The sequence below is a fragment of the Drosophila ananassae genome, chromosome 3R (assembly GCF_017639315.1).
Source record: "Drosophila ananassae strain 14024-0371.13 chromosome 3R, ASM1763931v2, whole genome shotgun sequence".
Taxonomy (NCBI): Eukaryota; Metazoa; Arthropoda; class Insecta; order Diptera; family Drosophilidae; genus Drosophila; species Drosophila ananassae.
In genome coordinates, this window is record NC_057930.1 from 23867751 (window position 1) to 23930149 (window position 62399).

Genomic DNA, 62399 nt, shown 5'->3' on the forward strand with positions numbered 1-62399 from the left:
AATTACGTTGTTTATTCTAGACGACAAGGGCCGATATGCCGGGGCGGCAATCTGGAGGGCTGGCACTACTGCCACTGGATGAATGCATGCTAGAAATAAAAACACGCCAATGGAGGTTGGTTGGCAACAGCAGCATCATTATTATCATCATTCTTTTGTCATTGCATGCAAACATCCAGACATGGTTGCACAATTGCAAGATTCAAACGGCAAATAATCCAGACAAACTACATAAATGACATGGAAAACACACAAAATAGGGACAAACTCGAAGTTTTTATGACCTTTCAAGGTACTGCTTATCTGAAGATTCTTCAAAAAAGTTTTTTGAAAGGAAACTCAAGCTGTTCTTTTTTCGTTCCATAGCCCCTAAATTCCCTTCTAAATAAATGGATAGACAAACTCTCTGATTAGTCTGTAATACCCTTCAAATGCTTGACAAAGTCCTTATTTAAGGATGTCTTTGAAAGCCACCACGACAATGCCTTGTACCAGTTTCCACTCTCAACTCTGCCTTTTTGCCTTGTTTTGCAGCAACTTCCATTTTTTCCATTTCTGTGCATGTTTGTGCAGAAAATGGAGAAATAATTTGAAAATACACAAATGCTTTGGTTGTAGTGTGAACACAATGGCGCCAAATTATTTAATACTTCAAATGTCTGTCCCCTGCTCCACCAGCCCAGCTTTCCCAGCCCGGCCCAGCAATTGCAATATAAATAAATGAAAGTAGTGGCGAAAATCATCATCATTTTCGGGCAGCAATTTGGTTTGGCTCTCGGCTCGAGTTCAGCGTTTAATGAAGCCCCCATTTTGGGTGCTTTTGTCCGAGCGGAATGCAAAGATCTCTTCTCTTCCAAAAAATACATCATTTTCCTTGGGATGATTTCTGTAATTTATTGTCCTCATATGCCGCCAGCAAATTGTCTGCACCGAGTCCGGGCCAAGTCAAAGTTGATTTGGTAGCAATCAAATAGGCAAATACGAAAAGCGAGGAAAGTGGGAAGCCTGGCCCCTTTTCCACGCCACTGACTGTTCCGGCAAGTCAGCAAATTCCTGCATCATTAAGTTCCTGCTGCAGCTCGGCTACAGCATTCAGAGTGCAACGTGCAATCGCAGCACAATTCAACTTTAACAAGCAATTAAATCGAAACAAAAACTCAGGAGCCGGCAGGAGCAACCCCCTCAGGACTCGTCCTCGGGAGGACGAGAGGGTTGGCCCGAGATGGATTGCATTGACATTGATTTATTTTAACAATTACAAAGCAACGTAAATTTTATAATTATTGTCCATGTAAACAAGGAAAGTGAAAAAGGTGAGAGAATCGAGAGAAATAGAGAATTCTCAACTAATGCCAGCGAAATGTCAAACCAAAGTGACAGCTGCAGCAAAAAAAAATTGGATAAAGAATGAGCGAAAACCCCTGGCGCCTTGTCTTTGCTTGAAATAATTACTTTTCGAAAGTAACCCTCGACACCTCCCACCGCTACCCCCTCATACTGTAAATGCAGGACCACCCCGTTAAGTCCTGCATACATATGTCGTCTTGTTGCGATTTTAATTTTGAATTTTATGCCAACAGCAGTTTGAGAAACTGCCTCAGTTAGCAGGGAAACAAGTGGAAAGTTTTGAAAAGAATCAAAGGACTATGAGGCTACCCCTTAAAGGATAAAGAATATTTTTTAAACTCTTTTGAATTTAAAACCCATATACCCTCTCAATTAGTAGTAACTCCAGGCAGGATAAAACGCATCGCAATCGAAAGCAGCAGGTTGCCAAGGGGTTGTCCTTGCGGGGTGGTGGCTTTAAGGCTATAAGGACGAAAAGGAGTGGGTGGCCTGGCGGTGGATTGAATGAGGCAAATGAGGCAGCCGTATGACATTATTTGTGCAGCACTTTTTGCCATTCACCACCCACCCAGCCAGCCATCCGTCCGGGCGAGGCCTTTATTTTTTCTGCCAACGGGCCACGAGTGGCTTCATCAATGGTCGGTCCGTCGTCATCGGTGTCCTGTTCATCAGCCTCATCAACGCAAAGTAAATATTTGCATAATGTGCAGCTGTGTGTGCCACCGCCCCTCAGTAGTATCCAGCAGTATGTGTGTAATTTGTGGGTGGCAAACGGGCGACAGCAGCACTTGGCATGTTTAATGTTTACTTTACAAAATGCAATAACAGAAGCAGCAGCAGCAGGAATGGCAACAAACCAAGCCAAACCACACCAGGAGGAGTAGGGCAGGGTCCAAGCCAGGCCAAGACCATGATAAACAAAACAGCGTTTGCTTCGTCTCGAAAAACAAAACACCACAAAAAAGTGGTTGAGTTGAGGCGAGAGACACATTAATTGAAAAGTCTTTTCGGGCTCATTTGAGTGGATAACAATATGATCAATAATTACTCAGAATTGATCTCCAAAGCCCAACCCAACTCAACCTAAAATTGAAACTCATCATCGGGAACCCAACATGATGTCATGGAAGAGGTTAATCCTGTGGAGTGCCTTCGGAGTGCGTCCAGCGGCGACCGATGAATCATTCTATGGATCAATGGGGCCGATGATTGAAAGATGGTTGATGGAATGCATCAGGGGGAGGGGGATATTTTGAAACCACTTCTAAAAACATCAGTTACATTGTACATAGAATAATGCGATATAAAATATGCTGGATGGCAACCCATTTCGGCTTGCAAGTCCTTCAGATTATTACCATTTCCCACAGCTCTCCAACCATCTAAAACCGAAGGACCTAGTGCCCGGTGAGTGGATATTATTTCCCAGTGGTACACCCCTACTTTGGTTGAAACCCATATGCACTACTTTTCACATTTATCAATTGCAGACCACACACTTGAGCAGCTGTCGCAGGATCTTCTCGGGTGATTGGAAAGCGAAAAGGACTCGGTCCGTCAATGGCAGTGACAAAACCATATCGAAGTGAGCTCTCAGCCGGAGACACGCCTCTTTTTGGAGGACGTCGTCGGACTGGAAAAGGCACTCCAGGATTCGTCACGACTGATTCGAACTTATGTAAATAGACGAAGACGATGAAGGGTGGTGGTGAGTGAAATTGATAGTTTGTGAATGCCATCGACACGCTGTTGCTAATTAAAATAGATGATCGATCGAGACGGAAAAGGGGAGGGTTCCATTAAATAAAAAACCGCCCTTGAGAACCAGTTCCGCCGAAGAGTGCCAAAAGTAAAGTCCGGCTTTATCCCTAAGCCGGCTTACCAACACCTCTCCTAGCCGAAGTCTTATAGGGAAATTCATTTGGTATTTTATTGAATATTTGGAGAGAGAGGAAGTGAAACACGCAAATCTCCTGCGACAACATAAATAGAAACATGATTTAAGAGTTGCGGGATCAGCGTCAAAATTACAGCTGGGATTACAACTCGGCCCGGGATGCTGAGCATTTCGAAAAGCGCCCCGGGTGGTTCTTCAATTTTTTAGCATTCGGTTTTTTCCGAGGGTTGTTCCATGTTGATTAGCCTTCTGCGCACTGCGGAAATGGGTTGGCACAGTGTCCCATTTCTCTCTCTCTATTTTTTTTTAGAGCATACATCCCATAAATTATGGCCCAGAATTGGGTCCGTTCTTTTGTTGCGATCCATGTAATTTGGTTTGGCACGGCCGCTGTCGGGGGTTCATAATCGGGGAATAACAAACTGCGCAGGATAATTGCAATCGAGAGTTTTATAAATTGTGTTTGCGTGGCAACAATGGCCAGAGGTTGATTTTTCCAGTGGGTGATCCCCCGGCCCATCTAGAGTATTTTATTTCCACGGTATATTGAAACTTTAGCGTTTATAATTTCATAAAATTAATGCACATTATCTCTTTGTATTTTATATTTAAAGAAAACAGCGGGACATGTTTTTCCTTTTTAATATTTGATACTCAGAGATGAGTCTCAGGAACAGCTGCAAGTTTTAAAATAAAAGTTGAAGCCTCCTTTGAAGGAGAACTATAAAATTAGCGACCCAAAAACTAATTGCATTAATGTGTCAACATACAGACGCGACTGACTGTGCTTTCCCGCTTGCCAGCCGATGAGTCTCTGATTCACAGTGAGTGCGAGTCTGAGTGCTCGTGCGAGTGTTTGAATGAATCTGTGTGAGTGTTTATGAGTGTGCACGCCGCACTACTTAAGATTACACAACAACAAATTTCGAAAAGTACTTAAAGTTTTTATTTATTTTGCGTCGCTCTGCTCGACACGCAAACATAAAATCCCAAAAACGAAGAAAAATAATAAAATTGATGAAAGCAGCGCAAAGTGGGGGTGGGGCGGAGTCTGAAATTAATTCAGTTGCCACCCACTTGGATGCTTCTCGGCGCTCGTCGCTGCACAGAAATGTTTTCTTTTTACATTTTTCGGAAAACTTCTTTCGGTGGCTGTCTCGTTTCTATTTGCATTTGCCCAAAAAGTGAAAATTGTTTATACTTCTCTCCCTGGCATTTTATTTTATGATTTATGCCACATATCTGGGCAGGCCGATCGCCCTTTAGCGGCCATTAGCGGAGTTCCACGGACACCCTTTGAAGTGCCTTCCTCACTCTACGTTTCATCCCAGAAACTTTATGTTTTTCTCTCACCCAACGACGTGCTAATTTGGCAAAATAATAAACAACAATTAAAGAGGCCTTCGAGTGTCAATTGCAATGCATTTTTCAGGGGTTTTCAGTGCATTTTCCTCACATATGTTATGGCCCTAAAACATCAGCTGGAATATATGGTTAGGTGCTGAAATACCAAATAGATTCTTTTGGATGCATTCTAAAACACAATTAATCATTAAATATTTGGAAATTTTCTTGAAAACAAACACTCTTAGCTTCAGTTATTATTATACTAAAGTGTTGGTTTATTTAAATTTTAGCAGCTTATAAAGATTTTAACTTTTGTGAACTCATCGCGTGTTTTGCCGAATTTTATGATGATGCCGCCAAGCTCCGATCTGTCAGCTTAAAAGCCCGCCAGACCAATCCGAAAAACCCACTGATTAGGCCATCGGTATATGTGTACTGGGACCTCCCAGCACTCCATGAACAATGCAAATGTGGGGCTGGAACTGGTCTCACCCACTCTCGCCCCAGAGTGTCCAAAAATTTAATTTATGCGCCGGCAATTAAACATGCATCATTTACGTTCGCATCTGAACGCGAGCGACATCGACATGATTCGACGTTCAACATTCGCCGGCGACAGCGGAGGCGGCAACATCGACACGATGCCCCATACACTGGGAGATAATTATTTCAAACTACTAATGTACAAGATAGTTCCTTCCATGGCAAGGAAGTCTAATTTTCTCTCAGTGTAATACCCATTGCTCTGTAACATCCAAGAGCCATAGATATGTCAACACTTGGCGCAACGGAAACTGAAAAAGGGACGGAGTCTGGGGGCCACATGACATCTTGGCATTGTCCATTCGCCAACGCCCCATCATTTGTCAATATTAACTTTAATTAGCAAAAATTCTGTTCTCTTCTCCCTCCCGATTAACTTGACATAGTCGGCGATTGCAGTGAATGCGCTACTTCTTGTTATTCTAATGAATCACAATTTGTTTTATTCGATTGGGCAGCATTAATTTCATTCCCGGAGATCGTTTATTTTCATTGCCAGTGGCTGGTTTTTTAGGCAGACACACAAATTAGCTTTAATTTAGGACGGTTTTTGGTCAACCAATTGCACCGTACTTGGTATAAATATTTAATTATAGGTCTATTAATGCTTTTCCGCTATTAAGAGACTGATTTGCAAATCAAGCGGATGCTCCTTCCAATGAAAATGTATGCAGTTCACATGAGGCACTCAATTGATGAATTTTTAATAGAACCGGAATCACCTGAAAAGCCTTTTACTTGTTGAACAGTAAAGTGGTAACGGTTTTCTCTGATTTATATGAATTGGTTTTGTTTTTTTGTAAAGAAAGCACATCAAATGTGTAACCCAGCGGACAGCCAAAAGCTGGAGAAACGACGACAGCAGTCGCCGGAGAAGAACGTGCAAAATCCGAAATGAATTGGTAATTTATTATGCAATGTCATGGCTTTCATGTGGGCCAGAACGGAGGTGGAGGAAGAAAGCTGGTGGGCTAATTAATGACCAAATGGATCTGGCCATGTCAGCGCTTATCGGCGACGGTCCGGTATCGACAACATTTGCCAAATTAATGCAAATCATGCAAACACCAGAAGATCCAACGGCTGCCAATGATGATACTTTCGCACAATGACGATAATTCCATTGCCGATGATGATGATGATGCAGTCGGCCTGGTATCAATACCCGCCTAATGAGTCAAGTGGCCGAAAAGGATTTTCGGTGGGTGCGGATGCGGCTTGTATCTGTTCCCTGTCTGTCTCGCTGTCTGAGAGCCCCCGGCTAAGTCCCCCAAGCCAGATAAATTGTGTTTTGGTGGCATTACTGTGGCAAATGAATGAATCACATGTCTTGGCATCCGCACACACCAACAACTGCAACCACACCGTATCGACATCGACAATGTTGACAATAACTTGGGGTCAAGACAAGCCAGAGATAAGACGGAACCTGCTTTCCATACCGGAGATGAGTGGACCACCGCACAATAGCCAAACAAATACACAATTTCGCCATTTGCCTTTATCAATTCATCCATCATTCATTCATGCGGTCATTCATTAAGTCACGGCCAAAAGGGGCGCGGCCTCGGTCGCTGACAAAGGGCATATCACTCATACGCATTAATCAAGTGATTGCTCAGTTGAAATGTTATTCCTTGTTTCATTAAGAATTATAAAATTTTTTGAAACTTTTAGTTGATTTCTAAGGCACATTTCTTAAAGGAGCTCTATTTATGATTTAGGAGATCATTCTTCTTCGAACTCTTACAAAATATAGTTAATATTTTTGGAAATAAAATAAAAAAGATTCGGAGCGTATGCGTTATATTCAATCACAGCTTACATGTACATATTAAGTATACGCCCCATACTCATTTAAAGGAATGTGCCATAACACAATTAATATTGGTCTGATCAGTGAATGCCACACCTTCCCGAACTTGGATATTTGAGTATTATCATTCGCAATCAAAATCTGGAAAACAGAAATTTAAGCCATTTTTAGCAGATTTTGAAAGGGGTAACATCATGATTTTGGCATGATGAACGAAAGTGGGCGACTGCGATACATATATCATTGCCATTTTTATCCTATTCTTGAGCGGAATAGCTTAAACGATTTGTGGATCGATTCTCCATCATTCTGCATCAAAATCCAAGAAGGAAATATCTTTCAGATTTTTTCTCAAAAATCCTGGGGTATCCCCCTCAAAAGTATCAAGAAATGCACGGAAGGACAATATGGCCCCTAGCGATGGCTATATCTTCCCCAATTTCCATCCGATTCTTAAGCGGAATACCTTAAACGATTTGTAGAAAGTTTCTCCATCAATCTACATCAAACCCCTTAAGTAAAAATATTTTTCGAAATTTTGTTTATTTTTCGAGAAGAGTTACCTAAAAAATTAATTCTGGATCTTAGCCTCCACTTTATGTAGAAATTATTCTTCTGATTAAATTAACAAACCAAAAACACCTCTTTTTAGGTCAAACATGAGGCTTTCAGTTGACCAAATTGCATCTTGTTCAACTTCGCAGATAAGAGACTATACAAATATATCCATCCCCAAATAAAACTGCAACCGTAATATATTTCGGAACCCTGTGATCCCGAAACAAAACAACAACTCGTGGCCAAGACACTCCATTCATAAGACAACTGTGCAGCAAAAGAATGAAAAAGGCGAGGCGAGAGAGGTGGCTGAAGGAATTGCCCTTTTGTGAAAGTGTGAAATATTTGCGTGAGATGGCCAATGAATTTTTGTATTACGGGTATTTTTGTATTCGCTGCATTTCTGGGGAAATGGCCTGACACTTGACGTGGCCGAACATGAGACAGCAGGCAGGAGGCGTTGCGATACTGGGATGTGGTTGGGGAAGTTGGAATCGTTGAGTTACGCGCATCCAATGGCCATAAATAAATGCGAAATGCATTAAATGTCCCGCACACAACAACCAACAAGCAACAACAATCAGACACAACGACAATCGGCAACAACTTCAGCTCGATTCCCGCATCGCACGTCTCAGTAATTAATTAAAGCATTAAGTGCTAATTTTACGACAACTCGATTTGTGCGTTGGCCCCCTTGCAATTTGCAATTTGCATGCAGCCATCTCACCATCGCCCATCTCTCCACTCGACATCTCGCCATCGGAATTTGGCAGCCGCTGACAAAAAAAAAGGTAAAAATAAAATGCTGAGAAGGAAGCAAAAGTGTCGTCTACATATTTGTTGGAATGGGAGCGTGACTCACGCCAGAAATTGATTGGCATCTCGAGGGGACAACTGCGACAGGTAATTAAATGATTTTCCCAGAATATATGTATTCATTAATATTACTATAGACTAAGTGAACAAATACTTTATAACTTAAATTATTTATCCAATATAGTTTTCACGCTGCCATCTCCAGGAAAACGTTGCACCTTGACTCCATCCCCTGAGGTTTCCTGGACAGTGTCGACTGTCAAACGTCAAACGTGGAGTCGCCTGTCAGCCAGACAGTCCTCAAATGAAGACGGAGACGGAGCCCGAGACGAGGCTGTGGCTGTGGCTGGAAACAAGTTGGGTCCATGCTCCATGCCAATGATGGCGATCTTCTCCCCAAAAGCGATAATAACAACAAAAACAAGAGGACAACAACAACTACTCAACTGTCGCCAAGATTTTCATCTGACTTTTCGGTTTTTCCACACTTTCCGATTTTCCCTACAGACTCTGGCCTCTTGCATCTCGCATCTTGCATCCCCAAATCGCTTGCCGTTTGCAGTTCATATTTTCACTGGCCTTTGTTTGCTTTGATGTTATTTTTAAAAGGGGCACGAGGATCGGGGGTGCCCCAGAGGCAAAGGCAGAGGCAGGGACAACATAAAAATGCTCATTTGTTGTTGCTGTCACAGGGAGAGACTCCCTTGTAATTAATCATATGCATTTGCTTTCATTAGCAAGTCAACAACGAGAAGAAAAGATACTCTTTGGTGTATCTTACAGATGCATGGGATGGTGTTGGATAAGACGATGAGCCGACTCGAGATGTGGGAAATAGGTTAAGTAATAAGAATTATAAAAATAAAAATTAGCTTTACACGAGGCTAAAACTTAGATCCATAAAGACTTTAAGTCTATTCTTTTGAACACTTTTGGAATAGACCACATCCAGGGATATCTGCTTATTTTCATCCTCCACTTAGCTGCCACAACAAATGTGAGCTCTCAGTCATCGTGCCACACAATGGAATAGGAATTCAGAGGGAATAATGAGTGGAAATTTATCAGAGGACCCCTGAGCTTTATGCATTTATAGTTGGCCATTAAAGGATTACCAATGCTGAGCTTCACTTGGCCAAAGTTCTTCAATCCTTACAGGCCATTTAGATCGGGGAGGGACTTGGGACAGGCAGGGTGAGATAGATCGAAATCTTTCGAATGATCACTGAACCGGACAAAACCACAAAATCGGAAAAAGATTTCACAAAGGTGTCAGTCATAAATTTTGCTTTTTGCATATGCAATTTGGTTTCTGCCATCCAGGTAGAAAAGCCATTAAATTTGTAGCACAATTGTTGGCAAAAATGTCTGTAATTACGTGCAATGACCACGGAAACTGTGGCAGGAACAGGGACAGAGACAGGAACAGGAGCAGGGGGTTGAAGTCCTGCATTCTTGACTGCGTTTCCGATTGTTCAGGATGTGCTGGGACACGAGAGTGTTGGTAAATAATTGGTTATGGCTTCGAACAGTCGGCAAAATGCAGGCGATGCCGGAAAAATTCCCAAAAACAAATGAAATGAAATATCCTCGAGAGGGTGAGAGCTGAGGGTTCTAGGGAGTGGAGTGATTCGCTTTGATTTCTCAGTAGTTATCTACGCATTTCTCCATTTTGACGTCTGTCAGCCGCATTTTATGTACTCGATGTGTGCGTGAGAGTTTTGTTCAATTAATGCTAGTAACTTTTGGCCAGAAGCCACATGGACTCAGCCTTCGGAATTGAAACTACTGTGAATTATGAATTCAATAAATAATAAACGAAAAGTACACACTGTTGAAAAATTGAGGTGCAATAAATAAATATATCAAGGTGGAGCAACTTTCGGGGGTTTGAATAATTCAACTCAAAAATATGAACACGGAATAATAAAATGTGTATCCGTCATTGTATCAATACAATTAATTTTATTGGGTAAACATGTTCTTGACAACCTGCCTGATGGTTTAAATAATGAAAATGACTTTAAGGAAACAACTTCCCAGCCCTTATAAAATCATCATCTGCATGCTTCCTTATTTCCAATTCGTCTCAATTGACGCATTCATCTCAGATATGCACTTCCTTATGCAAATGAATCTCAGTTTTGGGTCGATTTCATCGCACATCATTAATATTAATTCCACACAGCATCTTCGCCTGTATAATTAACCCCAAAATACCCTCAAAGCCTCCCGGAATCCAAGTCAGAATCCAAGAACCATAGTCAGCAACCACACATAGTCAGTTCCCAGTGACATTGTCGAGCTACTTACTCGGTTGAGTTCTACTTAAGCCCATTTTGCGCAATAATGTGTTTAAGATGTTTTTGGCTGCAGAGGAATGTTAATGCCACAAATGCAACAAAACATATTCCGAGTCATTAGGAGGAGTTCCCCCCCTTGACGTTTAAGGAGGGTTGGCAAACATGGCAGAAGGTGAACATCAATTTTTGAAACATTTTTCCCAGCACACGCAGCAGCAGCAGCAATCCAAATCGATGTCGATGGGCACGCCCCCACAGGGAAATGCACTGGGAGAAGATATATTAGATGTTGGAATGGAATTTATAAGCCAAATTAATTTTATTGATTTTTAAAGAAGTGAAAAGGCACCAGTTTCTTTATAGGTGGAACTACTATTTGATTTAGAACGCTCTATATTTTTTTCTCAGTGCCTTCATTCGAATCCATTCCACTCCGAGTCCGTGGCTGATTTGTAGGTGTTGTCGTCTTCATCTCCATAGTTTAGCCGGCCTTTCCGATTTACGCTGTGGCCACACAATTATGCTCATCAACATCCGTCAGCCGGAGCAGTCGGAGTCGTCGGCGTCCTCGCCGGTGGAAAAGTGTTAAGTAATGAGTTAATCTGCAACAAGTCTCGCATGATTAAGTGCTCTGGGCCTGTTCGCATTCGAAAGAAAAGGGGCGGTGGGTCGGGTTGGGGTCGAGGTGGAAATGGATGTGGAACCGCTGAGAGGTGGAGGCCGTTGAGAAGGTCTTTAAATAGATACATTCCGTCTAGGCTTCGAATCAACAGTGGTATGAGACATCTATGACTGGAGATAGCAAAAGATATGTGTTTATTAATTGATAATAATTAGTAGAGATCCTCCTCTACCACTACCCTTTACTCTTAAGTTTTTATAGAATTATTATAAAGTCCTTCTTTTATTCCACTGTGCCTTGGTTAAAACTGATAAATTATGATTGTTCTTGGGCAGACGATTTGCTTGAATGCCCGAGCTGCTTGGTCGCTTATTATTTATCACGCAAATTGAGTTAATGTGGCTGAGATTAAGGATCATAGGCGCCCATTGATCATTCCACCTCCAGACACTATGGAGACGCTATCGCCGCCACCGCCACCGCCTACTCCCTCGCCCTTATCAATTTGATAAATTACGATATAGATATAATGGAAGTTCCAGTATCTATGTAGGTGAGAGTGGCCCATAAAAGTGGCCAGGGCATGCTAGTCCAACGAAAAAGCGCAGTAGCCCATAACTGTGATTGACATAATTGGGCGCACCATAAACACACACTCTACACACTTTCCCTACAGTGGCCCATAGTGGAACCCATAGTTTATGATCGCCACAGACAATGATCAATTACAATGAGCAATCTAAATCATAAATATTGTCAGTTTGACGGCAGAAGCAAAAAAGAAAAAATAATAAATAAATAAACAACAGAACCATGCGTCGATTTTTCCTTTATGCCGAAACTCCAATTAAAATTATGATTATGATGAAGTACAGTAAAGACGATGAGGAGCGGAATCGGATTCAGGCATGGAGAAGAAAAGAAACTGAACTGCATCCAGGCTTAGTTGGAGCACTTTTGAAGAAGGTGAACACACAGCGAGCCATAAATTATAATTATCGACGAGATTAACTCTTTGCCGCGCCACTTAACTGCGATGACACACGCTCCCAAGGCGTCTCCCTGGAGCGAGAGAGAGGGCCCGATGGGGGCCGAAAGAGACAGCCAAAGAGGTGGATCTGTCCGACTCTGGGGTCTGCTGAAAGAAAGCCACCGCAGATAAGCAACAAAGACGACACTAAATCGAATGCGATAGCAGCCAGTAAGCTGGTGTTTTAAAGTTAATGGGTAGACCCAAGAGTTACCTATAATTTAAGAAATAAATATAGTACAAGTAATGAAAATTCTACTTTCCTTCAATGGTAATAAAATTAACTATATTTAAAAGTCTTAAGCTCTAGCAATATCATAAGGTAACTACCTCCAATCATGTCATCTTAAAGAATACCCTCCAATTTAATACAATTTTCATTCCAAAGCTAAGCTCTTTTGGCTCAAATTGTCATACCTTTGGACCCAAATCGGATATAGCCTCCATCGATAATTCCTCTCTTACATGACACATACCAAAAAACAAGTCCCGAAATGCAATCAAAAAGGTTAAAAAATAAAATAAAAGATTGAACGAAAGAACAGACTTGTATCTGAGAAACATTCTTTATTTTTTTGGCGATAAGTTTGGCTGGCAGGGCAGTCCAGCCGGCGGCTTCTTCAATTGATATCTCAGGCAAACAAAACGCAAGAAGCTCGAAAAATTTATGACCCCCTGCGGTTTTATCGACGCCTCTGCGACACAGCCCTTGTGGCACAACCCGATTGTGCTGTGCTCCCCCCACTATCCGGCAACGACGACTGAAGTACGGATGAAAGACACGGGAATCCAAAGATGTCACAGCTAAACAAAAACTATATACTCGTAATATTCGGAACGACGAGGAAGAGCTGATTTTTTTTTAGTTCTTTGTATCTTTTAGCTAGAATTAGCCATGGCGATGAGTCGAGATCCCGGGGATTCTGTTCCCAGACCCATTTCATTCAGTACGCATTTCATTCATGGCTGCGATTTTAGATGCTCCCTGCACCCTGAGTACTTGCATCTGTATCTGTTTGTTCGCCGTGGCGTATCTGTATCTGTGCATCTGTGTATCTCTATCTCGTTGCGTTGGTAATTTTCAATTTTTATAGACGTCTTGGGTCGCCAGCACTCTTGACCTGCAACAGATAACAACTCGAGTCGGTGCCTCGGACTCTTTGTCTTTGGCTCACATTCCCCAGCTCCAGTCCGGTTCTCATCCCGATTTATGGCACACCACAGCAGCTAATGCTTAATTATGGCAAATTGCAAATCGAGGCACTAAAAAAATTAACACGAATTTCATTTGTGTGTGCATCGGAAAGCAAAGGGCTTTGCCGTTGCGGAGCCCCGGCTAAATATTTTAATTAGCTTCGACGATCGTAAAACCGGGAAGATCGGCGAGGGGGACTCTGAACATTTTACGATCTGCTAGAAGCGGCAGCTCCACTCCGGTAGTTGGGTGTTTTATTCTGGCGACGACCCAGACTTGGCACAATGGAACACACAACGCCCTAAAACGAAAACGCATTAAATTTTAATCATTAACTCGCTCGCCTAACTGGAACATAAACAGGGATCACGGATCATGTTTGGTAATGAAATTCGAAACACATTCTTTCCGGCCACAAAGAGATTAGTCAACAAACCCTGAGGCTTTAATACTTTTTTGTGGAGTACTTGAGTCAGAAATAGCTCAGGAGACTCACTACCTCTGACTATTCAGTACCATCCAGGTTTCTATATGATATTTGTTAAATATTTGTTACTTCATCCAGAAGTATTAGCAACCCTTTCTCGAAAACTGGCCCTGAATCTTTCAATCTTCCAAGAAAGCTCAGAGATCCTCGTCGCCGTCAGTCCTAATGATTATCTGAGCTTCCTGTCTGCGTTCAGGCAACTCAACTCGATCAATCGCCTCGGAACCCATAAGACTTCGATGTCTGCATCATTCCCCCGCTTCTTTTTTTTTATAAATTTTCAAATTATCAGTTTATGGTTGCTTTTAGTTTTATGAACCGATCACGTACTAACCATTCGGACTCGAACATTTGGCCAGCGCCCCATCGAATGCCAAAGGCACAACACAAATCTGTCCTTTTTCTTATACCTATAGACAGAAAAAAATGTTTTTGTAAAATATATTAGTAAAGTAAAAGTTAAAGGAATAATTTTATTAAAATATATTGCAAATTTCAGGCTAAAAATAACGTACTTCGTAGACTAGAGATCACTGTATTTCTATTTCTGTATTGGATCTTGAACCCCCGCGACTCTTTTTTATATTTTTTAGTGTCCATCTGCGTGCGAATCTTTTGCCGATCCCCCCATGACTGTTCCCCCCCTCTTGCCAACGCCTCTGAACTGATCCCTTTGTTGTTTTTTTTCCTCAGCAGTTTCGGTTCGTTTTTAGCGCATTTTTATCGACTGCACAACTAATTAAAAGTGAAAAAGAACGCCAAGAAACGACTAAGCCGTTGTTCCCGAGGGTCTTCGTGGCGCTCTTAGTTTGGGGAAAATTTAACAAATTATTTAATGATAGATGGCTGTTAAATTGACTGCCCCGTCTGGGTCTTAACTATTGGTTATTGGCGGGTATTAAGTGATTAAGGAGTGGGATCGAACGAATCGATCCAAGTGGCTTGTTATGGGATTAGCTTCGGCTAAAACACGATGAACTTTTCATTTTTAATTCAATGATACTTGAAAAAATCGATGAACATGAAAAGGGCACAATGAGGAAAGCAAACAAACACAATTGAATAAATGACAATTCGAACCATTTCGTAATCCCGAGTGTCGCACAATTGAAATATGTAATTAATTATGCCCATAGGCGGTGGTCGCCTGCTGTTTGTTTTCTGCTACCAGAAAACAACAACAAAAATCAAAAGCCAAAGCTTGGGCCAATAGCAACAAACAACAAACATTTTTTTTCGATAGAAATCTACAAAACTATTTGCCACACACTGTCAGAGGAGGCGATGTTGGGGCTCTTTTTCGATACTGTCAGAGAGAAGGGGGGCTTGAGGGACCGCCAGCAGCTTGAAAAGCGTCGTTGGCTATTGTTTTTGTTGGTGCTCATATTTCGGTTTTAATGAATCCACTCTATGATTATCTTGATTACGAAACAGTTCCCCAAAAAAAGCGCCACACACAAATAAACCATTCAAATGAACACTCACGCCCACTCATCCAATACCCGAACACGACTGCATGCATGAGGAGTTATCGCTATCGCCTGGTGGTCTTTTCGGGCGGCGAACTACTGAAAATATTAATTAAAAGCCATAAAAGCCAACAAAATGTTAATAAGCAGTTATCATTGTGTGCATTTTCAATTCGGCATTCAAACGAAAATTAAAGCAAATGTAAATTGTACACAACGTTTGCAAATGGCGGGCTCTAATGGCGAAAATAAAGGATAATTGTTGAATTCGAGATGCTTGATTAAAGCAGGAAAAAAGTGTATAAATAGTATCCTATTGCTTTGAATATTTATCAGAATTGTTTCTGATGGCAATTGTTATTGTTAGAGCCTTTCAACTGCCAAACTGAATTTGATATTTGGCCCTTAATTTATTAGATAATCCATTTTGTTTCCCGCCATTAAACAACTCCCTCGCCATTTTACAAATATTTCCGTTTTTTGCTCTTTGATTTATTCGGCCACCGTTGATTTTTATTGCTCGAGTTAGTTAAACTTTTATTGACTTTTAATTTCATTTGCTGGATTTAGTTTATGCTAATGGGATTACAATTTTATGGCAGAGTTGTGGCTTTTCCAATTCAAGTGCCATCTGTGCATACTTTTAGTTCCGACTGGATTAGTGATGGATGACGTGTGAACAGGATGGCCTTACAGCCCGACACCTTTGGGGAAGGCTTCATGTTTTATAGAGAAAGGCAGGAAATATTTTTAATTACGAGCATAAGTCATTGTGGAATCATAGAACAGCACTCCTGCTCATAAATTTCACACTCGACTCATTTCCTGCTCATTATCATATCCAGCAATTGTACAAAATCCCCAGACCCAGTCCCAATGCATTCTGGGTTGGGTTTTCAAGATTTTGGGAGCCTCAATCCTGGGATACACTCCAAGAAAAAACTCCAATTATTATTTTTACAAATTTGGACAATTTTTTTAGTTTGTGGAGGGGGAAGACAAATTCCTCCGAGTGTAGATTATGGGAATCGGGATGGCAGAAGCATCCACACTCGTGGCCTGTCCAAAAAACCCACTCGATTGGGGTTTGGCCCTGTGAGTGGGCGTCTGAAGTCTTCAGATACACATGCGTGTGTATCTGTATCTGCACCGTTCGTATCTCTGCTTCGGCGTCCCCCTTTGTGTGAGATTTGTGGCCTGGGCGGGTCCCTGGAGAGATGTTGGGGAAGGTAATCATGCTGTCACAGTCGCTAATTTCAATTATCTTGAGTGTGCACGTATACGTAATTTGTTTACTTTTGAGCGCACAAATGTCCCAAGAAAACACAAACTAAAAAAAAAACGACAGCGCGCATCCTTCCAATAAACTTAAACACGTACATTAAAGTGCATTTGCGAGGTTCGTGATACCCTTGGTCCTCTCATCTTTTTCGGCTTTGGCTTGACAATCAAAATGTCATTTCATTTTGTTTGGGAAGCTCGCAAATCCGCAATTGAGACGCAACTTACATGTCATTAACAAGGCTTAAGCCGAACGACATGACAGTCAAACAGACAGACAGATAGTCAGTCAGTCACTCGGAGTGGGAGTTGTAAGGGGGATAGGAATTAACAATGACAATACCAACATTGGCTTCTAGATAGTGCAGTAGGAGCTGCAATGTTGCCGAATTTCTTGAGGTCATGGATACGTACCTTAGGATGCCAGTATTCCGGGGCAATAACTTCAATATTTAAACACACTTTTTGTGATTTGTGATCAGAATTAATGAAGTTCTTGGCTTGGCGTGAATAAAAATACTATTAGGCCCTGCCCTGTTGCCTATTTTCATTCCGAAAGTGGCAATGAAGCGTGGCAACTGGGCACGGATATCTCGCCTTTCAAGCAGAGCAACTCGCCCTGGCTGTAAATTGGCCAATTATCAGCATTTGAAATATGGTTTACCTGCCACAAATGCTCTCTACCTCTCTACCTGCAGTCATCAGCTATAAAAGGCATTGGGAATGGAGAGCCGGAGTCTTGAGAAGCCAACAAACACACACACACACCGACTCAGAGCTCTGTATCCAGCGACAAACGCACTTTGACCTTTCTTTCCAGCAAAGACAATGCACATTGTGTGTGTGGAATAGAGAGGGAAACATTGATCTGGACAGGGGATGGGGGGGAGTCCACACCTGCCCGCTCCTAAATGCACGCACAATTCCTTTATGGCAAAAGATACACACCTTTATTTTACACTTACCAAATGTATCTGTATCTTTTACTGGGGACCAGTCACCGGCACCGGTTCGGCATTAATGAACCGACTTCACACTACCTGAGAGTTAGAAAAGTTATTGATTATTTAACAAACGGCGGGGAAATTAGGCAGCGATTTATAGAGGAAAGCCCCCTTCGGATATATGCACTTTGATAAATTAATACAATATCGTCTAGGTTTGGTCATTCAATTGATTTCGAAATTCATTAGCGGGTCGGGTCCTAAAAGATACAGGGACAGTGTCCGAGAACGGGTCTCCGCTTTGATTTTCCTATTCATCGCATTGTGAAATGCATCGCCGACTTGTTATTCCCACTCTTATTTATTTTTTTTCCTTCGATATTCCGTCTAGAACTGTGTCTGGCTTTATTGCAGTTTGGAAATAGATGAGCTAACAGCTGGAGAGTGAGTGCGCCACTCGAGCAGATTAGATAGCAAATGGTCGCGCCTTTTGAGGCGTTTTGGAGTATCCAAGTGGGGAAGGGCTGTGGCATGGGGCATGCGGCATGGGGCAGGGGAGCTGGTTAGGCGTCGCGGGGGCGAAGACAAAAGATTCAAGAGGGCAATCGAATGCAACAAGTAGGGATTATCCAAGCTCGAAATGCTTTTGGATTTGGATTTAAAAACTACAAAGGCTAAGCTCTGCACAAAGGTTGGCAATTTGTTGGCTTGACAACTTCAAAACGAGTTGAATAGTTGACGAATATGAACACGAAAGAGTTTTTGTTTCTAACAAAAGGGAGCTTGATATAAAATCAATTTGAATGAATAAAAGGGTGATGTATTTAAAGTCGTTTTTCACTCATTTCAATGGCAGTATTTTTAGGGTTTCCAAAGAAGTCAAAACACAGATTAGTCTTCAAAAATTATGATTATTATTAGCATGTTAGAGTCTTTAATTAAGCTGTAATTACAAGTCAGCAAAGGTGGAATTTTAATCCACGCCTTATCAACAACATGACCCATTGCCGTCGTTCCCGAATGTTACTAAGGCTGATGGAGCCTAGGCCAAGTGGAACGGCCATCAATGGAACAAAACAAACCCAGACTATAGGATGCAGTTGTAAACAACATAAATACCAGAGTATATAGACTTTATTGGTACCTATTACTTCTAAAGATTGTGTTTTAGACAGTTACTAGCCTTAGAGTTCTTCAAAGAGCTAAAACAAAAACCATTGCCTACTTTTGAGAGTAGCTTAGAAACCTTTCATAGACCTTATGTTAGTTTAAAATAGTTTATTTAATATGATACTAAGTAAATATCCTATTATTCTCAAGTTTGTTTAAGAAAGAGATACGTTCCACAGCATGCAACAAGCGGAACGCTATGAAAACGAGAAGCGTTCTTCGTGCTCCAAAAGATACTTCGTGCGTGGGCCGCCTCGGCTGCCACTCCTCTCGCCGCCCTCTCTCTCTTTACCCCAAAAACAAACTAAAAGATACGAAACAATCCGAAGATACTTCAGTGGAACATGTTGGTGGAACGTGTGGAATCAACAGGTTCGGCTCTCGCCGCCCGAACTGGCCCGAATGTATCTGTATCTCGGGCTCGGGTCGCCGTTCGGATGTATCTCAGCCTGCAGTGCCAGTTCTGGGCTGGCCCGGCTTCTGTCGTCATTTGTTCGTCGAGCGGTTCGCATGTACTTCGCTTACGTCCGTTCGCGATCCGTTCCGTCGGTTTTCGGGCGCGTGTTTCCGGCTAACGGTCAACGGGACTGTGGGCGCCACAATGGATTCAGATTGTTGAGATTCAGATACAGTGGAATAAACGATATCTAGCGGATTATTCAGTGTGTGTCACCCGAAATGAGTGCAAATCTATTTTAAATGGTGTGCAATTAAAAGGAAAACAAAGCAAAAAGTAGAAAAGTCTATACGAATACTTGACAAAATGCATTTGGGAAAGATGCGTGGCATGCCGCGGCGTCGGTTGCAGCCGCCTCAGCATTTATCTAACGAAGCGAAAAGCGAAATTAAATTTAAAAATACCGTACGACGACACAGAAACAATCAAAATGTCAGCTCCCCAGGGCTAAAAATATTCAAAGTCGATCGGAGGAGCCTCCTGCCTGTGACTTTCCCACTGCTGTTGCTCCTCGCGGGATTAAATGGATTAACTCAAGTTGATGCGCTCAAGGGTAAGTGTCAACAGATGCCCAGGCATCTGCAAGTCAAAGTTGCAGTTGCACTTCCATATACAATACCATTTGAAGGGCAATATGACAAACAGTTTCCTCCCAAAAAGCCAAAGCAAATCCTTTGTGGCTGCATATGACTCTCCGCTTACCGCTCCTCCATATTCCTCCGCGATGCACTCCCCATTTATTTATTAGCGTCATTTGTTTCCATTTACGTTTTTTTCCCGTCTCCATCTTTTTGGCTATTTTTGGTTGCAACACACCAGCAACAGCAGCAGCGGCAACAACACTGTGAAATTAAGGCACTGCGGTTTATTTATGCCTGCAACGTTCGCTAATGGATTTTAAGGCCGCTTTATAGACAACGCGAAATATACCCTGCTCATAGGCCCATTATTCATGTTTCTATCTATATTTTCCGTTGTTGTTGGCCCGTTGTTGTCGGCGATGGGGCATTATCGGAAGATATAGAATGGACTTGGGAATCGTTAGAATAAATCCAAAGATTTCATCGAGTTCGCTGCGGTTCAGGAAGGTTAGGTTATTCTAGGAGATCCAGTTTGGTAGTTCCATTCCAGAAAAAATATAAACAGTATTAGAGAACAAAATGGATCTTATTCTTTATCTGCACGCTAGTCCCTTAAAAAAATCATTAATTATTCTTAACCCAGTGAACCCATTTGGAAAAACTAAACACTCTGAATTTCCTCCGAACTAAACTCAGATCGAATTACACACCCAGGCCTAAACGGAAAAAAATGCATTTGTAGAAGAGGCCCTGATGAGGGTTAGACCCGGAGAGAGATATGAAAAAATTGTATACCCTAAGGGAGGATCGTAGAAAAGATCATTCAGAAGAAACCGAACGTTAGATAAATGAGTTTGCAGTTTGAAAAAACGAAAGACTAATCAACCGGGCATAGTTTTCCCCAAAACCACCAACTTTACAACTGATTACAAGACAACCAAACAAAGAATGGAGCTTGTGGCTTTTGCGGTTTCCAGCTGGCAGTTCAAATAAAGAAAACTAAAGCAAAATGCTCTGAGGTTTGGAGGTTAAGCAGTGTTTGAAATTAAGCCCCTTTGCCGATTTCATGGCTCAACAAATCCGCCGATAAAACATATATCTAAATGAGCTTAAGCCGTCACACCCCTTTTGGCGGGAGTGCACTGAGAATGTTGTAATCTAACGCTTATTAAACGCTTTTTAATGCCAAACCGACGACCCATACCACCGATATCTCTGCCTGGACACACGCAATTCGGATTTTTGAATTCGGATTTGGGATTTCAGTAAACATTTAGCACGCAACCTCCGGCAACAGAGAGGCTGGTAGAGTAGTAGTATCTTTTGGGCGAGTATCTCTATCTGAGCTGGTCTCCCTGCATCTCAACCCATCCCATGTGATGTGGCAAGTGTTGCACGCGACGCTTTGCGACGACGCTCGTTTGATATAATAAATTGTATAAAATTATCTGCACTGGCACACGACAGGCTTTTGCTTCAGAAAGTGGAGAAGGTGGTGGTGTGGTGTGTGGTGGGTGGTGGGTACTGTGTGTGTGACCAGCACTGACGGGCGGTGGTGGGTCAATCGCAGTCGGCTTGAGAATCTGCAGGGGTCATAAAAATTATCGCCCTCGACAAAGTTTCAGGGTTGACACACCAACTGGTTAAGACCTCCTAATGCCACTCTGGGGAGCGTTTTTCCAGCTAACCGGATTCACTGCACTTTTGGCAAGTGACTCCGGGGGTAGCGTTTCTCTCCTTCCTTCCTTTTTTTCTGTAGTTTTTTGTTACCTAGTTTAGGTTTGGGGGATTTCGCCTTTGTCTTGGCAATTTGTGCTAACATTTTTGCCTTTGCCTCATGCCCCATGCCTCCTGCCTCTTGCCCCTTGGCTTGGCCAATTTTCTCATGTGCATTATGCGAAAATTGGGCTAAGTAGCGGTCTCTGGCTTACTTTCCATTCTGCAGCCAAGGCGAAAGAAATGGAGTCAAGTGCTATGGCAGCTCCATTTCAAAGGCTCGTAGCTCCATAGCCCCGTAGTATGTTATTTGTTCAATCACATGATTGCCCTACCAATCGCCTGGCACTCAACAAGATCTCCCATTTGCTCCCAGCTGCAGGCTGGATAATGAGGGGGCTGATCGATATGTTTGGCATAGAGTTTGGGGCAGGAATGTGATTGAAAGTCGGCCCGATGTGGGTGGAAGTGTTGCCCTTTGGCTGGGGAAAGGCATCGGATATGGAGTTGTGATTTTTGATTCCATAAGTGCTTCATAGCTGGGAGATATGAACTATCTCCCTCCACTTGGGACTTGGGAAAGTATCTTCCTACTAATTGCAACCAGTGCCCATGCTTGTGGTTCTGGCTCCGGCTATTTGCCAACTAAACAATAATTAATTATTTAAAACAACATCCCAGAACAGCAATAGCAATTGCAATTGCAACAACGGCAAGTCAAGAGGCTGAAAGGCGGCCCAATCGACTCGGACATGGTCAACATGGACGTGGTCTGAGCCAAGTTTTGCCTACGCAAAGATTTTTGCTATTTCTTGCTTCCTGGAGATCTGGGGACCCAGCCTGACAGCCACAACAGCCACCATAGCATCTGTATCTGTGCGATATAGCCGTGGGTTTTTATGCACATTTTGTTGCCGTTGCTTTGGCTGTGATATTAAAAATAAAGGAAAATTAAGCCTGGCAGCCGCGTAAAATGCAAACTTGCATCCGAAATGTTGCAGTTATGCCAGTTGGCGTTTAAAGCTGTTGTTACTGTTACCATTACTGTTGCAACAATTTTTTTCTTTTTACCTTTTTTTTGGCCTGGGCTGGCAACATTTTTGCATGCAATGCGCCTGGAAAATGGTTATTTCTTTTTTGGAGAAGGCGTTACTGGATTTTTCCGAAAAAGTTTGCTCGCCGCCCGTTTATATTCGTTCGTGGTGGCTAGCTTCGAGCAAATCTCGGCGTTTGGTGAGAAAAAGGTTTGCAAATTGCATTGGAAATGCTATGTGTGAGGCTGGGGGCGGGGAATTGGGAGAAAGGAGCCACAGGAGGTGGTCGATGGGGTGTTGCAACATACAATTCTGGCGAGGTCAATCAACATGGAAATTTGATTCACAAGTTATGGGAAAAGCCCTCGAAGGTGTTTCAAGTTTTTTGTTATAGAAAATTGGTTTGGTTACAGGGTACAGGGGTATTCCTTCAGATCCTTAGACTCTGACTAATCCCTGGAAGCTCTGTTTACCGTTAACTTAACTAGTTTAGGTGGAAAACCAACAAGTCTCGCTGCTAATATGTATTTAATTACACAAATCTTAAATTTCCGGCTGCCCCAAAAGAGGTTTGTCTTTGTCTTTGTCATTTATCCTCGAGCAAGTCGTCGGCAGGGATTTGCATATTTGCACTTGATGATGTTGAAGTTGAGCCGAGCTGCTGCTGCTGCAAGTTGCAAGTTGCCAGTTACTGCTGCTGCTGCTGCTGTGGCAGACATAGCCCAAAGCCATCGCCATTTGGGTTTTGGTTTGGGTTTCAGCTGCCTACGCGCAGCGCGAAAATTATGAAAAATTTTCAAAGAATCGCCTTGAGTCATCGTTTTCAGTCAGTTGCAGCCACAACGTTGGCGTTGCATTTTTCTCTCTATCTCGCCAGCTTGGGTCTCTGTGGTTTTTTTCCATTTTGTGGCATAAGTGGGGAGGCGAAAAAGTTTATAATTTGTTAACAAGCCCAAAGAGATCGGCGCCGCTGAGTCCCGGCAATTATGACAAGTTGACAAACGGCTTAATCTCAATCGGGTACTTGCTGTGCGATCCTCGAATCAGGAATCGAGCATCGGGAATCAGGAAAGATGCGCGGCATTTAAATCAATAAAGCAGCAGCGAGTGGGGACTCGATCGTTGGATCGTTGATCGTCGGACGTTTATCGCATTCGGGATATCTAATATCGGACGGATACTGAGCCATGGGACTGGGACTTGGACTGGGACAGGGGACTGGGACTGAGCTCCAAGACTTGGAGTGCGACACATGCAAATTGGCCAATGTTGCTAAACAAGTTTCGCGGTTGTTGCTGTTGTGGCTTGTACTCACCTGCGTACGACGACGACAACAACAAACATGCAAAAATTGGATTGCTGACTCTGCGTGCAAATAAGGCAGCAACACCAACAACAGCAACAACAACTAAAACAACAACATGTTGTTGGCTATAAAAAGGCGCTGCCGTTGCAGACAATCAGCCATAAATCTAAATGACTGTCAACCCAGGCGAAACCTACAATGGAGTCTTGTTCTTGCAGCAGCAACATGTTGCCAACTGGCAGCCAGGCTAGCCTGGCCAGCCATGCCAGCCCCCCTTCATCCGCCACTCCATTCCGGGCCAAAACTCATTTGCTGGCATTGCCGACCGGCTGATAAGACACTAAAATATGCTAAAAAGCTAAAATAAACTTGATATTGATATTGCAGTGGCATGGCCAGAGCCATAAAGCAAAAAAGCATTTAGTTAGGGATCACAGAAGGAGTTCGGTGTCTGCGAGAGGAATGCCTCATACAATTTATGAATTCCATAACTTGGAGTTGATTACGATTTAATACAAAACTACCACTCCGTAAATGAGGCCATTAAATTGGATTAAACAATATCAAATGTTGAACAACTTCATTTCACTCCGCTTTGCATAAACCTCTCTAACAAATTACGCATAAATTTCCAACGACTTTTCTCAGGTAACCAAAGACCTGCCACTAAAGTTAAGCACTTTTAATTCAGGTATCGCCGTATCGAATTATTTTTATAATTCCTTTTTTTCTCCCCCCAACAAACCGAGAGAATAAAATACGAAATAAGTCGAGAGTGGGCCGAGCTTGGAACCTGCCCACGTCTGTCTGAGGAATTGGTAGCTTTTGCCATTCAACGAGTTTGTCATAAAATTAATTTGGTTTTTAGTTGGTCGGCTGCCTGGTAAGATGATGAGGATGGTCCGCTAGCCAGCAAGCCACCAGCCAAGCAACCTGCTTTGTGGCTTACGATTTTTACTGGTTTTTCCTTGTTGGTTTTTCAGTCTTTTTCCAAGTCTTCTGTTTTTCTTTTTCCAAGCTAATTTATTGCACTTTTGCGACGACGGCAAATGGGGAAATGCGATATGCCAATCACTTGAGAGTGCGGCGACACTTTCTTCCCTCCCCAGCTCAGTTTCTCCTTTCCTCGAGGCATTTCTCTGCGTGTGTCTGCTCTCCGGGGCATGCATTTAAGATAAGGCCTCACTTGTCGCCTTTTCGTATTTCAACTTCAAGTCGAACCGATTCTTCTGCTTTGTTTTTTAGCATTATTTACATTTTGAAGACTCTCGAAAGACATCAAGCGGCCTGCATTCTCCGCTCTGGCCTGGCCAGAGTTGTCTCTTGGGATCGTTTCAAATTACAGAACTCCATGCCATCCGGGCGTTTTGGTTCGGAATTGTTTACAGTTTGGGAAATGCCGGAGAACTCGGTAAACATTGCAATCAGAATTTAGAACTGGGTTAGATGGCCCTGGGGCATGGGTGTGGAACAAATATTTAATTAGCTGACGCACCTTGTGGGAAGTGATTTTGGTGTGGTTTTGGATTTCTTCGAAATGAAGGCCTTTGGAGGAGGAACTCCCCATCTTAGCTAGAACTGGCGTAGTAATTAGTGACCCCTGAAAGGATCGTAGGAATTTTCGCTAGAAACAAAGTGGCAGAGAAAAAAAATTAATTAAAATTGCAGCGGCAATTAATCAACTAAAAGATAAAGAAAAAGAGAGACTGGAAAATAAAGAATTTGCATAGAAGGTTCGATCGGCGATCGCAAAGTGATCGCAAGATCGCCGGACAGCTGAGTGATCTTTCTTTATCTGAGATTGATGCGCATCGCGTGCAGAGATCCGCGGAGACTGTATCTCGATCTCTGGGCAGCCGCAGCATGATCATTAATAAACCGCTGTGAGCTGTCAATAGGCATCAACGTCCAGGGATCTGAGATCCGCGATTCGCGATCTCCAGACGGACGAGGCATAAAAAAAAAAGAAAACCAGAAAAGAATTAAAAGATCTTGGAGCTGCGAGCTGGAAGGGAAATCAACACGAGAGGATCTGATCGCCGGATTGACTGACAGTGTTTGGCACTCGAGTTGGCTGTGATTCGGTTCCTGTGACAATTGCCAATTGGCTGCTGGCCGCGAGTGTGTGATAACTTTATTTGATGGATCATGGAGCTCGGTGGAAATCGTTGCGGGAGCCTCATCTGCCGCGACTCTTGGGGCACAAATATTATTGTAAACATTCTCAGGCTCCGCGAAGTCATAATGATTGCCCGACGGGCAGACAGACACCCAAACATGTCGTTGTCTTATAAACAAAAATTCAATAATGCATAAATACGGCGGTTGCATCGAGCCATCAGGCTACAAAATGGTAAAAAAAAAAGGGAAAACAATTCACAAGAACATGGGAACAAAAGGTGGAAAGGAGCTGTGCTGAGCCTTTGGGGTTGCTGCCTCCTGCAACATAAAATAATGATGATGAAAATGTTGCACATGCCGGCGAGCCAGGATGAACCGGCTGACAATGATGAGGCATGATGACAGACCAACAAATCGAAGGCTTCCAAGGCCCAGGCTTCGGGCCAAAGTTGCCACTGTTGTTGGCCTGCCACTGCCACTGCTCCAACTCCTGCTCCTGCTCCTGGCATTCGACAGCAATCGTCATCGTTACCACAACACAGTGGAGCACATTGTAAAACATCCGCACAAAAGAGCAGCGCCCTGCAATTGCAACCAAGTGAGGATACTAAAAAACGATGTCAGGGCCATGATGATGGGCGCATTTGTGTTTGTGGAATGTGTGATAATCATGTTTATGCCAGGCGGAGAGATCGTGAAGAAAACTAATAGCACATTGCCCGCATTCTCATTTGTCTTGCCATCATAAAGTATCCTTCTTCAATTTAATATCATCCTTAATGGCAATCAAATTTTATCCCGAGGCTCAGGCAAATCCTACGCATCTCCCACTTTATCCTTGTCCCATTCACTTTTATTAACCAATCCTTTATCGTCCAACGCATAAACCTCATTGCAATGAATTCCCCCTTAACCGGCATCAATTTTCTGTCTGTCTGACTGCCGACCCCCCTTAACACACACACACACACACACACACAAAACACGCAAAAAAGCGAAAATCTGCCGTCGGGCAGAAATTAATTTTTCATAATTTTTTTGCGCCCCTTTTTGTTGTTACTGTTGCTGTTGTTATCGCAACTTGTCCGCTCGTCTGTGCCACTGCCCCCTGCCACTTGCCACTCCTCCTGACCCCCGATACCCGACTAGGTCGTGTTTTGTGAAAATATCCTGACTCCCCGGCCGGGTCAAGGTTGAGTGAGCTAAAGGGGGCAGTGTTTTTTGTGTTTATTAAAGTTGATTGTCAAATGCAGTCCTTAAGTGATTTTTATAGAGCTTTAATTGGGCGCAGAAGAGGGCCGTCGGCTCGCCCTGTTTGAAGCTGGCCCAAAGGGACCACGGAGACTGGCAAAAGGCATGCGGCTTAATTACTCACAGTGGCCAGAAGGCAGAAAATATCTTTCCATTCGAGTTTTTACGGGGAATTGCTGAGGGGAGTATCTCTCCTCAAGGTGCAAACTTGCGCGCGACATTTTGTGTTGCTGCTGCTGCTGTTGCTGCTGCTGATGTTGCTGCTGGGTGACTGTTGACAGCATGACGTGACAACATGCAATGCAAATCGTGTGACACGATGCCCCAAAGGGTTAATGTATAAATTAAATTTTGCACTCGCAAGGCCAGCTCCGCGTATCTACGTATCTCTATTAGCCCTGCCAGATACGTTTACAGACGCAGCTACAAGACGGGTCAAGACCAGGAATGCGTAGGGAGCCGAAAACAATACCATGAATTGCCAATAAAGAAGCTGCCTTAGCCGGGCTTAGCGAAATTTTCACGCTCTCCCACACACAGACCAAGACCGAGGAAAACCAAGAAGGAAATCCCGGACTTGGAAAAGCAATAAGTAACAGAAACAAAGACCAGACGTAAAAGTTGTATAATTTCGCATTGGCAGGTCTAATCCCACCAGGTAGAAACCCCCAGACCCACACACACTCTCACAAGTAATCCCCTCCAGAAAATGGGTGTGGGGCCGAAAAGTATTTATGATTATATATTTCTACTTGGTTGTGTTGCGGCCCGGTCCTCCTTCGCCAAACCCATCTGCTTTTGATGTTTTTCGTTTTGAACAAATTAAATTTGGTCGGGAAAAGTTTTGGCAATAAAATTTAACAATTCCCTGTTACAATTTTTATGATTATCTCTTTTTATTTTGTCGAGGGGGATGAGAGTCTCTCTCCAAGGACTAGATACAACAGTTTCCATTTGCGAGCGACCAATAAGTTGCCTAATTGTGGCGGGAAAATCTATTGCAATGCTCGCTAGCCTGGAAAATGGACGCCGCCTTAGCAAGGTCAAAGGCAATTCGAGCCGCTCTAAAGGAGTGGAAAATCTGTTTCGGTTTCTTTTTCAGTCTCACTCTGGGCTGGTGTGTTTTTCTTTTCCGACTGCGTAGGTAGAAGAAAATTCCGATGGTGCAGCATCATCTCGCAGCTCACAGCTCGAAGAAAAGAAAACCCAACCGAGCCAAGTCAAACAATGGAAAAACAAGAAACGCATTCCCGACATAAGAGACCGGCCAGCAAGTCATAAATTTTCCCGAAAAAAAATACGGGAAAACAATAAAAACGAAACCCAACAAAAGGAGAACACGAATCGAAACAGCATTGAAAAGCAAATAGACCGGGAACTACAAAATAAAAGAGCCCCGAAAGGTTCTGAATCGGAATCAGAAGAGTAGGTAGGTAGGCGGCCAGGCTCAGTCGCACCAGTCGATCCATAGATAACTCCAAACTGCACTCGTGGGCCGGCCAAGTATCTAAAGTATCTTAAGTAGGCTTCCACCGAGATGGGTAGGTAGAGGCCCAAACTATGCAGGTGTCATTTGGCCGCAGGGACAATCGGGGCACAGTGTTTGCTCGGAGATTGGCTCAAAAAGAAAGACCATATGCTGGTGAAAATTGGAAAGGAAACATTTCCCGCTGACAAGGTTTTATGATCCCTTTGTTTGGAATATTTCGGCAGGAAGACCTGCAATGACTGCCGAAACTCGGCCTGGGAAAATGGCGAAATAATTAAGAGGGTCAAATAATTCGCATATAAATGTAGAGCCTACGCTTGAACCTGGGGCTTAATGATCGACACGTACTTCCCTGTATCCAAGGCATAATTGCCAGATACATTTTGGATCTAAACGATCGCTAAACGAACGCATTCGACCAGCCCCGGACCGTATTAATCCGCGAGATAAGTCTGCTCTCCAAAGCTCCAGACTCCAAACTCCAAACTCTAGACTGCAGACTTCAGACTCCACTTAGCCAAAGCGATCATTCAAATTTCAGTCTTTAGCCAAATTACAGACTCTTTGGGATTTGGAATCGGAGCTGGGGCCTCTCCGTCCGTCCTGGTATCCGCATCTCTGCAATTTTGAGATACAAATTTGGCGCCCACACACAAGCACACAAATAGCCGAAAATGGCAGCTAATTGGAAGTAAATCGAGTTAAACTTTCTTTCGCCAAGCCAAAAAAAAATAACTTTAGAAAAAAAAAACAAATGCCGCGAATTGCACGCATGAGGCTCCAGGCATTTTGAGATACATGGTATCTTGTGTTGTGTATCTCATAGTTTGCATAGCTAATTAGCCAGCTTCAGCTTCAGCTACAGCTACAGCTAGAGCTCTGGAGCCGTGCTGTTGTGGTTGTCGGTGTCTGATCATTGATCAGCACTGAGAGCCCAGGCTAACGAACCAAATGTATCTCGTGGAACGTTCTCACATTAGTCACGCGTTTAACATATTTTCGTTTCGTTTCGAGGTCCGTTTTAAATTTAATATATTTCGTACCTGCGGAAAAGGGGGTCCAGGGAGCACCGCTAACGTATGCAAATATTTTAAGCCGCAAATCCAACGTGCGTAACCAGGGAGAGGTACACTGGGGGAAACTGGCGATTCCGGGCGGATTCTTTGGGGTTTCTGGATCGGACAGAGGAGCGATGCTTCGCTCAGTGCCCCAAGTGCAGCCGAGGAGCCCAGAAGCATCTGCATATGCTAAACACAGGGTCCAGCATTGTCTCCACCAGCTCCTGGCCCCTCGCCGCCCCGGTGAGCACTTTTCTTGTATCTGATTTGCGACAGTCAAGTCGAGTCGAGGTGCGCTATCTGCTGCCTTTTCTTCTGCCTCTCTGCCGCTGAATATGGTAAAGAAGCTTTGGTAAAATGCTAGCGAATTAGGAACGCGGAATGCGATCGATACGTGCAACAGGGAGCAGGCAGCAACATGTTGCACATGCCGCAATGTTGCTGCTGCCGCTGATGCACTGCGTTTACCTGTGGTCAACGCGATTCGTTTCCCATATTGCTAATGCGGGGAGTCGACTCCATAAAATCGTGCTCTCGGCCACGGGCAGCTGCCTTGGCATTGGCAACTTGCAACTTGCAACTCTTGGACTCTTGGACTCTTCTGCCATGCCAAATGGAGTCTCCCAATGGCAATTAAGGATCCCAAAACGTTCTTCTCTGTGTTCGAGTTGCTGCTCCTGCTGCCTCTGTTGCTGCTGCTGCTGCCTGTCTGTTGGGGCATGTCTTGTGTTGCTGTGTTGCCCCATTGTTGCTGCTCGCAATTCTTAACGGTAATTATGTTGTTCGTTTTGGCAGGCCGCATTTTGCGTAGCCCTCGATTGGATTGAAATTCCCTGCAGTCGCGAATCTTGTGTTAAATTGGATTAATTTGACAGTAAAATGCAAATGAGCCAAATGCCAAATGCGAAATGCGAAATTAAAGTTTCAAGCTGCCATCGCGGGCACACAGGAACTCGGACATGTTGCTGGCAACAAATTATGTTGCCTCTGCGGTGCCTTTTCCCTTCTCATCTCCTCAAAAGGCCATTTTTCTTACGGCTGCTACAGCCGCTCCAGTCGCTGGCTGCTTTTAAAATAATCAACATGTTTTTGGGGGCCGAGGAGGAGGCTGTTGGAGAGGCACATGTTGCTGCCGTGCAACAAGCAAAGTGCAGCAATAATTTTTAAATTGAATTTCTTGTTCGCCCGCCGCCAAAGTAAGGCAAAAGCAAAAGCAAACAAATCTGCCCAAAGAGCAGACAAGTTTTCATGCCCCTCCGAGAGACTAGTTGCCGGAGGGGCCAACTGCCAGAGCCTCGGTTGCAGTTGCAGTTGCTTTGCTCCTGCCCTTTGGCAACATGCATCACCAAAGTCGGCGTCGTTTTTCATATTTCCGAAGCACACACATGAGTCGCTGTTTTACTGCCAGCCTTTTTTATATTTTTTTGTAATTTTTAATTCCTTTTTTTTAGCGAGAGATTGCTTAATCGATTTGCCATGACTCGGGCGCCAGCAGCCACTGATAAATTGTCTTGCCATGTGTTTATTAATTATAGCGAAAATGGAATGTCAGAATGGGGAAAGGAGACGGAATTCAGGGGCTCTAAGAACTCTATCAGTGGCTCTTCCAGGTGGTCCGTGCTCAGCCAAAAAAAAAAAAAAACAAGCCAGGAAAACCAGACAAGACCAAACATTCGTTTGTTGTTGCTCATTTTGGTCATTTACAAATGGAAATTGCATTGATTTCATGTTGCTGCCGGGGGTTGGTGTACTGTATCTTTTTCCTCCTCGATAGACCCAGAGCCTTTCCATCGCTGATGATCCGTCGAGCATCCACTTTGATGATATATTGCCGCCCAAGTAACATTTTTTTCTCTCCCCCCACCTCACTTCTGGCCATATTTGATGGCCAGTTACAAGTTACATGACGTGGTTCTGTCCGCAGCTCTGTTGTTCATGTCTCCGGCTCCGAGGTTGCTGTTGTCTTTGCTGATGTTGCTACTTTGTGTTTAGAGTTGCAGTTGCGATGGCCACAATTTTTTGTTTGCATTTATTAGCATTTTGCCCTTTTCTTTTGCTTCATTGCTGTTCCTGTCGCTTGTCAGTTGGTGGTTGCTGCTGCTCCTGCTCCTGTGTGTGGCAACATTCTCAATTCAATTATATTTCATGTTCATGTTGCATCGATTTACATTATAATTTGTGTTTGTAGCGGAAGTCATTTGTGAGACTATCTAGGGGAAAAAACCCACAGACAAAAACTGGTCAAGTCTTAAGACTAACGTGAACCTCTTCGATATGTAATATAAATATAGAATCTCACCAATCCGAAATCATTTACGCTCAAGTCTTTATGACAGCCCACATCTTAATCAAGTCCCTATTCTTCCAGTGGAAATTGTATAGTTTTCTGTAACAAATCGTGTCGTATTTTCCCGATTAGTCAGGCCATTTTCCCCCCAGAACACTTCCCAGCCAATCTTAAAGTGTCGCTTTCATTAAGCGCATCGAATTTCCCGCTCCCGATGACAGCTGCTGAATGAAAATATCCCAAGGAAAGCTAGAAATATTTCAGCAAGTCAAATAAATATTTCATCTGTTTATTTAAAAAACTTTCTTTGACACCTTTGACTTTGGCATATGGCTGGCCAGTCAATCACCCAGCGCGCCCATCCATCAATCAATTAGAGCGATTGCTTTTTGGGGGAAAAACCAAGTTAAAGTGCATTAAAGTCCGGGTCCAGCTACGGCGGACTCTTAATGTTTATCGTAATAAGCAGGGCACACAGTTCCTGCCAAGACTAATGAGGGCCAAGGGCTGGGGGCGAACCGAACACCAAGAAGCAAGGGGCCTGGGAGACCTTCATGATCTAATGTTATGACAGCTCATCAAGTGTCAGGGCAGAATGGCGCGAACGGAGCAGGAGAAGGCATCTCTCCGGCTGCTCTCTAATGACATTTACTTTTAACGTTTATTAAATGTGTGTGCCAGAAGAAGCTTAAATCAGTTGGCCATGGCCAAAAAGGCACAGAGCTGGACATTAGTTGAGGATAATAAGGGTTCGTTTTAATGGGTTGTGCGCCCCAAAAACACAGCTCAAGGGTAAACGAGGGTAAGCTCGAGAGTGGTATAGTAGACTTTCGGATTTTTCATAAACTTGTAAGCTCCTGCATATTCTAGGCTTTCTAAAAGAGAATTAATTTAAGGAACACCATTTCTGTTTAATAGATCATGATGCCTAAACGATCTCCAGTCATAATTTGGACACCCCTCTAGATCGCCAACCGATCCTCCATTAAAGTATCTCATTTCTTTTAAGATGTATCCCAGTATCTCGACACTCTGGCTGCCCTCGGCTTGGCATCTCCTTCCGCTGCCGGCTTAATAATAGCAATTTGTATCATCATCAAGTCTGCTCTTTTGACTCCAATAATAATGCTTAGAATTTGTTGATTTGCTTCTGCTTATTTTGGGTTTTTTTCTTCGGCTTTTTTGTGGTGGAATGGTCGGGATGGAGTCCCTCTTGTTTTCTCTTTCAATGCGATTTCATGGCTCTTGATTAACGTTGTTTCGGTTTCGTTTAAGCTGCTGGTACTCGAGGTTTCTCGGACAATGGACCAGTGCCAAAAAGCCTATTAGCTTTTTGATTTCCTCTTTGTCGTCGTCGGAGTCGGCAGCCCGAGGGGCTCCGTCGGAGGTTCACTGAACGTTTCTTGTACGCCTTATAATTATGCGCTTTTGGCAATTAAACGACAGTTGCCCCGCCCTCCTCCAGACTCTTGACATTTTTTGCCGGCCTCAAAACTGGCTCCAAATATGGCTAGTGTCATAATTCTTGTCAAAAGCCAACCCCCAAGCGACCGAGCTCCGCAGACGACGACAGAAAGAGCGGCGAGTGAAAAAAGCTGCATAAACATTGCTGATTGAAATCAACTTTGGCATGAAATCAATCATCGCAAGAGACGGCAACCCTTCATTCTTCTCCTCCTATATAAAATATATTTTTTTTTTTTGGTTCAAGTATCGCCGTTGTCCTGCCTTTGCTTATCCGTTTCGGAAATCTTGCCCAGGGCCGATGAGGCTGTATAGCTTTTGGTTTCATCGCTTAATGGATACCCTAAACAAAGGGTATATTCGATAACACGACTATTAACAGCATCTGTGTGATTAATAAATTCAATCAGTTTTGACTCGAAAACATTACGCAATTAGCTCTGAAAAGTGCTTACTTATCCTTGAGATCTCTGAGCTGGAAATCAGAGTGCACAGCCCATTAGGGCATTTCTTTTCGACTTGATTGTATTTATGTTTCCTGGCTCTTTTTATAAGAATTCTTTCCCCTTGGTCAGTGTTGGGTTTCGCGCTTCGAGTGGCCCCGGATTTGTGACTCGTCCGGCCGCAGGACATGCAACATGTGACATTGAGAGCCGGAGCCCGCTCTGATCCGAGCTGGCCCTATATATTTATGATCATAGTCGAGGGCACTTTGTGCTGCTGCCGTTTTTCAGCTCATTTATTCATATTTACATTTAACATGCGTTTTTCTCTAACGAAGTCAGCGTAAATCGATATTCAATAAACGACATCTGTGAGCATTTTTTCTCGGTCTCGGTCTCTGTTCGGTCTCTGTTTTTGTTGCCCCAAGTCGACCCTTACCCTGCTCGATAATGATCTCTTTGTTGGGCTGGAAGGCAGGATAGGAAATCGAGGAGGAATGAGAGGCAGGCAGCTGGCTGGATAGCTGGCTGGATGGCTGGCTGGATGTCCAGGGCCAGGGGTTAGAGATGCATATCTGTCAGGGATGTCAAAACGACAAAACATAATTTATGCTGCACATGCGACAGTCCGTCCCATAAACGAGGTTTATGTGCAATTGTTTATGGCTCTGGTTTGAGTCTGGTTTTTACTTTCGAAGGCTACTGTTTCTCATACTCGTCCTACGAACATATCTCGAAAGATTTCCCCGAAATCTGGCCCCGAAAATTCAGGGCTACCTCATTTTCCATTCACCACATGATTCACTAATAAATTTTATATTTTTCTCTTTTTCATTCCAGGTAAGCAAAATGCCAAAAACTATTCAAAAATGATCAAATCGTTGGGATCTGGCGCTGGAGACTGAATTCCAAAACTTTCCGAGGCGTACTCTCCGAGATATGTGGAGCATTTTCATTTTTATATTTTTTGGAAACTGTGTCGCAGTCATAAATCAGACAAGCCATTGACACATTTCCGAGAGAGCTTTAAAGCATTTTTGTTGTCCGGATTGTATTTTTAACAGTTCCAACATCTATCAAAAATAATTAATAGAAAACTTGTCGAAATGTCAATGGGCATGACAAATGCAATTAATTTGGAGCCACAAGAAAAATAGACAAATTATGAACTCTGGGGCTTTACATCATCGAAATTAATTTTATTCTGGTTTCGAGTTCGGTTTTTGGTTTTTGTGCAAACTGTGAAATTGTTCAAATCGGCTTATGAAATAAGCAAATTAAAATCTAAATAAAATACAATTAAGAGATTAGGCCGAATGATTAATTGGATTTGAGTTCAAGTTTTTTTTTCCATTATTTAGTTGTCACAATACATACTCTACTTATGCTACGGGTTGGGTATATTAGTTTCCAAACTGAACTTTTGACAGGTGATAATGACAGACTTGATGGGATTATTTTTCTGTTTGATCGAGGGTGGAATGATTCGGCAGTATTTTGGGGTTATTTTCGAGGGATATTTCTGTGTTGTTCCAAAAATGAGGGAGTGCATATCGAAGAAATCTAAAAATTATAAAACAGATGTCTACATTTTAGGATCTAATATACTTGGCAGATATCTCTATACTGTAGAGTAACTTGAACTCCATCTCAATCTCCATCTTCTCACCTTCATTATGCAGAGTCTTCATCGTTTATCATATTTATCACTTCATCTTTTGACAAATGATCTCGCATTATGATGCAGATTTCGGATTAGCATAGCTCTTAGCCGACTTCATAAAAAGCTAGTAAAGCATGGGAATAGTGTGGCATAAATGGAATATTTTGGGCTACGCCATAAACCAGATACAGGCTATCTTGGCCCGATGCAGTTTCTCAATAAAGCACTCAGACCCTTTTGCATAAATGGAGCCAAAAAGGCTGGGGAGATGGAAAACAAAGATATAAACTATAAAAGAGTTGATAAAAAAAGCTGTGTAAAAAATATGACATTGATAGCCCCCGTTTCCCAGGCACATGTGTCCCTTTTTTTTGCGTGCACCTCTCTCTTATATTTATGATTGGGGGGCCTGGACTGGGGACCTGGACCCTTAAAAGGATTTCAGTGTTTTTCATTTATGAAATTATTGATAAGAGCCGAGGCAAGCTGGCGACGTTTTTGTGGCGGATTCTTTTCAGCTTGAATGCATATTTCTGCTGATAAGCGAGTGAGAGAAGAGGAGCAACTTGAGTCCCAAATTCCCTTTGGCGGAAAGTGGTTTTCCCTCCGACTCCTCCCAGTCCCCCTCCATACACACACACATGGGACTTGAATGTCGAATTTAATTAACAGCGCAAAAGTCGCACAAAAATGGAGCAGAGCCAAAGGAAACAAAAACAAGAACCCCTTTTCTAGACAATGGAAAAGTTGTTGGATAATGGCTGAGGGGGCGGCATCGTGGTCTGGGTCTGGGTACGGGGTGGTCTGGGAATTTCGTACCCTGTGGCGCCAAATTAACAATATGCGTACAATGTGCGAAAAAAAATCGCAGAGCCAAGACCAGAGCCAGAGCATTTTCCGTGGCACCTTCGGGCGATTTGGCTCATTAGCGGCTCTGCCAGACTGGGGACGAGCTGGCGTGCTCTGGCATAAATTTGACATTGAAAATGCTAAAGGAAAATGCTCCCCAGACTAGACGAATGGATCGAAAAGCCACAGTGGCTTGGGGCCTGCTAAAAAATACTTTCCAGTAGGCTTTGCGACGGGAACACTTGATTTCCAACCCAGTGTGCCCTCTTCGAGTTTTACTCAGCAGGGAAGACGCCTGCGGTTTCAGTTTCCATGTCCTGCCTAATCAAATCCTTAGCCCAACGGGACTGACTCGAGACCCGGAGGGGTCGTCGCCAAGGGTTCTTGAGGGTTCGCCGTCTGGGTCCAGGAATGGGCCATATGTTTCTATTCTATTAATATGCGTGTATATCCCAAACAACATTTTGAATAATTTATTTGATTTTTTGATTTCTTTTGCATTTTTTTTGCTCTCCCTGTAATAATAAAAACAATAAAAGTCAAAGTCATCGAAAGGAGAAGAATTCTGGGGAGGGAGTGGAAGGAGTGGAAATGAAATCGTATGAGTTTCCCGGAGCTTGTTGAAAATCCTGACATTATGGACCATAATCCCTGTTGGTTTATTGCGGTTTTTATTGCTGCCCTCGGGTATGTTTTCGGGAAAATATTTTGGCTTCCATCCTCCTGGCTGTCGGTACTGGCTTTCTTTGGCCTCTTACCCTCCACTTCCTTGGCCTTCCTATGTGCATATTACATAAATGTGATAATGATTTATGCTGCCAGATCCTGTCCGCTTGCAAGGCGGCGCCCCGTCTCTGTCTCACGGCCCACATCCGCCGTGTTTGTAGGTAAATACCAGCATTTAAATAATTGGCAACCAGGCAGCTTCCGCTTCGGGATGTTGTTGTTCTTAGGGTCTTTGTATCTCCTCTCCGGGCTTCCCACCCAATCGTCTCAGCAAACAAACAAGAAAAGTGAGCAGGAGGCGAGACTCTTCCGAGTCTCAGAAGATTCAGGACAAACCCAAGGCGCGCAAATACAAAAGTAAACAAATAAAAAACAATACTTGGGGAGTATTGTGCAACAATGTCTGATGAGAACAATAAGGCGACGACTTGGAAATTCTCTTCCGTGTTGTATTAATTTAAACTTTAAATATTCAACTTCAGACTGCAAACGAACCAATATGTTCCAAGTCGTCTTAAGCCTTTGGCAAACACTTTTAGAAATCGGATTCAACACCTCCTGATTTTTCACTTTCCCGTCGCCACTCGGGTGGTAAATTATAAGCGCCTTCTATGGCAAAAAAAAAAAAAAGAAACTCAGCAAACCCCAATCTACAATACACACTGAGAACACCCCAGAAGGAGACATGCAAACACCCACTCTCAGTATTTCCATTTATTTGTTCAGGAGCTTAAGTGGCAAAAGTTGTGCAAAAGGCTTACGAACTCCTCAAGCTTTTAGACGGACCACGCCCCCTCCAGTTGGCTGGGGCTGTCGGCCGAGTTGCATGCCCATTAAAAATTAAACATTTCAGCATAAATAAATAAATGGTAGCAGAAAGTTAGCAGAAACAGCAACAACATCTCAACCTCCATCAGCTGGCGGCAAATCAAAAACTTTGCTCTTGTTTTTTGCGCGTGTTGTAGTTGCTATTGCCGGAGAAGTCGCGTTGCACTAAAAGCTTATAAATTATTGTTGAGTTTTGTTGTTGAGCCAGTGCAACAATGGCGGCAAAGGACGAAGGAGGCAGGCGGCAGGACACAGGAGTCAGAAGGCAACAACAGTCACGAATAAAAGGGAACAACGAACCAAAATCAAAATGGCACTAGAACAGGACAAGCTCGAGCTCTGTTAATTTTTTAACAGACCCTTCTCTCGCCTGACGTCACAGTTCACATCAAGGACTTTCCAACCTGTCGCTTTCCCCCATTTTTTATTTTCCTATTTTCTGTTGGTGGTGGAGGCGGAAAAGTCAGGCCCCAACACAAAAATGGAAGCAGCACACACACACGAGCTGCCACAGTTTGACATTTTTTGTGATTTGTGATGCCTCGGAGCAGAGTAGCAACTTTTACTTTCTAACGAGGAATAAATAGAAAATTTTTGGAAGCATTTAAGTGGGATTAAGCAAATTGGATAATGGATTTTTAAGCAACCGGGTGGATAGCACTTTTCCGACCATATGCATATTTATGAAGAAGCCAAAACTAATAATGCGAGAGCCATAAACGCGTCCATTTACAAGTAAACTCCAACAAATTCGGAGGACAATAAACATGCTCCATAATGTGCAGCATGGAGGAGGCAGATCTTCAATTACCCAAACACATGTAGCATACATGATGGCTTTCCAGCAGGCTGCCTCCGACAGCCGCACCTGCCACCCACCACCCCCCTAAATTGCGGCCATTCGTTGTTTGATTACAAGTCTGTCTTGTGGGTGCGATAACATGGGACGAGTTGGGGCCGGGGCGGGGAGAGGGATTACAGGTGGCATGGCCAACTATCCGAGCTATTTGCATATGCATTTTGAGCAGCTGCTCGGCTACACGTTTAATGTTGCCGTCAGTTGGGAAAGTTGTGATTTTTGTTGTCACCGTGTGTGCTCGTCTGCTGTTGACATGCTAATAGTGATGCATATTGGCATAAGATGCTCGAGAGGCCCATGGAGAGATTCGGAGTCCCTCTTAGCACCTACTGTCCCAAAGTCAAACAACAGGGCAACAGCAAATTAGCAGAAATGCAACATCAGATACTAGATATATAAGGGGGGCATCTACATTAAAGACTTTGGCGAAAACTTCCCCTATCATTCAACCTACTTAAGGCTTTGGGGAAGGGAGACCTAGCTCCCGGGCTACACAGTTTCTTTTGTGCTTATGTTGGACAAACAGACAAAAGCGGCAGCAAACAAAAACAAAACCCAAACAACAAAAACACCAACTAAGATAACAGACAGCAGCCCAGCGATTTCTTAACAGCAACTACGAAATGCATTTCCTGTTATTGTTGTTCCTGTTGTTGCCCGCAAAACTCAACCCAACACGTTAGTGGCGCATTATGAGTTCTCCCTTCTGCTCCTTCACCTTCCCCAGGAGCAGCGCCCCCACATATGTGGGGAGTACGTATACGCGTTGTTTGCTTAGGTGCATGCTTGCATGATTTCATCGCCGGCAGCACTCTTCGGGTGCCTCCGCTCCCGTGCTGCTGTTTATTTACTTAAAACTTCTTTTACATTTCTCTCTGCTGCTCTTTGCTTACCGGGCATGCATGCATAAATTTCCAAGCCCAGCCCGGCCCAGTCCAGCCCATTCTCTGCCCCCCAGTCGCCCAAAACTGAAACAAATGAAGAGCACACACACGCACTGGCACACACTTGCTTCCATATTTGCCAAATGAGCGTAATTAAGTGCCGAATAGAAATGGCGGAAGTGCTGCTTGGGTCTGTAGGTGTGTGGGTGTGCTGCTAATCCGGAAAATGTATCAAATATTTAGAGAAACAAATAATTTAGTAATTGTCGGATAGAGAATGAAACTAAAAATCTTTTAAGGTATTTCGCTAAAGAATCGGATGGAAATTGAAAATGATATGGACATGGTTTTGGGCCATATATAGAATGGCAGGATTTTACAAAGGGTTCCATCAGGAAAATTTGGAAAATATCGATGGAAAATTTTGTTCTCATGTTTTGATGTAGATTTATTAGGAATCGAAATACAAATCTTTTAAGGTATTACGCTTAAGAATCGTATACAAATTGGCTAAGATATAAACATGGCTTGGGGACTATATGAAAACATCAGAATAAAATATTAATCAAACATTTAGTTTTTATACTTCCCTGTACTTCCCACATAATCTCATACATTGTTTTTACTTCCCATGACTGACAATGTGGTAGTCTCCCAGTTTCCCTGGCTTTCATTTTTGTATTTTACCATTTTATTATGAAAACTCAAACCCTCGCTCCCTGGGTGCGTGTTGAAAATTCTTGTTGGAAAGTTTACTTATTTTACCTGAATTTCTCGAAACTAGCTGGCTTATCAACAACATTTACCTTCGTTTGCTTTGGCTTTTGCTTTTTCATGTGGTTTCACAAAGTGCAGAAAAAATGCAGTCTTATTCATACAGTAATAGCAGATTTTGCTTAATTAAATATTTTCTTTGTAGGTAAAGATTTCTGTCGGTTGCAGTGGGTTTTAAAAATATGCAGACTCCGGCAGAGGCAGCTGGTGGTCCGTTTTAATAAACAGTGCGTTGGCATGGCACACAACTATTGAAGCATTGTCTATTTCATCATTTAAATTAGCACACAAGAGAGTGCAGCCATGACGACACTGGAGGGAGACAAAAGGGCTCTGGGCTCTGGCTCTGGCACCGTGCCATTGGACATGGCCGAAATCAGACAATGCCTCAAAGCTCACTCCCCCGTGTCCCCTTTCTTTTCGACGTGCAACAAAAGCCTGCTGGCTGGGCGGCAACAACAACTACAACCGAAGCAACAGACAACAACCAACAAGCAACAGCAACAGCAACATCAAAAGCCAAGCACAACAGCAATTGACAAATGTCCAAGGTGCAGTCTACTGGCATCTCTTTCCTCGTTTTTTGTCCTAAAACACATTTGACAAATGTCATCGTTCATCTGCTACTGGCTTGAAATAGAAATCACTGGATGCTGCCGATTCAGTGATTTCACATAGTGATAAGGACGTCACGATGCCATTTAATTTGCATATTCCCATTGTCAAGGGTTCAAAGGTCACGCCTGGGGTGTCGAATTGCGAGCAGATCTTAGTAAGTGTTTAAGTTGCTTGCTCAAATGAGGAGATACAATGGCAAGGTGGAGCTTAAATTAATAGCTATTTAAGAAGAAGTGCCTTGCTTTGATAGATTTTACAAACTGGATGGACTTTCCCACCAGAAACCCCTTTGAATCAGTCACTTTTCCGTGATTGATGTCCCCCCACTAGTTAAATAGTGACTCGGAACCATCTCTATCGGTGTCTGGCTGGGCTCTGGCAGACCTTCCTGCCCAGCCAGCTCTCATTACTATCCGCTTTCAATAAATCTGGAAAACTTAATTTCCGGCTGAATGATGTTACTAACCAAAGGCATCCCACCTCTGCTCTGCTCGGCTCTGTCCAGTGATTTCCATCGCTTTGTCCCAGCTATGTACCCTCTGCGCCCGGCAAACACACACATTTTTCACCTTTAAGCGCTTTTTGTAATTACATTTCAGCTGTTTCCCAACTGGATTCGTTTTTGGCTCCAACTGCTTTTGCTTTCCCCATCTCCTACTCTCCTATTGACGCTGCTGCGTTGCCTCGCTGCTGCTTTTAATAAAGTTTATCTAGCGTTGTCCTTTGTTTCATCCTTATCGACATGCAGAAATTTATGTTTAGTCCTTGGTTCTTCTCCTACCACTATCCTGGTCGTATTCCTCTTTGTCTATCCCGTGGGCGGGCAAATATTTTCATGAAGTTAATTGAATTTGAGAGGAGAAGCCGCCTCAAGTGAAATTTCGTTGCTGTTTAACGAAATTTGTGCTTGGATTTCAGCACCGGGGGGTCTATTCCAGACTACTTAATGGCCTCTTAATTGCCGCTGCATTAAGTGACAAAACTTGTTGGGCCGTCAAAGATGAAGTTCGTTTTAGGGAAATCCCATGAGATGATCTCCTAGACACACACGCACATGTGGCTAAGGGTTTGAGGATCCTTTTCCTTCTCCTTTCCAGATGAAATACAACACGCCCTCAAGTGGCAGTCTCAGTGTAGGGTTACTTTTAAATGTGAATGCATCTACCGCTAAAAAAATAAAAGAAATAATAATAAAAACGTTTCCTTCCCCTTTCCATTCCAGGTGAAAATCCACGCATCATCGAGCATCCCATGGACACGACGGTGCCAAAAAATGATCCATTTACTTTTAATTGTAAAGCCGAGGGCAATCCAACACCATCCATCCAATGGTTTAAGGACGGCCGCGAACTGAAGACGGATTCGGGTTCGCATCGCATAATGCTGCCCGCCGGTGGTTTATTCTTTCTCAAGGTACACATCATAACCAATCAACTCATTTCGATTCGACTCTATCATTATGGTTTACAGCTGTCGATGAAGAAGGAGGCGTAGGATTCCCATGCCAGCGTCTCCTTCTTCGGCTCGGGTTCGGGTTCTTCTTCATGTGAAACGCAACATTTGTGCATACAAAATTCTGGCTTATTTCAGTTTTTTTTCCGGCATGGCCATATTATTTTATGGGCTTCCGTCTGGTTGCATTTCGGTTGATAGGGAAAACAACCTGATGAACAAACAAAAGATGTTTTCCCGGGGGTTAGAGCTCCAAGCTCTACCACCCCTATATCATTTCGTGCGTGCACATTTCGCAATTTTAGCTAACGAGGAGACTCCTCGAAGTCCCCAAACTCTGAACAAAGAAAGGGTGTTGTCTGCCCCGGCTACCGCCGCCATCAGACATTGCAATTTCCCCGGACTCTGTTTATATTAAATTCCTACTCGTTTTTTTCGTTCTAACTTCTCCCTGCTATTTTCATTAAATGCAACAAATTCGAATTTTTGTATTTTTTTTTTTGTTCACAAATTATTAACGGCTGGGCGAGTCGTGAATTTGTGTTAAGTTTAAATTCAAATATTAAAAAAATAAATAAATACAAAAGCCCTGGAGGTCAGACGCACTTAAATCATTCCACAAACATTTTTCAAGTCGAGCCCCGGGGCTGAAGCTTAACAATTTACTTTTATTAGAGTCCATAACAATTTCTTGTCCAATTTGTATTTTATACATTTTTTTTGCTGTTCTTGGGGCCTTCCGGGGTAAGTCTCAACCCCATCCGAAAGTGAGAGTTTGGTCTGTTGCCAATTAAAATTGAAGAGGCCAAGTGATTAAGGCTCGACGACCGGTCCGCCTCATGGGGAGGATGCTACCCTCTTGAGCTCCAGTTCGAGTGTATTTTTTAATTAAATTAAATTGCGTATACGCAGACTGGACAAGAGGGACAATGGGCTGCGGCACGTTTCGCTTTTATTTGATTTCGGATGAGCAGTTTTGAGACTTTTTGATCCGACACGTGACCCGGACTAAGCCAGCCCCGAAAACTACTTAAATCTTTTAATTCGTGTGTCTAATAATCCTCCTTTCTCCACCACCTTCCAGGTCATCCACTCACGTAGAGAGAGCGATGCGGGCACTTATTGGTGTCAGGCCAAGAACGAGTTTGGCGTGGCCCGCTCCAGGAATGCGACGCTGCAAGTGGCATGTAAGTTCATAATCAGATATATTTTATTTCAATTTGGAGTAAAAATAGCATCAGCTCTTTTTAATAACATCCTGAAACATTGAAATGTGATACTCAATTGTTAAGGTAGTCGGAACTCGTAGGTTCTCCAGCAAAAACGACGTTGATGGATTGGATGAGAGGCAGAGGGAAAAATGCTCCTAATTGGAGGGTTGCGTTTCATGAAATTAAAACCGAATCAAACAGCTGCATTTTTTATTTTTTTGGCCTCTCTAATTAATAAAATAAAAGCATAAATCCTTTGGCTTTGCAATCGATAGCTAGCCTTCTTGCCTAGATTTCATTTCTGACATTAATTAATCCGGCCGTCAGAACAAGGATCAACATGGCTGAGAGCTTAAAGCCATAAATACTTGACCATTTCCTGTTAGCCATCCGACATACTTACACGGACACAGCTGGGCAAAGGGAAGTCAGTCCTCTGTGTGTTTTTATTTCGGTGCCTTTGGCGTTCATTGGAGCGCATTATGCGTTTATTGGAGTGCATTTTTGCATTTCGCATTTACATTCTGTACAATCCGGTCCGGTCTGTGCTCTTCAGGTCCAAGCATTTTGCATTTCGCTCAATAAAAAGCAAACGTAGATGATGCGAATGCGAATAAATAAAAATAAGCATTGCAAATGCCAAAGCTTATTAATATTTCCGTTGGCTGTTTGCGAGAGCCAGAGCGAGTTGTCCGTTCAAAGCCTTAAACCAGGACATCATTACCGTGCCTTTATTGCCACGTCGAGGAGGTTGGGAATGGCTTATAAAATATGGAGGACTGAAAGAAAGGAGGACTGTAGCTGAAGCCCCACAAAGTGGAACTCGCCCGTACACCTGACAGTTATTAATATTGAATCAATCAAAGCTCTTACTCCAGGGCATACTCAACCACCACCCACCGTCCACCTCCTACTTCTCATACTCACTGGTATTCTCTGTCTTTTCACCTCCGGTCTCTAGTTCTACGCGACGAATTCCGCTTGGAGCCCGTTAATACCCGAGTGGCCCAGGGCGAAGTGGCCCTGATGGAATGCGGTGCCCCGCGAGGATCCCCAGAGCCACAGATATCCTGGCGGAAAAACGGCCAGACACTGAATCTCGCCGGCAACAAGCGGATACGGATTGTCGATGGCGGCAATCTGGCCATCCAGGACGCCCGCCAATCCGACGATGGCCGGTATCAGTGTGTGGTCAAGAATGTGGTAGGCACCCGGGAGTCGACCACAGCTTTCCTCAAAGTGCACAGTAAGTAACTTTTTTTGTAAAAAGTTTGTTAATTTCTAATCTTAAATTGTATTTTATTTTCTTTTTCCAGTTCGGCCCTTCCTCATCCGTGGTCCGCAGAATCAAACGGCTGTTGTGGGCAGCTCAGTGGTCTTCCAGTGTCGCATCGGCGGTGATCCCCTTCCGGACGTTCTGTGGCGACGCACTGCCTCCGGCGGCAATATGCCTTTGCGTAAGTTTCCTTGGCTTTCCATTCGGCTTCAATTAACCGGAAACCCTCTAGCAGCCATATTGCTGGTCCTTACTGGGCCAGTTAGTCACACATACCCAGGCCGCAATTTCAAATGAAATTAAAGCTTTTTGTTTACCCATGGCTCAAGTAGAGTCGAGGGTTCGTTACACACTCCCCTCCCCTGCCCTGCCCTGCCCCCCTGCAGGAGCAAAAAATACTGAAATTCTCGTAGAAAACAAAACAAAAAGTTAGTTTTTGAGGTTACTTTGGCCTGTGGCTTTTCGTTTTGCCAATTGCCAGTATTTACGGAGAGCACTGGAACATTTTAATTTCTTAAAATACTATTTGAACAAATCCAATTCTAAATCGTCATCAAAAAACTATAAAAATCTAGTTCTAAAAATATATTTATTAAAATTCCAGCAAGGATTTTTAATCCTTTTTTCCAGTGTATCAAACACCTCCACAGCAATAGTAACCCCTGTCCGATTCGCCTGCTTGTTGTTGTTAGTTCTGGCTCACGGTTTGGGTTGTGCGGTTGCGGCCCGAGGTAGCCCACCCCCCTTTGCCAGGACAGTAGCCCCCAGCCACGCCCCCTTTTCGCCCTAGCTGGGCAAACACAACTGTAACTTTTAATTCCGTTAATTGCCAATCTCTGTTGGCAGCAATCAACAATTTTGCTTGCACAACACTCGACTGTTGCAATGTTGTCCTTCAGACAGAAAGTCTGCCAGTTGGCAACCCGAAGGGAGTGCAACTAACCCCTCGTCTGGAGGGGTCCAACCCACTCCGAGTCGTTTCAGCCAGCTAGTTTACGCTTCTTTAAAGACCTCAAAGAAAATAGTAGCATAAAACATTCCCCCAGAGCTGGGGGACGACTGCCGCCTCCTGGTTGTTGTCCTAAACTTTTGTTAAGCAAACAATTGGCACGGTGGTGGCCAGGGGAACAGGGATAAGGTGGACCACTGGCAGCAGCACCCACATTTAAAACCTATTTCGCAGTCAACCAACCAAAAAGAAAGCAGAGTCAGCTCGGCTCGGCTTGGCTTGGCTCCACCTTTGTCCTTTCTTTCTGTTTATTGTAAGGAAAAACCACAAAAGGTGCTCCTCCTGGGAAGGAGAGGCGGCATCGGCATCGGCAGTTGTCTACGTCTATGTCGTATCTTGTCTTGGCTTACTTTGCTGCGGTTATTTGGCTCTCCGACTACGGCTTGGCCATTTTTACGCCACTTGAACTACTAACGAAGTAGAAGCCGACCCAGACAGACGGAGAAAGACAACCAGAAAGTTTGTTTTTCTTTCGAATGGTGGATTCTGGAATGGGTCTCCGCCCCCAAAGCTCCCGCCCCCGGAGGCCCGATACTCTCACACATGGGCTCCATTCACCCGCACTCATTTCCCGTATTTTAACCAATTCTTTCCTTTTCACAGGTCGTGTGCACGTCCTCGAGGACCGCAGTCTGAAGCTGGACGACGTCACGCTGGAGGACATGGGCGAGTACAGTTGCGAGGCGGACAATGCGGTGGGCGGCATCACGGCCACGGGCATCCTCACCGTTCACGGTAAGTTAATTGCCAGAAAGCAGAGCCAACTGCTCAAGAAGGCCACTTGGAAAAAATTATAGGCATTTTAGAAGTTTAGGAAATACAAAATTTTACTTTTTGAAACTTTGTTTAAAAGTTCGTTATATGATCTAAAGTTATCGATAACTTGGGATTAAACTATACATCATTAGCTTGTCAAGATATCAACGTGATGTCGTAGAATGAAAGCTTTTAAAGCCCAGAAAAAATAATAGAATCCTATCCCACTTTCTTCGAGTGTTACATATCCCCCATTCTGCCATTTCAGCTCCTCCCAAGTTTGTGATACGCCCCAAAAATCAACTGGTCGAGATCGGTGATGAAGTGCTGTTCGAGTGCCAGGCAAATGGACATCCCAGACCCACCCTTTACTGGTCGGTGGAGGGCAATAGCTCTTTGCTGCTGCCCGGCTACCGAGATGGCCGCATGGAAGTGACCCTCACGCCCGAGGGTCGCTCAGTGCTTTCGATAGCCCGGTTCGCTCGCGAGGATTCCGGCAAGGTGGTCACCTGCAATGCCCTGAACGCCGTGGGCAGTGTCAGCAGCCGGACGGTGGTCAGTGTGGATACGCAATTCGAATTGCCACCCCCAATTATCGAACAGGGTCCGGTAAACCAAACCCTGCCGGTCAAATCCATCGTGGTGTTGCCTTGCCGAACCCTGGGAACTCCAGTGCCCCAGGTATCCTGGTACCTGGATGGCATTCCCATCGATGTGCAGGAGCACGAGCGCCGGAATCTGTCGGAGACAGGAGCCCTGACCATTTCCGATCTTCAGCGGCACGAGGACGAGGGCCTGTACACCTGTGTGGCCAGCAATCGCAACGGCAAGTCCTCCTGGAGCGGATACCTTCGCCTGGACACTCCCACAAATCCCAATATCAAGTTCTTCAGGGCCCCGGAACTCTCCACTTATCCGGGTCCGCCGGGCAAGCCGCAAATGGTCGAGAAGGGCGAGAGCTCCGTGACTCTCAGCTGGACGAGGAGCAACAAAGTGGGCGGCTCCAGCCTGGTGGGCTACGTGATTGAGATGTTTGGCAAAAACGAGACGGATGGCTGGGTGGCTGTGGGCACGAGGGTGCAGAACACAACGTTTACCCAAACGGGTCTGCTGCCGGGAGTGAATTACTTTTTTCTGATTCGGGCGGAGAACTCGCATGGCCTGTCCCTGCCCAGCCCCATGTCGGAGCCGATTACAGTGGGAACGGTAAGACTCGATAGCTATTATACCTCTAACTTACCAGCTTATATCATTTCTGAAATGTATTGCAGCGGTACTTCAACAGTGGCTTGGATCTGAGCGAAGCTCGAGCCAGTCTCCTGTCCGGAGATGTGGTCGAGCTGAGCAACGCCAGTGTTGTGGACTCCACAAGCATGAAACTCACCTGGCAGGTAAGTGTAATCCACCCTTTCGGAGCGAAGCCTCCGCCATCCGCCACATTCCATGCTCATCGTCACCTCATTCGCTTCTCTTATTCATGCAGATCATCAATGGCAAATACGTCGAGGGCTTCTATGTCTACGCCAGACAGTTGCCAAATCCAATAGTCAACAATCCGGCTCCCGTTACGGCCAATACCAATCCGTTGCTGGGCTCCTCATCCGCATCCGCTTCGGCATCCGCATTGATTTCGACAAAACCAAATATTGCCGCTGCCGGGAAACGTGATGGGGAGACGCATCAGAACGGAGGCACGGGAGTAGCAACATCATCCGCCCTGAGCACCAAGTATCGGATGCTGACGATTCTGAACGGAGGTGGAGCCTCGTCCTGCACCATCAGCGGCCTCGTCCAGTACACGCTCTATGAATTTTTCATCGTGCCATTTTACAAATCCGTGGAGGGCAAGCCGTCGAACTCGCGCATAGCCCGCACCCTGGAAGATGGTGAGTGAGAATACTTTCCGGGGGACTCGATAAGGGTTCTCCGGCATTCTGTTAGTCACTTTGATGTAAGATATCTGAATAAGTAATCGCAGACAGTGCGTTTCAGTGGCATAGGGGGTACATATTTGCCATATTCCTCACAAAAGCTATAGTTCGATTGCTATCTTGGTAGTTGGATTTGGAAAAATTCCATATCCTGGCTTACTCAGATTATTTTTCCATACTGTCAGTCAGGATTTGAAGCCAATTGTCGGCACTGTGTGGGCCTGGAACTCTCTCCCGCCGGCTCTAATGAAGCATGTGCATCAAATCCTTCGCAATCCAACAAACCGTACAAATACCTTTACAAGAAACTACCCCCGTTTCGATCAACCCCCAACCCCCAATCGGAGAGGCCTCATGTGACAAATGCAGAAGGCGGGTTACTGGGCACTTTTGGCATTGCAACAATAACCCAAATTCAATAGAAGGATACGAGCGGCGAAAGGAAAACGACTGAAAATAATGGGAGGGAGGGAGCCGTTATCCTTGGAGGACATCAGCTGCGCTGAAATGCGGGTCGCATAATCGCAAATTATTTTTTCCAGGGTCGCATAAGCAGAAAAAAGGGGCGTAGGCAGTATTGTGTTTTTTTTGGTTACTTTTTTGGCACGGGGTTATGTTATAGGGCAAATAATGGAAAGTATGTCAATCACTGAACACCGACAAAAAGCGAATCATGCGTACGTAAATGCCGAACAATGTCAGGACTCGGGACTGTATCCCACCAAGGTACGGATGCCAGATTCACGTGTAAAACAATTGCTGGCGGGCTAAGGGGGAGAAATCAAAAAGAGACTCAAATCAAATGCGGTTTGTGTGCTGAATAGCTGATGCCGGCGATTTACATGTCTTATATCCTTTTTGGCTGCTGGGGCCATCGCCGGGCTTAAAGGATTGTCTGGAAGCGAAGCCGGAGGATTTGGCGACCAAAAATATCATTGACAGCCGACGGGGGAATATGTTAGATAAGATTGTTTTAAACGGAAAAACTTGCCTGGCCGGGCTGGCCGGGGAAAAATGCAAACTCGACGGGGAAAAGGAAACTTTCCAGACAGGTTTATCACTTCATTCCATCACCAGAGCAGCAGTCTGGATATAAAAACTTCCGAAAGTGCAACGAGAAGTGAACGATTCTCAATGAGCCAAGGACCTCCCCAAAAGGAGATAGAGGAGAAAAATTAAAAAGAAAATAATTAAAAAACAAAAGCTCAGCGTGAGTGAGAAATATCCACAAAGGAGCAAACAGAGGGCGACACAGCCACGAAGTCCTTTCCCAGCGCCGCAAATAAGTCAAACGGCAAGGACTCCCCGTCCTCGGAGCAACCGCAGCAATATAAAATGCACAAACGTTGCACCCCAAAAACCGAAATCTCCCCTCCGGTCCATAGCCACCTGTACCTACTTAGTTCGTCCTTTCCTGCTCCCCGCCTGTCATCAAATCAAAACTCATTTCGTATGCATCACATTTTCACTTGAGTGTCGTCTGACTTTTGCTGAAAACAGAAAAGCATTGCACAAGTAGCTCAAAGAAATTGCCAACGCAATTGTGTAAAGATAAACAACAATTATTGCTTCTCTATGGAGCACTGAGCGTACACCCCAGACCAGATCCTTCGCCATCCCGCACAGTGAGCCACAAAAATGTGCACACTGCACTGCTGGCAATGCAAATTTGATGCGAGTTTGCTCAAGGAAGGGCGCTTTCCCGCGACAGGAAACATTTTTAGCCACGTCGGAAGTCGGCAAATAAAGGTGTGCTCCACCGGGGTAATGTTAGAGGGTAGCCAGCAGGGATTTGACGACTGAAGTATGCCCTGGAAAAGGGCATAAAAAAAGGGCCAAAAAACAATAATATTTCAGCTTAAAAAAATATTAACTAACAATCCAAAGAGAGGCAATAAATCTTAAATTTCAGCATGAATATTTTCATAAAACATACTCGGTCCGCTGTCCTTTACTCTATGTCCTTCGGGCTGAAGATAATATGATTTCCCCTTGATATATGAGACCTGCCGAAAAAAAGGAGTGGTCACCGTTCCGGCCAGTCACATGCAATCCTGAGTCACATTTGCACTTTCCAAATAACCCCCGCCGCAGAGTGACTCATATTCTGGCAGAGACCATCAAATAGAAACCTCGGTTTCCACATTTAGATAAGCTGCTGCCACCGAAGTGATCAGGAGCGCCAATTTGGAGTTTTTCAATTGCTTGGCAGTGTCTGAGACAATTCCTGATGTTCGGACGCCCGGGGGTCATTTATGGCGCACAATGGCAGCTACGTGTTAAGCGTCGCGGTGCCTCATCAGCGAAGGAGACAGCACCGTCGGCTGAGAAGGCACCAGGAAGAAAGTAAAGCAAAGGGGTACAGCATCGCCATCGCCCGCATAGACAATAGCACGACAAGCACTTTAGCATGTCGCAATGTCCCGAGGGAAAGGGAGAAATCCACGGAGATGTACATACAAAAAAACAAAGGCAAACAAAACAGAAGAAACTGCACTTCCCCGGTAGACGTTGCCTATTTAGAGATTTCACTCTTTCTCCGGCTTTGTTTCTCCCGGTCCCCCACTATAGTCTCGTCGAGAATTTTGCACGTGTGTGTTTATTTAAAGAAATTGCTTCACTCAGCCGCACACACAAAGCTACAAGAATGGAGAGGAGCAGGGTCTACAGGGGATGCCAAATGCACTCAAAGAAATCGAGGTGTCTTGGGTTACTTCCACTAGGGGTTCACCTATAAGTTGCTGTCAGTGTAGCCACTTGTAAAAAGCGTCAGCCGGAAACAAATAAACAAATGAAGATGAGCTATCTGTGTTTGTGTGAAGTGAGCTGCGAACGCAGAGTGGGGAAAGGATCCTTTTTTACTTTCAACTGTTTCCTTTTTTGTTTTCCGTACGCACTCAATGTGCTGGCAGGCAGGCAGGATGTGTCTGAGCAGTGCAATGGTCGGGAAACCCTTGAAGCCAGCACCCGGAACTAGTTGCAGGAGTTTAGAGACCTTCATGCCCCACACACTCGCACTGAATGCTAATTAATTACGGCCACCAAATCTCATTAGAGAGGACGTCAGCTGGGTGACACCGGGCTCCACAATCAAAAAGCCATTTAACTTTGCTCCTCAATTCTCCAGTCGAGCCCAAATCCAATCTAACCAAACCGAAATTTCGTTTCCTTTGCAGTGCCCAACGAAGCGCCATATGGAATGGAGGCATTGCTACTTAACTCCTCGGCAGTGTTCCTCAAATGGAAGGCTCCCGACCTCAAGGATCGCCATGGTAAGTTCGAGAAGTCCCTTTTAAAATGGCAATATATCAGTGTCCTATCTACTCCTCTCCAGGCATTCTCCTCAACTATCATGTCATAGTTCGAGGAATCGACACGGCCCACAACTTCTCCCGCATTTTGACCAACGTCACCATCGATGCCGCCTCGCCCACCTTGGTCCTGGCCAATCTCACCGAAGGCGTCATGTACACGGTGGCGGTGGCTGCCGGAAATAATGCCGGAAACGGTCCATACTGTGTCCCAGCCACTTTGCGTTTGGATCCCATCACCAAACGGCTCGATCCGTTCATCAATCAGCGGTAAGTCGGAGGACCTTTAATGGCCCTGGTCTATTTCTGGAGCTATATTGGGGATAATTTCTATTTATAATTTATACGTTTTGTCTTTTAGCTATCCCATCAATCAGGACCATGTTAACGATGTGCTGACACAGCCCTGGTTCATAATACTCCTGGGCGCCATCCTGGCCGTTCTAATGTTGTCCTTCGGCGCGATGGTATTTGTGAAGCGCAAGCATATGATGATGAAGCAGTCGGCTTTGAGTACAATGCGTGGTAAGTGCACTGAGAAAAATTATAAAAAATACTTTCTATAAGACTATAAACTATAGGCTTCCTCATTTATGTTTTTCCACTATTTTTTTTTGCATTTTGTAGTAGTTTATAAAGACAGAACTTCCATTTTTTTGCTCCTCTGCATATGTGTGTGTTTTAGAAATGGTGGACTGTGGAATTTCCGCCTTTTGGCCCTCGAGCTTTGCATCCGTTGCGAGCTGCAAGTTTCGTTTCCTTCCTTGCCAGACACGCCACACACACATTTGCATATATAAATAACGCTAATTTCCCATTGTTGGACACAATAAAAGCAACAACTGCAGCTGGGGGGAAATAAAAAATAAACCAAAATAGGTGCGAATAAATATTTTAGCAGGCCGGGCTTAGAGGAGCCACCGAACCAGAGCACCAGGCACACATCGCCATGCCACACATAATAGAAATTAACATTTTGCACGTGACGCCCGACTTCCCCTAGTTTAGTGCCTTCCAGCCCCGTCCCTTGGGCTGTCCCGGAGCTTGCCAACTCGGGCCCCGATGGCTGCCATTGCAATTATGCATTTAGTTTTGTGTGCATTATTAACCAACAAGTTGTGTGTGCCGGTCAGCTACCCGACAGGCGGGACAGGAAGGAGCTAGATACACGTATATGGATCCTGGAATAGGGGCGAGCCGGGACTGGGCCAGCTCTTGTGGTCTAATTGAAATTAGCAGCATTACGAGGGGAGCGGATGGCCTGCTGACTGGGGAATTGGGCATTTTGGTTTAGAGGGTTGCCCAAAACGGTTGTCAAGTGGTCTACATTTTTGGCTGTAAGGGGCAACCAGAAAAATGGGCTAAAATGGAAAGTAAATCCAAGTTTTATGAACAGCAGCATTCATACAACAGAATTTCATGCTAAACCGATTACTGCTTTAATCTTTAAAAGCATTCAACGCATTTGACTGCCAAAAGTCAGGACCAACAATGGCGTAGAAAATTTCCAAAAAACGTTGCATATTCATGGGGGCATCATCCATTTACCATAAACTAGGCGGCACGGACTGACAGAGGAAGAGATCACCTGCAGAATATTCACCTGCAACTGAAAAACAAAAAAAATAGAAAATACAAAATCGTAGACAGGAGGTGGCGGGCCATAAAACATTCGCTTGATGCTCAGTTATAACCCGGGGACAGTTTAATTGGTTGCATTTTTTATTCAGCCAGCCAGGCTGCCATCCAGCTATCCTGCCAGCCAGTTGTTGCTTTTCTGTTTTGTGAGCCGGCAATGCAAGTGGAAAATTGACAATAATTTATTTGATTTTGTCACTCGGTGGCTGAGTGAGGGAAATTGTTCAGACGCGACTATCCTGGAATGGGATAATATGCTTTTAATTCGTTCAATTTATAGTCATCCAAAAATGCATGTCCTTCTTAAAATTTAAAAAATGTTTGTAGTTTAAAGAATCAAATATATTTTTTTTATTGTATTTTATTAATCAATAAAATCGCCCCCGTTTAATCCTAACGAAATCCTCGACAGGAACACACAATTGTCTAGGCTTTTGCAGGCCAGCTCTTTTTTGTGTGTTTTAGTTTAATTTCCGGACTGCAATTTATTCGGCTCACAATTTGTTGCACCACATTTAATTGCTCTGACTGACTGTCTCCTTCCACACCTCCTCTCACCTGCAGGCAATCACACGAGCGACGTGCTCAAAATGCCGAGTCTATCGAATCGCAATGGCAACGGCTACTGGCTGGACTCCTCCACCGGCGGTATGGTGTGGCGTCCCTCGCCCGGCGGCGACTCGCTGGAGATGCAAAAGGATCACATAGCCGACTATGCGCCGGTGTGCGGTGCCCCTGGTTCTCCGCCCGGCGGCGGAGGTGGCGGTTCCGGTGGCAACGGCGGTGCAGGCGGTGGTGTTAGCGGCGTCGATGACATTCATGGGGGACACGGCAGCGAACGCAATCAGCAGCGGTAAGTTTTAACCCAGTCCAAAAAAAAGTAGGGGGATAGATGAACTTTACTTGGCTTGAAGTGATACCGAAAGTTATATACTCTACCCTGATTTATTTTACTTTCTATAGTCTATCTTATAAAAAATGTTGAAATATAATCTTTAAGCTTATAAAGGTTCTAAAATTAAATACCCTCCAAGCACTATCATTAAGCCAAACTACTTGAAGAATAGAGTATCCCAGCAACCTGAAAGCTCAAAGCGACGACAATAAAAATTCACCAAACTGTGAAATTGCATTTTTCTGCCGCGGAGACTACCAAAAAAAAAAACAAGGAGAAGCAAAAAAAAAATCGTGGAAAAACTGAAAAAGCTCACTTTCCGGGAGAGTTGTTCTTTCATCCAGCCAGGGCCGTGGGGAAAATCAAGTTAGGAATAGAAATGTTGGCCACGGTATTTATGTTGATTTTTCGGCCAATGCCCAGTTGAGTTTTCGCCCAAAAACGGAGCAATGTAATTATCCTTGCCGCAGGGGAGAGACTTTAACGCGACTTTAAGTCCCTTTGGAGGAGAAACGTGTTCCGGGGCCAGAACAAAATATGCTATGCATAATTTGGCCACAAATTTGCAATTAGTTTTGCGGCGACACGGGCGGCAAATCAAAGTTGAATCCATTTAGCAGGCCGGTCGGGCCTAGGGCGATCTAATTTATTGGTCTGGCCACTGGCAAGTGCAGGGATATTTACGAATCGGACAGTAAAAATATTGTTGCGACTCGAAACTGTTTTGGCGCAATGTTTCTGGCATCGAATCGTAATTGTTATTTATTTGCGGCTAATTCTGCACAGGCCGCAAATTATGCAAAAATTTGTTGCAGTGGCAGAGGCAGCCACTTTAAAGGCCAACAAAAATTTAAAACATCTCAGCGTATAAGCGCTTAACAATACCGGAAATTAAACAAATAAAAACATTATGAAATGTACTTAATGGAAAAAGTATATATTTGTTTTCCGCCGTCCCAGCTGCTGTCCAACAAAAGGCAATTAAATGCCAATCAGGCATCAAAAGCCGACCAGTCATACCAAGAGTAAAATGTGAAAAAGTCGGAAAATCAGTATAGAAATTGCTTAATTTAAAAACGCGTCCGTCTGCTCAAATATTAAACGAAAATGTTTTTCCAAGCGACTACTGTAAATAAATACGCCGCCCAGATAATTATAATTATTTTTGCACACTTAATTAGCCATTAAAACGCAAATTGAAAACGAGTCGCACCATCCCAGAGACCCATCCCGGCAGTCCCCCAAATATATTATTAATAATTGCAACAAAATAATAACCATAACAATAAAAGTAATCACACAATAATGGGCATCATATGTGAGGGGAAATTGGACAAAGTACACTTGAACAAATAAAGCTTTGTTTTAAATCCTTTTTGTCAAGCACTTTTCACTAAACGATGATCTCTTGTGAAGTAGATTTGCGATTATTAATTCGTTTAATAAGTTTTAGAGTGCAGCCAGACATTTGACAAGCTCATTACTATTCCATTCAGAGGAAAAACTTCCACGCCACGGCGCCACTCATTAAGGGCATTAAGAGCCTTCTATGTGGAGAGTGCCGTGGCTTTATCCCTCCGCCATGGCAACTCCATCAATGCGCCGTATATTTTTACAAGCTTTTCAGAGTTTTAAAATCATTCCACGTGTTTTTTTCCTCGTTTTTGGTTGGGCCGAGCTCGGCTCGCAATGGCCCCGCCAGGTTAATCCGCTTTCAGTATTTAAATACGAAAATAATGCTAAAAATGTGAAAACCAAAGGGGGTCGACGGGGCTCCACCACGGGGAGATGCTGTAGATTCTGGTAAATTTCTCTCTTGAGTTGAGCGAGTCGGGCATTTGCACCTTGTGTTTTAAGCTGGTAATTTATTTAATGGATGTAAGGATATCGTGCGCTAGTAGTACTATTTTCTCACCTGATCTTCGGTCGTGTTCTGCACTCGGTCGGAGTGTGTGCCTGGCAGCATATAAAGGAAATCCCAACTAAATTCACATTTTTCCGCTCCGAAAAACACGCAGCCTGGACCGAAAAATGCAAATTTCCGCCGCGCCATAAATTCCACAAATTTATAACCAAAGTGGGAGTAAAGTTTGGGCAGTGAGGGTCAGAAATATTGTAATAAACAAGCCAAGTAATAACCGAATGGGTTTTTTTTTCTGTCGTTTTGCCTGTATTTTGTACTGAATTCGGTTTGTTTTTATCTGTTCATTTGCAGGTACGTGGGCGAGTACTCCAACATTCCCACCGACTATGCGGAAGTGTCCAGTTTCGGCAAAGCACCAAGCGAATACGGACGGCATGGCAACGCCTCCCCGGCCCCGTATGCCACCTCCTCGATCCTGAATCCCCACCAGCAGCAGCAGCAGCAGCAACAGCGTTATCAACAGCGCCCAGTTCCCGGTGGTTATAACCTGCAACGCCCCATGCATCCCCACTACCAGCAGCAACAGCAACAGCAGCAGCAGCAACACCAGACTCTGCCACAACACCAGCAACTGCCCCCCGGCAACATCTATCAGCAGATGTCCACCACCAGCGAGATCTATCCCAGCGGAAATGGGCCACCGCGCTCCGTTTATTCGGAACAGTATTATTACCCGAAGGACAAGCAGCGTCAAATCCACATAACCGAGAATAAATTGAGCAACTGCCACACTTACGAGGCAGCTCCCGGAGCCAAGCAGTCCTCGCCGATGTCCTCGCAGTTTGCCAGTGTGCGGCGCCAGCAGTTGCCCCCCAATTGCAGTATTGGCAGGGACAGTGCCCGCTTCAAGGTGCTGAACACGGATCAGGGAAAGGGTCAGCAGCAGAACCTGCTCGACTTGGACGGCTCCTCCATGTGCTACAATGGCCTGGCCGACTCCGGCTGCGGTGGCTCCCCCTCTCCCATGGCCATGCTGATGTCGCACGAGGATGAGCAGGCGCTCTACCACACGGCCGACGGTGATCTGGACGACATGGAGCGGCTCTACGTGAAGGTGGACGAGCAACAGCCACAGTTGCAGCAGCAACAGTTGCTGCCCCTGGTGCCGCAACATCCCGCCGATCCGCACCTGCAGTCCTGGCGTGGCCAGAGCACTCGGAGCAGTCGCAAGAACGCCCAGGAGTCGAGCAAGGAGCCCAACGAGCTGATCTACGCCCCGGGAAGTGTGGCCAGCGAGCGGAGTCTGCTAAGCAACTCGGGCAGTGGCAGCAGTCAGCCGGCGGGCCACAATGTCTGACCCTTGCACAGTGGTTCCTCGTTGGGCCAATCTCAATCCAAATGCCTGTCCCAGAGCGAGCTGCAGTCCCAGGAGCAGCTGTACGCCAAGGAGGTGCGGGAGCTGCTGGCCTGGTGCGAACGCTTCAACAATGGCGGCGTGGAGAACTTCGAGTAGGACGGGAAAGTGAAAGGAAAAGTTTTGAAGGATAGGGGTTCGGATTGGGCAGGGCAAGGGGTTGCAAGGAGCGCAGTGGAGACGAGCGAGGGGGATGATTTCGCCAGGACTCTGCCCCCTCGCACGTTTCCTTCCACGCATTTGTCACGGAAATGTGACCAAGACTGAGACTGACAGAGTGCGAGAACCGTGTGAAGTTTATTTATAATTTCTTTAGTATTAAATGTTTTCTTTTCGATATATATGTACGTATGAATAACAGCCGAGGGCCGCCGCACTGGAGGCAATCGGCTCTATGCTAGTGATAGACATATTATCCTGTTTCTTCAACTCTCACGCTCATCTATCTCCTGCTCGCGCTAATCTCCGACTATGAACTGCTTTCGTTTTAGCTTAAGACTAGCCGTAGCAAGATCACTGTAAATGTTAAAAAATAAAGTATGATAAGTTCCTCCTTGCATGCAGACGCCGATAGCCAGGACTCTGCATTAGCTGTAGGCTATAGAAACCGACCTAGATAGCTTGTTTGTTACTTAAGGGGTTCGATTAGGCCTAGAATACAGACAGATTTCGATTCACTAACCACTAAGTGTACATATTGTATCGCACTAGCTCTAGTTAATGATAAGTACGCGTATATCTCTCTATAAATATCAAATGAATTATTCAATCTAATTATGCAAATGTGAACACAAACGAGTAGGCATAAAGAGTAATATTTAAACATTTAAATAACATAAACATAAACGTAAACATATACAGTTGCAGTTACGGACAAGTGAATAAATTGTGCATATAGTAATTTAAATTGTAATAATTATAGCCTAGCCCCAGCCCATCAATTAGTTGTTGTTCAAATACCCAAATACATACGCATAGTAATGGACATATTAGTCCGTAATAGCCATAGGATCTGCATTTAAAAACCACCTTCAAGGCATATATGACAAAATCCTTCAATTTCGGGCCAGGATGTTGGGCCGGAAAGCACTTTTGTTCCGCCGCTCCTGGCTCGCACTAATGAACTGTATTAAAGGCAGGCAATTAATATATAGAAACATTGTATATCCCACGATTTGTGCCGAAATCTCGGCTGAGTACACACCTAGCATGTTGTTTATCGCACCCACAGCCCAGAACGATGGAAATTAAGTGCATTTGTATGTGTGTCTATGCGTAAATGTAATTATTGATATTGAATACGTATTTACAATGTAGCAATTACAAAAGCAAAAAAATAAAAAGCGCCATAATTATGAAATTAAAACTTGAGCGAAAGCTATTGTTTACTTTGCGGTGTTTACTCTTTCAGATACAAATATGGCAGGACGCGGGAATAAATAACTGCTCATCGGCCCTGGAAAGTGTGCTACAAAAGCTGAAAATCTAAAATTCACATTATCCTCTCGGTCGCTAATTGAAAAGTCACAACCTGCGCAACTTCACCCCCCATCACATATTCCCCAAATGCCTTTTCGAACCACTGCCCCCCACCACGTTGCAAGTTTAGCGACTAATTTCAACAGGCGACGCGCTTTTAATTAGCTGCAAACTCCCAAATTATGCATGACTCTCTCTGCATCAGTGTGTGTGTGTGCTTTTGTGGGTGGCTACGTGCCGGCCGCGCCCATTTTAACTACAAAATAATTACGTGCTAGGCAATTAATGGCCCCAAGGGGTTAGAGTTACAAAAAATACCGCAATTTTTTTCCACTCAGCTTCCGCGTGCAGCATGTGGCAACATCCGGAGGCCATTTGTTGCAAATCGACAACCATTTCCGGTGCACGAAATTCGGCGGAGAGGGAGCTCCGACTCAGTAAGGAGTTAGGTGAGCGGAACAACATTTTTGAGTTGCGGTTTTTTAATCGGAAAAAGAAAGCATCAGAATGCAAAATGATAATTTAATTAGCTGAGAGAGCGAGGGAAATTAAATTAAAGGATAAAGAACTCCTTTTATTTAAATAATCATTTCCCGACTCGTATTTACCGACTCTTTATGCCTACAACTTAATGTGATTATTATTTGATGGGCAATATATTGGCAACCACAAAAGTCATTGTTTATCTTCCACTCGAAGCAAATCAGCCAGCCAAACCGTATCCTCTTTAAGGACACTCCACATGGCACTCGATGGCCGGGCAGATGGGATTTTGTTGGCTGTAACAGATGTGTTCGGCTTCAACTTGTCACCTAACGTTTAACGATAAATTTGCTGACAGCGACAACGGATAATTAGTTTCACTAACGAGAAAACTTCCACTGGCTCGTTCGGAGCACACACACACTTACATATACGAGGCCCATGATTGGATACGCCATGCAACATGTGAGACCAAGTGGAAGGAGCCAGGAGCAAAGGACAACAGGGGACTGCGAGTTGAATACAGCAACAGGATGAACCATCAGGCGTAACGATTCCCATGCTTCAGTGCATCCTTCTCCTCGAGCTGATAAAAGGATTATGTGTTATTTTTATGTTCACAACGGGCGAGGACGAGGCAGGACATAATGTTGCTGGCTCCTGCCAGCTCATGGCAATTGCCCATGATTGTTTACATATTAATCGCAACATTTAATGGGCAGTGAAGCCATTTTAGTGTGGGCGCTTACATAATTATGCTTCAGAGAATAAACATTAATTGAATTGTTAGGAAAATAGTGTAATATTCATTTAAATTGCTTATTTGTTTATTTTAAAATCCTCTAGATTAATTAAACGATTTCAAATTCATTCAACTTCAATGAGCACTTTTTCTTGAAAACTTTAGCTTGATGAGCAACTGAGGACCTGTTTAAGTAAATTAACAATTCCTGGTATGAAAACTTTTCAAGTTTTTTCCCCATTGAATTGGAATTTTTTACTGTGAGGTGAAAGGCAGACAAACAAACAAACAAACAACAGACAGTCGGAGGACAACAATAACGGAAGCTGGCAAACAAGCGGAAGGCTCTTCTGGCACTCAACTAATGGCAACATAATGCGTTTATTGTGGGTGGCACAATGGCGGAGGCAGGGAAGAAGGAGCACCAGGACCAGCACAAGCACCAGCCGGGGAATCCCCCAAAGAAGTGATAACCCAGCGCAAATGTCAACGCAAAAGTCAATCAATGCATTGATGTTGAGCAGATCTGAGGGGGCTGGACTCTATCCCCAGGGGGTAGGAAGGAATGGAGGCGTGGCAGCATACCAAAATTGGGGAGTATGCACTGGGAGAAATCAGTCATTCAATTTCAGAAATAAATGGCGAAAGTAATTAGAGAAAAAGTTCCCATTTAATTGCCTTTTCATTCACAGAGTTTTTATAGAAGTATTAGCTATTTTTCATATTTTTCCCAGTGTAACTGGTGGATGTGTTTGGTTATAGTACGCACTTTTCAATGGACCCAGCACAGACACAAGTCAGACGGCGCTCATTCAAAATCAATTCAATTGAAAAACATTTTCTCCTTCTGCTCTTTTGACTTTTTGCTTTTCTTTTAAATTTTTTTCTTTCCGAGGGTTGACTTTTCACTCAGGGCTTTGTGTTTTTTGGCTCTCATTTTCGGGGGTAGCCTGCGATGTCATCGCTGGCTGCTGGCTGCTGGCTGCTTTTTGTCGACTGAAAAATCACTTGGAAAGTTTACAGAGTTCAACAAAATTGTGTTCATTTTCGTTTTCGGGTGGAAATGAATGATTTCCGCGTTGCATTCAAAACGTTAATGAGACGTAATGTGATGGCCATGACGGGCATGACTCTCGGTTCTCATGGCTCCCCATGGCCACTCATGGATCGGTGGCCTGGTCGCCCTGCTGTCTCATCAAGTTGGACGATTAATTGCCATTGCCGCCCTCGTCGACAATCGTTTGTCAAAAACTTTGTTGCATACTTAGTGGCAGCCAGATACAAGTCCCGCGGATTGCCGCATCATCATGCAAATGCGTCAACAGTTTCCAGATACTTATAGCTCATTAAACAGGGCCCTCTGGCACCGGGCCTAAAATATCAGCCCAGTCACGCCACGCCCACATAATGGCTAATCCGCGGTGGTGCCAATGATGGCTGACTGACAAATTTTCACAGCTCAACGCTTATTAAACTCTGTTCGAGAAGTTTGATTCACTTGACGGATAGTCGCTCTTACAGAAGAGAAAGTGAAATTTAAAGCCAAATGTAATTTAACCAGATTCCGATTAAGACCACTATTCCGCCCTCATCTTTGTCGCACAACTCCATTTGACTTCAAAGAAGTTTCGGGCCACGAAACTATCTCCACTCTCCAAAGAGTTCAATTAATTACCAACACCCCCGCCGACTCAGACGGAAT

The 62399-nt window shown here is 44.1% G+C and overlaps 2 protein-coding genes across 2 annotated transcripts; one reads left to right on the forward strand and one right to left on the reverse strand.

The window, feature by feature from the left end:
* Positions 1-10632: 10632 nt before the first annotated feature.
* LOC26515248 lies at positions 10633-10810 on the reverse strand. Its single transcript, XM_032451685.1, is given in 3 exon segments — positions 10633-10676; positions 10679-10763; positions 10766-10810. Coding segments are annotated over 3 exon segments (174 nt in total).
* An 8437-nt stretch (positions 10811-19247) lies between these two features.
* LOC6497542 (roundabout homolog 2) lies at positions 19248-59359 on the forward strand. Its single transcript, XM_001961827.4, has 14 exons — positions 19248-19838; positions 42459-42649; positions 43773-43875; positions 44861-45145; positions 45216-45356; positions 46788-46919; positions 47209-48146; positions 48212-48331; positions 48424-48826; positions 52048-52143; positions 52206-52452; positions 52544-52707; positions 54385-54673; positions 56931-59359. Exons 1-14 carry the CDS (start codon positions 19592-19594, stop codon positions 57934-57936), a joined length of 4362 nt encoding a protein of 1453 aa, XP_001961863.3. The 5' UTR covers positions 19248-19591; the 3' UTR covers positions 57937-59359.
* The last annotated feature ends 3040 nt before the right edge of the window (positions 59360-62399 follow it).

Coding starts and splice junctions, on each gene's coding strand:
- LOC6497542 (XM_001961827.4), top strand. CDS start 19,592: ATGCATTTGGGAAAGATGCGTGGCATGCCGCGGCGTCGGTTGCAGCCG. Junction 48,827..52,047: donor AGCCCGCACCCTGGAAGATG/GTGAGTGAGAAT, acceptor TTTCCTTTGCAG/TGCCCAACGAAGCGCCATAT. Junction 52,453..52,543: donor GATCCGTTCATCAATCAGCG/GTAAGTCGGAGG, acceptor TTTGTCTTTTAG/CTATCCCATCAATCAGGACC.